Source organism: Homo sapiens, chromosome 3 (assembly GCF_000001405.40).
Source record: "Homo sapiens chromosome 3, GRCh38.p14 Primary Assembly".
NCBI classification, from domain to species: Eukaryota; Metazoa; Chordata; class Mammalia; order Primates; family Hominidae; genus Homo; species Homo sapiens.
The window spans coordinates 106161427-106233515 of NC_000003.12; the positions used below are offsets into that span (position 1 = coordinate 106161427).

Below are 72089 nucleotides of genomic sequence, written 5' to 3' on the forward strand. Positions count from 1 at the left end.
GCTGCAGCTGGAGCATATCCCAGGGCACTTCCTGCCTCTTAGGATTTTTGACACAGAGCCCTGTATCTCTACCATTTGGCTTCCTTCTAGGCATCCGATTTGTTGCAATGAAGATCAATTATGTCTCTATTGTCATCTTCATCATAAGTAAAAGATGTCCAGTCTACTTTCCAGAGACAGGTATACCAGTTTATGTGTGTGGCAGGGGGAGGGGAGAGAAGCAAGGAGTGGATGCCGTTCTGTTTGTTTTTGACACGAAACTGTTTAAATTTGCACATAGGGAGAACATAACCCAGACAAATATTCTTATCAAATGAAAATGTCACACTATATTTAGGGAGCCCTCACCAAAATCTAACCAGATCCATACTTCACCTAAACATCAGAAGAAAGGCTTTAACATTTGGCAAGGATTAATGATTGATTTCTTTTGTCTAGCCATATCAATCAGACTCTAAAACATGCACTTATTTTGACCCCATAATACAACTTAGGATGAGTTCATCCTGCATACACACTGACAAATGTGCATCAAGAAATATGAATAAATATGGCCATATTATTATTGTTCAAAAAGTAAAAAACCAGAAACAGCCTAAATGTGGATCAGTGATGGAATGGTTCAATAAACTAATAATTTGCATTTTAAATATTATGTTGCCATCAAAATTTGGAGCAGATTTATATGTACTTATATGAAAAGGGCTCTATTCTTATGTAAAAAAAAATTCATGGAATAAGACGTGTATTCTGATACCATTAATGTAAACAGTGGATGCATGCATGTATGTGTACCTACACACAAACTTAGAAACATATATGGAAGGATGTATATAAAACTATTAGTAATAATTTCAATTAGATAATACAGGAATGGAAAATTTGGAGCAAAAATAAAAGGTGATTTCTTATTTCACCCTACTTTGAATTTATTTTCTTTTTATATTTCTCTACACATTCATATCTACTTTATTAAGTCAAGCAGGTCAGCAACACAAAAGAAAATAGCCTTTGAAGACTCTCTTACCGTCTTTAAAAAGCTGTAGTTTTCTTTATCTCAATAAGCTCCTATAGTTATAAAGACTTTTGCTCTTTGAAAAACACACATAGGTGTCACACACAGATGTACCTGCAGGGAACAAGAGGGTATTAGCAGTGAATAAATTGTGGTGAGCAGACACTGAGGTAAACAAAGAATGCATGCTTTATCTGAAGTGGGCCTTAGCCTCAGACTATCGTGCCATTGTGACCCAGCATTGTAATTCTTGCTATCTTTCTGGAAAAACTGGAAATTCATATTATTAGGAGAAATGATCCTACTTTAAAAATATTGGTGCCTAAAGAGTTCAACTTTTTTAGATTCCACATGTAAGTGATACACGCAGGATTTGTCTTCCTGTTTCTGGTTCATTTCACTTAGCATAATGCCCTCTAGATTTATCCATGTTGTCACATGTGGAAGGCATGGAAGCATTCCTTTTTTTTGAAGACTGAATAATATTTCATTATATATGAGAGAGAGACATACACAGACACACATATACATACATACATGTATATACACACACATACATATATATCACTTTTTAAAATCTTTTCATCTGTTGATGGACACTTAGCTTGATTCCACATCTTGACTAATGTCAATAATGCTGCAATGAATAGAGAAGTGCAGATATCTCTTCCAATTATCAGCCAAGAATTTTTTACCCAGCAAAACTAAGCTTCATAAATGAAAGAAAGATACAGTCTTTTTCCAAACAAACGAATGCTGAGAGAATTTGCCACTACCAGGCCAGCACTACAAAAACTGCTAAAAGGAGCTCTAAATCTTGAAACAAAATCTCAAAATTCACCAAAATAGAAGCTCCTTAAAGCATAACTCTCACAGAATCTATATAACAATAACAATGAAAAAACAAACAAACAAGTTATTTAGGCAACAAATAGCACAATGAATAGAATAGCACCTCACATCTCAATACTAACATTGAATGTAAATGGCCTAAATGGTCCACTTAAAAGATACAGAATGGCAGAATGGATAAGAAATTACCAACCAAGTTTCTCCTGTATCCAGGAGACTCACCTAACACAGAAGGACTCACATAAACTTAAGGTAAAGGGGTGGAAAAAGATATTCCATGCAAATGGACACCAAAAGAGAGCAAGAGGAGCTATTCTTATATCAGACAAAAGAAACTTTAAAGCAACAGAAGTTAAAAAAGACAAAGAGGAACATTTTATAATGGTAAAAGGACTAGTCCCATAGGAAAAGTTCACAATTCTAAATATATATGCACCTAGCACTGGAGCTCCCAAATTTATAAAACAATTATGAATAGACCAAGAAATGAGGTAGACAGCAACACAATAATAGTGGAGGACTTTAAAACCCCACTGACAGCACTAGACAGGTCATCAAGACAGAAAGTCAACAAAGAAACAATGGACTTAAACTACACCCTACAACAAATAGACTTAACAGATATTTACCGAACATTCTACCCAACAACTGCAGAATATACATTCAATTCATCAGCACTTAGAACATTCTCCAAGATAGACTGTGTGATAGGGCACAAAACAAGTCTCAGTAAATTTCAGAAAAAATTATATCAAGTACTTTCTCAGACCACAGTGGAATGAAATTGGAAATCAACTCCAGAAGGAACCCTGAAAAACATGTAAATACATGGAAATTAAACAACCTCCTCCTGAATGATCATTGGGTCAACAATGAAATCAAGATGGAAATTAAAAAGTTCTTTGAACTGAAAGATAATAGTGACACAACCTATGGAAACCTCTGGGATACAGCAAAAGCAGTGCTAAAAGGAAAGTTCACAGCATTAAATGCCTACATCAAAAAGTCTGAAAGAGCACAAAAAGACAATCTAAGGTCACACCTCACAAAACTGGAGAAACAAAAACAATCCAAACCTAAACCCAGCAGAAGAAAAGAAATAACTAAGATCAGAGCAGAACTAAATGAAATTGAAACAAACAAATAAAAACAATACAAAAGATAAATGAAACAAAAAGATGGTTCTTTGAAAAGATAAATAAAATTGATAGACCATTAGCAAGAGTAACCAAAATAATAGAGAGAAAATTCAAACAAGCTCAATTAGAAATGAAACGGGAGATATTACAACTGATACCGCAGAAATACAAAAGAGTATTCAAGGCTACTATGAATACCTTTACGTACATAAACTAGAAAACCTAGAGGAGATGCATAAATTCCTGAAAATATACAACCCTCCCAGATTAAACCAGGAAGGTATAGAATATCTAAACAGACTAATAACAAGCAGCGAGACTGAAATGGTAATAAAAAAAATTTCCAACAAAAAAAGTCCAGGACCAAATGGATTGACAGCTGAATTCCGTCAAACATTCAAATAAGAATTGGTACCAATCTTATTGATATTATTCCAAAAGATACAGAAAGAGGAAAACCTCCCTAAATCATTCTATACAGCCAGTATCACCTGAATACCAAAACCAGACAAGGACACAACAAAAAAAGAAAACCACACACCAATATCCCTGATGAATATAGATGTAAAAATCCTCAGCAAAATACTAACTAACCAAATGCAACAGCATATCAAAAAGATAATCCACCATGATCAAGTGGGTTTTATGCCAGGGATGCAGGGATAGTTTAACATACATAAGTGAATAAATGTGATACACCACATAAACAGAATTAAAAACAAAAATCACATGATACAACTCGACAGATGCAAAAAAAGCATTTGACAAAATTTAGCATCCCTTTATGATTAGAACTCTCATCAAAATCAGCATAGAAAAGACATACCTTAAGGTAATGAAAGCCATCTACAACAAACCCACAGCCAATATCATACTAAATAGGGAAAAGTTGAAAGCATTCCCCCTGAGAACTGGAAGAAGACAATGATGCCCACTTTCACCACTTCTGTTCAACATAGTATTGGAATTTCTAGCCAGATAAATCAGACAAGAGAAAGAAATAAAGGGCATTAAAATTGGTAAAGACGAAGTCATGCTGTCACTGTTTGCTGATGATATGATTATATACCTAGAAAACCCTAAAGACTCATCCAGAAAGCTCCTAGAACTGGCAAATGAATTCTGCAAAGTTATGGGATACAAAATTAATGTACACACATCAGGAGCTCTGCTGTACACCAACAGAGACCAAGCTGAGAATCAAATCAAGAACACAAACTCTTTCCCAATAGCTGCAGAAAAACCATAAAATAGTTAGGAATATACCTAACTAAGGATGTGAATGACCTCTACAAAGAAAACTACAAAACACTGCTGAGAGAAATCATAGACAGCACAAACAAATGGAAACACATCCCATGCTTACAGCTGGGTAGAATCAATATTATGAAAATGAACATATTGCCAAAAGCAATCTACAAATTCAATGCAATTCCCAAAAAAATACCACCATCATTCTTCACAGAACTAGAAAAAACAATCCTAAAATTTATATGGAACCAAAAAAGATCCTGCAGAGCCAAAGCAAGACTAAGCAAAAAGAATGAATCTGGAGACGTCACGTTACCCGACTTCAAACTGCACTGTAAGGCCATAGTCACCAAAACAGCATGATACTGGTATAAAAATAGGCACATAGACTAATGGACCAGAATAGAGAACCCAGAAATAAAGCCAAATACTTACAAGCAACTGATTTTCAACAAAGCAAACAAAAACGTAAAGTGGGTAAAGGACACCCTATTCAACAAATGGTGCTGGGACAATTGGCAAGCTTCATGTAGAAGAATGAAACTGGATCCTCTTCTTTCACCCTATACAAAAATCAACTCTAGATGGATGAAGGACTTAGGTCTAAGACCTGAAACCATAAATATTCTGGAAGGTAACATTGGAAAACCCCTTCTAGACATTGGCTTAGGCAAAGACTTCATGACCAAAACCCCAAAGTGAATGCAATAAAAACACAGATAAACAGACGGGGCTTAATTAAACCAAAAAGCTTCTGCACAGCAAAAGAAGTAATCAGCAGAGTTAACCAACAACTCACACAGGGTGGGAGAAAATCTTCACAATCTATACATCTTACATAGGGCTAATATCCAGAATCTACAAAGAATAAAACAAATCAGCAAGAACAAAACAAGCAATCCCATCAAAAAATGGGTTAAGGACATGAATAGATTATTCTCAAAAGAAGATATACAAATGGCCAACAAGCATATGGAAAAATGTTCAACATCATTAATGATCAGGGAAATGTAAATCACAACCCCAATGTGATACTATCTCACTCCTGCAAAAATGACCATAAGCAAAAAATTAAAAAAAAATAGATGTTGGTGGGGGTGCAGTGAAAATGGAACACTTTTACACTGTTGGTGAAAATGTAAACCAGTACAACCACTATGGAAAACAGTGTGGAGATTCCTTAAAGAACTAAAAGTAGAACTACCATTTGATCCACCAAGCCCACTACTAGGTACCTACCCAGAGGAAAAGAAGTCATTACATGAAAAAGACACTTGCACATGCATGTTTATGGAAGCACAATTTGCAATTGCAAAAATATGGAACCAGCTGAAATGCCCATCAGTCAGTGAGTGGAAAAAGAAAATATGATATATATATATATATATATATATATATGGAATATATATGGGATACTACTCAGCCATAAAAGGAATGAAATAATGGCATTCACAGCAACCCGGATGGAGTTGGACACTGTTATTCTAAATGAAGTAACTAGGAATGGAAAACAAAACATCGTATGTTCTCATTAATATGTAGAGATAAGCTATGAGAATGCGAAGGTATAAGAATGATATATTGGACTTTGGGGGCTTAAGGGAAAGGGTGGAGGGTGGCAAGGGTTAACAGACTATATATTGGGTACAGTGTACACTGCTTGGTTCATAGATGGGCCAAAATCTCAGAAATTACCACTAAAGAACTTATTCATGTAAACAAACCCTGCCTGTTTCCCAAAAACTTATTGAAAGAAAAAATAATTTTTTTAAAAAAGAATGCATTTATCCCTTAACGTATAACATATAAAACGTGTAAAACCTCACTCATCTAATGTAAATTCTCTGGCAGAATATGATTTTTAACTGGGCAATGATGCTAGAAAATATACTATGAAGTGGAATATGAGAAATAAGTTCTAGATACCTTTTAAATAATGTTGGGAAAATTGTAAAAATAAATTACATGTTTCATAGCTTAGCTCTCCTCATGTAATGGGCTTATCCTGGAAGTACTGAAATTCCTTTAATTTCCATATACTATACTTTGTTCCAGAATAAAAGTGACCCAGTTCTTTTGCACCACCGCAAAAACAAACAAACAAAAAAAAAATTAAAAAAAAAAAACTCAAAAAATAACGGATGCTGGTGAAGCTGCGAAGAAAAGGGAACTCTTATACTCTGTTGGTGGGAATGTAAATTAGTTCAACCACTGTGGAAAACAGCTTGGAGGGTTCTTTGAAAACGAAAGCCAGAACTACCATCTAACCCAGTAATCTCTTTACTGCGTATATACCCAGAGGAAAATAACTGATCTGCCAAAAAGACAAGCATTCATATGTTTGTCGCAGTACTATTCACGATAGTGAAAACATACAATCAACATAGAATCAACCTAGGTGACCAGCAACAGCGGATTGGCTAAGGAAAATGTGGTACATATACACCATGGAATATTATGAAACTATAAAAAAAGAACAAATTTATGTCCTTTGCAGCAACATGGATGCAGCTGGAGGTCATTATCCTAAGTGAATTAACACAGAAATAGAAAACAAAATACCTTATGTTCTCACGTATAAGTGGGAGCTAAATACTGGATATACATGGACATAAAGATGGGAACAATACACACTGGGGACTACTAAAAGGGGGAGGGGAGGGGAAGCAAAGGTTGGAAAACTGCCTATTGGATACTATGCTCACTACCTGGGTGACAAGTTCATTTATACCCCAAACCTCAGCATCATACAATATACCCTTGTGACAAACCTGTGCATGAACCTTCTAAATCTAAAATAAAAGTTGAAAAATAAAAATAGTAATGAAAGAAAGAAAGAAGAGTCAGCAGGGCATGGTGTCTCATGCCTGTAATCCCAGGACTTTGGGAGGCCGAGGTGGGCAGATCACGAGGTCAGGAGTTCGAGACCAGCCTGACCAACATGGTGAAACCTCGTCTCTACTGAAAATACAAAAATTAGCTGGGCATGGTGGAGTGCGCCTGTAATCTCAGCTACTTGGGAGGCTGAGGCGGGAGCATTGCTTGAACCCGGGAGGCAGAGGTTGTGGTGAGCTGAGATCGTGCCATTGCACTCCAGCCTGGGCAATAAGAGCGAAACTCCATCTCCAAAAAAAAGAAAGAAAGAAAGAAAGAAGAGTCAAACATTTACTGTTTTTCGCTTCTCTTTAGAGGGCCCAATTCTTTTACATATAAGGATAGAACAAATTCTATGACATTTAAATTAGAAGAAAAGAAGCAATCTTTGCATATTAGGCCCTGCCCTTGATTTATTATGTGATTTCTGGTAGAAAAAAATTTCTTCTTCTATATCTCTGACAAGAGTACTATAACATGTTTCCTGCTTACAGCTACACAAAACTCCCCTAATGGGAATACTCCATTTAGGATTATGCAAATGGTGAACCTGTGGGCATGTTTGACAAAGCTCTCAACATTCCATGTCAATGTCCTAACCAGTTAACGTTAAGCACATGACTTAACAGATTTTCAAATGTGAACAGGATCTGCTTCTATTGTTTATTAAAGGCAAGCCTGAACAACCTCTTACTCTGATTGAGGAACATCGGTATTGACAGAAGAAAAGCCTAATGGCCTATTTGAGAACCAGAGTTGAGTGAAATTTCCGTTTCCACTTTTTTAAATGAAGGACTCTCTTTAGTTCAATATATATTTCCAGTGTGGTTAAAGTGAATACTTTAATACCATTTTAAAGGAAAAATCAAGAATCTTTGCTATTCTGCTTCATAAAGAATTCACAAAGGGATCAACTTAGAGAAAATAAAGATTAAATAATCGTGGCTGGGGTTAGTGCCAGGAAAATGGGTCACTTATGAATACATACACAGTCACTCATTCAACAAATATAGACAGACCCTGCTATTTGTAAATTAAATTATATAGCTCCCTCAATTGCCTATATTTTAATGGGATGGGAGAATACAAACAACTGTCATTTTACATAATAATAGAAAACGATTGTAGGAAAAATACTGAAAGGAAATGACAATATAGTGTATGATTAAAAGTACCAACTAGATGTTCATAGGGAAAGTTATGACAGAGGAAATCATGATTTAATTGGACCCTAGAAAACAACAAGGAATTGGATTAGAGGAGCAAAGGTCTTTGAGTTTTCTTTCCTATTTAAGATGAGGACAAAACAAACAAAAGAGCATGTGTATGAATGGCAAGTTTTAGGGGAGAATAACAAGATAATTCCAGTCAGAATAGAGTCTATAAAAAGAGAAGCATGGAAGACAAAGTTGGAAGAAATTTTGGGAAAAAACCCTTTGTGCCAGGTGAAGAAAGTTGTTTGGATTTTAGACAAAATGGCATAATGAAGGCAAGTTGGAGTAAGAGAAAAAGCAGAAGTTTTGAAGTAAGAGAAACTTGGACTTGGATCCCAACTCTCTATTTCTTCTTTATAAAAGAAGATAATATTATCATATAAGTTTATTAAGAATATTAAGTATAATAATATATATAAAGTAGCTGAGCCATATAAACCCTGACATATGTTAAACATCATGCCACTCTTCCATTTTATTCTCTATGTAGTTGAGTGTTATAAAAATTTTTGAGTGGGCTAATGACTTGATAAAGAGTGTTTTAGGAAGATAAATTTGATCAGCAATTTGCAGGAGGTGTTGGAGGAAAAGAAGTTAGCTACACATCATTTTATAGGGTAGAGAGTATGAATCCCCATAAAACAATGTATGCATAATAAAGTTCTTCTGGGGATGGATACATAAGCTTTTGATTATTGAATAAGTCTGTGACTTCCAAAAAGGTGAAAATTCCTGTGTGTATTATAGAAGATGCTACACTATGAAGGACTAAGGAAGAGAAGCGGAACACAATAAAAAGATGTAATTATTGTATACCCCAATTAAAGGAGAAGTTGAAAATGATACTGAAAACTTTAATCATTTTGCAGAGAATATCATGATATTTCCAGAGAGGAGATGGTCAGTCTGGAACATGTTGATTTTCAGGTTGTCAGAATTGCTAAATAAAACCCTACTAGACCGCATTTTGCACAGATTTAGGATGTATGTCTGGGTTGGAGAGAAATATAGTTTAAGGCAGTTTTTCTCAGATTGTACTTCTGCTCCAAGGCAGGAGGCCAGGCAGTACATAAAGCCATAAGATATAATGACATAGCTTTTGAGAGCACATTCCAAGATATGAAAAAACTGTTTTAAAATTTTTGCAATTAAGACAAATTGTTATGCCCTCATACAGTGAAGTGTTATGAAATAGAAAATAAAGTCTACAAACATTTTTAAGATTAAACACAGGATGGGATAAATCTGCACTAATTCACTATTGCTGTCAGAAGTAATTCAGATAAAAGTTGTGAGAAAACTGCCAAAGAAAGATTGTGAAAATAAAGCAAGCAGAGGGGCAAGGACTAGGCCTTCAGTACAACCAGAGTTAGAAGATTGAAGGAAGAAGATTCAATTAAGGAGAACTTGTCAAAAAGGCAAGTAGACGTACTATAAAAACTAAGTGTCAGAAACCTGGAAAAGAAAGAGTTTTGAGAACAGATCATCAACAGTGTCAAATGCAGCAGCAGAGCTGCATAAAATGAAGAGTTAAAATCTCTTTAAGGTTATAATGTTCAGGTTGTATGTAAGGATGCTTGGATCATGTTCTAGAATATAAGATTTAATGCAGAAAATTTCCTACTTGTAGCAAGCCTTCCAGAGATGAATAATCAATCATAAATGTGAATCCCTTAGGCAGATCATTTATTTTAAGTGCTTTTTACTCTCCTCATCACAGCAGCATGCAGCATCCTTTACTCAAATCTTAGAATCCGTCAGTCTCATCCACTTCAGACTCAATTAGAAGTTGAATATTGTGGAGAATGGAATAATTTATAATATCAAAACTTAGCACTTTAGGAATAATGATGGGACGAATCCATTTTTGTTGTTGTTACAGGAGCAGCTCAAATACTCAGAGCTTTATTATCCAGCCTCCTGCATTAGTCAAAATGAGAAAAAAACCACATATATGCACGCGCGCGCGCGCACACACACACACACACACACACACACACACACCACAAACGAGAAGTCTATTATTATTGTTACTATTGCTGTTGTTAGAGAAGAAAAACAATACATATCACTCTTATTTTTTTAAAGCTGCTATAACTTCAGATATGCAGCAAAAGCATTCTTGGAAGCCACTGCGTCGGATGAAAATATTCATAATATATTCAGTCTGCTGAACCCTCAAGCCATTTCTCCAAAGAAGTACAAATAGTACATGAACAAGCATTCAGTCAGTGGGGGGATAGGGGAAAAGAGCAAGCACTAAACTAGAAGTCAGGGCCTGCTTCCACTGTTCTTTGTGATTTGTGCCAGTGGCCTTCGTTTATAAATTTCAGTTGGTCTGCCTATAAAGTGGTGAGGACAATATCTCTCCAACCCAGTTTACCACTCTGGGCCTAAGCATGATCATTCACAATAGACAGACAATTACATCTTTCTTCACAAATGTACCATAAGGATTATACTTGATAACATCTGTAAATGTGCTTAGCATTTGGTAAGCATTCAATGGGATGAGTTTGAGTTCTTTCCATCGTTCTCTTCCTCCTTAGGGATTCTTTGAAACAACCAAATGACATAAGCCACTATACTTTAAGCATTCATATAACATAAATATGAGAGGCAAGGAGGGAGGGAGAGAGAGAGAGAGAGAGCGAGAGCGAGAGCGCATGTGTGAGAGATATTGAGAGAAAGACATTGAGAAAGAAATGCATCTTATAGGAGATTAAAAACTGCAGAGAGGCTTGGGTTGGAAGATAGCCTAGAGGCAGATAGTGAATAGTAACAAAATCTGGTAATTCTGCAGTTCTAGAAATGGGTATGATATTAGTATTAGGAGAATGAATTTCATCTTTAAAAAGATCTCATGGTCTGTGAGATTGAGACAGTCATCATTATAAGACCTTTTAGAGACCCTCCTTTTAAAGACCCTCCTTAAAGACCTTGAGATGCTTTCCATTGCTTATAAGCCACCTAGCCTGTGGTACTTTCTTATAGCAGCCCAAGCTGACTAAGACATAGGGCTATAATTTCCCTTTAAATAACATTGTAAGAGGACATTTATGCAAGAGTACTCTGGGTTTTTTGCCAAGCACTCTAGTACAATTGCTGTCAAATATGGGGACTCTGACCCACAGGTTTAAAGAGCATAAAATAATATTTAACCATTGTATGTGCAATGCATACTCATATTTTCCATTTTAAATGGTTTTCTCGGCCTGTTAATGAGTCAATCTGCACTTGCAAAAAAAAAAAAAAAAAAAAACCACAGCAAAAACCTCAAAGTTTTTGGTAGTTCCTTTTATATATTAATACTGAGAACAATGGTATAAGGTATGAACACTATTTTTATAAAAACTATTTATTAATCAGTGTCTATTTCAGGGGTTACTTTGATACCTGCTCTATTTAATTTATATAATTAAATATATATTTCTTACTAAAGATAGAGTGTGTCAGTTAGTATGACAGTATTTCTTGCAGCGGCTCAGATTTAACATCCTCACCAACGTAGGTCATTTGTTATGAGAGTGCTTTTGCTGCATATTTGAAGTTGTAGTAGCTTAAAAATATGTCAAGTAACAAAGATGGATATGTACAAAAAAATCTCCATTCAGGGAAAAACAAGCAAAAACCTCCGAATGTGTACTTTGGGTTTATTATGCAAAAAGAGGGGTCATTACACGAGGCTCTGGTTTAGAGTTCCCTTAACTTCAGTGGTCTATGTCTATTATCTGAATTAGTTTATGGTAGCTAATTAAAATATTTTTGAAATGAATTGAAATTGAAGGTTTTTTTGTTGTTATGAGGATTCTCAGGTAGTTTGTAAAACTCTCTCTATAGAGAATATTTTAATCTAATTTAGGGGTTCTGGTACTGATGAGTGGAAGACACAAACCACTAAACACAAATGAGAAATTATGTAATCCTAGTGAGCAACATTAACATAAGAAAAATAATACCACATAGCCATGTGAAATAACATACTTTATTGTGTGCTTACAAAGGAATTGGAGCTGTGGGTCAAGTGACACTTCATCCCTGATTTTCCTGATCATTATAATTTAAATATTTTGTCCATTTATCAGATTATTTTCAGAGTGTGCACTCTAAGTTTTGTGTGAAGAAAATCGGCTTGATATTTTTGGGTTTATAAGAGTAGAAGCATTTGCTCTTTATTTACTATTTAAGCAAACTTGCGGATTAAGTAAAGCAAAAAGTAATGTTGAATTAAAAGAAGGAGAAAGCTTGGAGTGCATGACCAGAGCGCTAATTAAAATAGTGAAGTAGGTAGATTTTGTCCTGAGACTCATTCTTCTTCCATTTTAGTGCCCCTTGCACACCTTGCAGAAAAGTCTGAACCTGCAGTCCTACCAGTGCAGACTCTGAAATGAAGGAAACTTGTGTTAGAATTCAAAGGTGATTGCTTAGTAGCCACTTAACTTGAATTTAGCATGGAGTTGCCAGATGCACAATGGTAGAGCTAATTAAATTTGAATTTCAGAATAATGACAAAAGAAACAACAAATAATTTATTTCATGTAAGTTTGTCCCAACTATTGCATGGGACATCCTTACACTAAGCAATTATTCATTGTTTATTTGAAGTTCTAACTTAACTGAGTGCACTGTTATTCATCTGGCAACTCTATTTAAATTTTAGATTACTGATGAAAAACTAAATAAATTCATATAAATATAATTTTAATGATGAAAAATAAATAATTTCCTACATATATGTTCCAAGTATTGCATAGGACATACTTATACTAAACAATGACTCATTGTTTATGAGAAATTCAAATTTAACTAGGCATCCTATATTTTTACTTGGTAAATCTGACAACTGTTCACCTATCATGATCCCTGGCACATGATAGAAGATACCAAATATCTCCAGAAGCAGAAAGTGGTAACGGAAACAGCAAAGACTTTTGCAAATTGATATTGATGCAAATTCTGCTTTTACCAGAATTTTATTTTGGACAAAATTTACCAGAATTTTATTTTGGACAAAATTTTAAAAAGATCTTAGTCTGACCTTCTTGGGGCTGTGTCCCGTAATCTGAAGCTCTACTTTCTCCTCACCATGAAAATTACTTGACTTTCAACTGGTTCTTGCCTTGGAAATTAACACATTTACATGATAATTGAAGACTTTAAGATCCCTCCATGTAAACTCACAGAAATGAAGTACTTTCCCAGTCTCACCTTTTTAGTAGCTTATTATCTACTCCACCTATTATACTTTTGGAATAAGCCTAGGAGAAGAACCCTCTTCACAATACCTGCCTTTTTCTAAATGTGTAGTCAAGGGAAAATCCCTTGGATTACTGTTGAGGATGGGCAAGAGCACAATAAATTACCTTTAGTACTAACATGCCTACCATTTACATAATGCTGGGCATCCAGAGATCTGAAAAGTTAGGCAGTTTACATAGTAACTTTGGTTTTCATTATAATTTGCTCAATGATCTACATGGTATGTTCCACAGGTTGTCCCTCATTAACAATGCATAGATGGATAAGGTGTGCAAAATTGCAGCAAAGGCAGTGCTTTTGTTTTCACGAGTCCCTGCTCATGCATCTGTGATGCATTGCCTGGGATGAATGTGTCTCAGATTTATTCTGAAGCAACTTGTACCTTCAGCATTCCCTAGAAGTGACAGAAGGGGTTTAAATCTGTTAAGTGTGTACTCCATTCCACACTGCCATAAAAGGCAATGCAGTTTGGGAATTTATTGTCCAACTAGTCCCCTAGCACTCTAGCATAATGGGGTGGTTCCCATCCTGTGGGCATCCCCAGGTGACCACTTTCTAGCTTGTCAAGTACAAGCATTAAATTGATTACTTAATATGTTGGCTTTATATGGTAAATACTCATATTTCTAGACTTTATAATGAAACTGTAGGCAACATGTATAACTGATATACAAATGTATGCTTTGTCACATAAATTTATAACAATCTTACAAGATATCTTTATTATCAACATTTTGCAAATGAGAGAAATCAAAGCAGAGAGAGGTTATATAACTTATCCAGGATCTCACAGTTAAGAAGTGATGGAGCCAGTTTCAACTCAGGAAAACTGAATTTTGAATCTATATTCTTTCTTTTTTTTTTTTTTTTAGATAAAGTCTCCCTCTGTCACCCAGGCTGGAGTGCAATGGCGTGATCTCAGCTCACTGCAACCTCTGCCTCCCACGTTTAAGCGATTCTCCTGCCTCAGCCTCCTGAGTAGCTGGGATTACAGGCGCACACCACCATGCCCGGCTAATTTTTGTATTTTTAGTATAGATGAGGTTTCACCATGTTGACCAGGCTGGTCTCAAACTCCTGACCTCACAAGATCCACCCTCCTTGGCCTCCCAAAGTGCTGGGATTACAGGCATGAGCCACCGTGCCCAGCCCAAATCTATATTCTTAACTCCTAAGTAATGGTTTTGGGTGATATAGTATAATACATGGCAATAATAAAACCATCTCCTTGTGCAAGTATCAATTCCTTGGAATGAAGTCATTATATGCAGAAAGTTGTATCTTTATTTGTAATGGGACCTAAGCCAGAGAATTTCATTTTGAGAGACACTATTTATCACCTCAGGCTAAGACTTAGCTGGATGCTTCTGCTAAATGTCAGTGATTCAATTCATATTCCAAAAGAGGTTTTATTCAGTCACTATATTGGATTTGTTTTCAAAGCCATACTTCTACTTGCAAGCTAAGTTTTTGTCTGGTTGGTTGGTTGGTCGATTGCTTACAAAGGGAACAACATAGAGAATACTTCAATGTTAAAATATTTTAGGACTAATCATAGAAATGTGATTTGAAAGGCTGAGATAAAACATCCAAAAGAAATACATCTTATTTATGGGTCTGAGCCCTTAAATTCTCACTGCGATTTGCAAAAGTTATTGAGCAAGGAGGTTTAAATAATTTTTAAGTGTGTTTTTAAAAAAAAGTCTGTGCTACTAGAAAGAAAAAGAAAACAACTGTTCTTGCTATCATACATTACATGGTTAAAGGGGCACCTCCCTTAACTGACTGGAGGAAGTTAGCTGTTGGTTTCAAAATCACTCTTTCCAGAAAAGCAGGGTGTGTGACTCAGATTTCCACCCGAAGGTGGTCCTTGAGAGAAGGTCTTAGATGTTTAGAAGAGGTTATGTTACATTCTTTGGTATCACTTATTATTTCCTTCAGGCAAACCACATGTCAGAGGACTTCAATCTGAAAATGACGTGAGTTACATGGGTTCCTTCCTCTTCGTTTTTTAAAGGTCCTCTTGTCTTTCTGTTTTCATGTGTGCTCTTCACTGGCAGCTTTCTATAAACAAATGCACTTATCAGAATAAAAGAGTCATTTCACTTCTCTAGGGAGAGATTTTTATATCCATCTTTTGAAGAGATGAGATGAAACGTAGTTTGAAATTGAATGTATACAAATTAGTGTATAGATCTCCACATTTTAAAAGACCCTGAGTGGTCAAAATGATGAAACAAATGAGAAAGAAAAATAAGAGGACAAGAACTAACATTAATTGGAAACCCAGTGTGTATCTCACAACCTTATAGGTATTTTGCACACAGCATTTAATTTGATCCTCCTATTAAGGATTAAATAGACATTTTATCTCCATGTTATTGATGAGGCAACTGAAGTGTGGACATATGAAAATAACTTCTACCAAATTATGCATGTTATATAAATAGATAGACCAGTAGAGGAAATAAAAACAAAAACTCAGGATCTGTGATTCCTATACTACTACTCCAGGAACACAGGCATAGCATTGAGTGCTAAAGAGTCTAAAAATGGCTGACAAAATGGAAAACCTCCAAAGTCCTAGAATATGGATGTTTAAAAATCTTTATTTCTAAAAATAGTCTCAAAGTTTATGTTCCAATAAGAGTTTGGCATCTATAAAAGACAAATTTAGTTAGAAAAGTATGCCATTGACCCTCAAGGAGACGTTTTTCTCTAGAAGGATTTTGTATTATGGTTCTCTAGAAGGACAGACCTAATAGAATATATGTATATATGAAATGGAGTTTATTAAGGAGAATTGACTCAGACAATCACAAGGTAAATGCCCACGATAGGCCATCTGCATGTTGAGGAGCAAGGAAGCCCAGTGGTGGATCAGTCCAAGTCCCCAAATCTCAAAAGCCAGGAAGCCGACAGTGCAGCCTTTAAGTCTCTGGTGAAAGGCCTGAGAGCCCCTGGCAAGCAGCTGGTGTAAGTCCAAGAGTCCAAAAGCTGGAGAACTTGGAGTCTGATGTTCGAGGGCAGGAGGTATCCAGCACAGGAGAAAGATGAAGGCCGGACGACTCGGCAAGTCTGTTCTTCCATCTTCTCCTGTCTCCTTTATTCTGGCTGCACTGGCAGCTGATTAGATGGTGCCCACCCATACTGAGGGTGAGTGTGCCTCTCCCAGTCCACTGACACAAATGTTAATCTCCTTTGGCAACACCGTCACAGACACACCCAGGAACAGTTCTTTTCATCCTTCAATCTAATCAAGTTGACACTGAATATTAACCATCACAGATTTTATACATACTTAGGGTCAAGTGTTAAGCATTTTGTTTCAACTATAAGATATATGCTTGGAAATTAGTTTGGCTGACACTGGAATTTAGGTATTATATTAAGCTCAGAGCCTTTTGGATTGTAACCCATTTGGCATTATATCATGTTTTATAATTATGTGTTTTTTTTCTCCTCCCCAGAACCACAGTTTCCTATTAGACAAGAAGTGACAGGTTACCGTAATCCAGGTAGGAGTTGCCTGTCAATATGATATTTTTTCAATAGCATTTACTGAAACATACAAGATTTAGGTATGCCCTAATTGTTGTGGGATTTTCAAAATGTGTCATATTCTATGGGAATCAAGCCGTTTAATTCATTAATTCATTAAATTAATATTTATTTATTAAATGCTTAAGTGACCTAGAGTTGTAGAAGGCACTAAAGATATAATGGCAAACAAATGCAGTTTATTGGGGGAGACAGTAACTAATAAGCAATAATTGTAAAGCTGCAATTGTTTTAAGTGCTAAAGTATATGGTACTCTGAGGTAGCATAATAGGAAAATTAATGCATGCAGGAAGATTGGGAAAGGGAAATGATCTGAAGTCTGTAGGATGAATAGGAGTAAATTGGGACTAAAGGGGAGGAAAGAGGGTTCGGTCCTCTGAATATCCTGGCTGGGTGATGGTGATGCTGAGGGAAGAAGCCAAGGAGCACACTGAGCTGGGGTGTGCTCATGGGTAAACATGGTAAACAAGGTCAGGCCAGGACTAGGGACGGGGAGGAGATTGTGAGATGTTAGGAGGAAAATTAAAGGATTTCAAAGCTGAGGGAGGATAGGGAATCAGAAAAGGACAGGAGTAACACAATCAGATTTGTGTGGAAAAGATTGCAAAGATTTTTCTAGGTGTAGTGGGGCAAATGCATGAGCAGGGATAAGGATGGATGACAGTGGGTCGATCACTTATGAGCCATTTACAGCAGTCCAGTCCTAGGGGTACTTGTAACCTGTTTCAGGTGGTAGTGAGGATGGAGGTGTAGATAGGAGAACAGAGTGGAGAGATGTGTCTGAATTTTTTATGAACAGACATTGGTGATGAATTACATATGGAAAGATGGGAAGGGAAGAAGACTTGTTTAGGATGACTCTGGTTTCTTATTCTCTATGTTCCTCATTTTTTTTTTTCAAAATGAACCAAACAGGGTTGAGAGTGAAGGAAGATGCTGGGTCCAGTTTTGTACATATTGGGATTAAGGTACCTTACAGATATCTAAATAATGATGTCCTATATACTTTGACATCAGTCCATGGTCCTTAAGCCTCATGCTGTAATCTATTTGTCTTCTAATTGTATTTGTATTTTATCAAATACATAAACATTCCTAATTAACTTAGCAAAATAATTACCTTCAGTTTGTGTGACTTAAACCTTATGCTTCCCAAGTGAAGGCATTGCTTCTTAAATGTTTCCCCCAAAACAATTTAACTTAAGGAAGTGAGCAAATTCTATTATTAAGAAATACAGATTGCAGATGACAGCTATAATGTAATCCAAGCAGATCAGAGGTCTCAAAGCCATGAAACTTGGTTATATTAATAGGAAAGCAAACTGCATTTTCCCTTGTATTAGGATGAGTCTTTATTCTAATTAGGGGAAGTTATCTAAAATCCACATATTTGTTTCCTTTATCTATTTCTTCTATACAAACCTTCTGTGAAAAGCAACAAAGTGGCAGCACAATTCTCTAGCATTTTTACTCCTGTAGGTTTTGATTAACTGTAATTAAGTAAAGGCAATTATTCAAAGGGAAATAAATTTTCTCATTGTTAACTCTATTAAACAAGAAGTCATTTGCTGCTGAGTGTGGTGGATGTAAAGAGACTTAATTACCCCTTTTTCTTTTATCCTTTTTCCTAAAGGAATAAAAGAAGCTTCATATTATTTTCTGAGTCTTGACTCTAGTACACATCTGCCTCCCTTGAGCTGAAGGTTCACAATTTTTTGTTGTAATCCTTTGCGTCTGGAGATACGCCTGTGAACTAGGGGTACAATAATAGCCTGGGTTTTCTACCTGTGAGCCATGGTAGGCAGATCCAGAAATAAGAGCTAATAGTTTATCTGGAAAAACACCTTTGGGAAATTTCAGGTAATCACAAACCACTGTGCAAAACAAAATTAATGCATATTTGGTTAGACTAATGCAGATGTATCTAACTGCATTTAGGCAATTCTGCACATATTAAAATTATTTCACTTCCCAGAAGGAAAGTAAATTTAGGGATGGAGAGTATTTGGGTTGCAAATGGAAAAACTAGATAAAATCACTTTTTATAAAAAGGTTGAGAAAAAAGAATAAATAGGCTTCTATGTTCAGGAGGAAAGTTTGAGAAGTGGGGGAGACAAAGTTTGTGTTGCTGTGAGAGACTTCTTGTCAGATACCGTGCTTGAATTTCCTTGAAATCTGCACATGTAGTCAAATCTACTGTTCTTAATAATGTATACAAATACATCCAGCATTTACAAGATACATCATTAAGAATGCAGTAAATAAATGCAACACTTTCAGCCTCAATATGATATAGGGTCAAGAAGATAAGGGAAGACTATAGAATTGAGTTGAAACATGAAAGATGGATAAACCTTCTAAGAAAGCACCTTAAAACTGGCTGCACAGTGGAGTTATTTAACTGATTAAAAAATCCAATGACTGCAAAGGGTCCCATTGCCAGAAATAATGGTTTGATTAATTCGGGATGGAACCTGAGAATCAGTATTTTTTAAAGGTCCCAGATGATTCTAATGTGTAGTCTAGCTTGAGAATCACTTATATCAGAGATGGTTATCACTAACTATAAACTATTGGTAAAACAAATCAAACATACTTTGTATGTGTATTGAGTGTATTGCTAAAGCTTTCTGGATGTAGAAGGGCTACACAGACATTTTATTCTCATGAATGAAAATGGCTAGCATGTTTGAAAATGAATTAGACAAAGAGTTATTATTTTGTTTTTAATTTCTACTATATAGTAGTCTTAAAAATTAAACCTGTGATGTTAGTATTTGTAGTATTTGTATTTTAGAAATAAAAGGTGAAATATAGAGGACAGAGATAAGACAAAGAACCTACCTAATTTCCAGAGTTTCAAACCTATAACTTGGTGCAAAAGTAATTGCGGTCTTTGCCATTGAAAGTAATAGCAATACTGTAATCACTTTTGCACCAGCCTAATAGAAGATGGTTTGGGATTCAAACCCTATCTCCCTGATGCTTACGGACAGTCTTTCAGGGTTTCCTATAGGGTTATGCTCCTGCCCCTGGCAGGTGCTCATTGGCTTACTATCCTTTTCTCAAAATAACAGTATTTTTCTAGAGAGAAAAGAAATAAAAGTCAAGAGAAAAATGGAAAGAGTAACAAGCTTGGGAAGAATGTTAATACTATTATATTTGTACGTTATATGTTTCACATTTCCGCAGCATATTTTCTTCATTGTTGCTAAGGGAAAGAGAGCAACTGCAATCTTCTATGATGCCAGGAATAGGCTTCATAGATGAAAAGCACGTTTATGAGAAACTTTAAGATAAACTGAATTTAAGGCCTCTTCCATGTGAGTTCTCTTACTTAACATCTTAGCTCCTCAACTTAAATAGAAGGCACATAAATTACTGATGTTCCCACACACTGACTAAAAGCTGGATAGGATTTGGGTTTGAGTATCAGAAGAATTGAGTTCCCTTCTGCCTCGCAATCTGAATCCAGTTCATTCAAACCATGCTTTACAAGAATGAGTTTCTTATTCTTATAAAAATATTTGCAATGAAAATTAATTAGTTTACAACCATATTTAAAACCTTGAAAAATACTGTTTTTGCATGATATCATTATTAATTATTGTATTGCAGCACCCAGCGTGATACCATGCTTATGCAGATACTTTACAAATATTACTTGATGGTTTGATGATTTTGTATGATTAAAAAACACACAAAAAGTTGGCTTTCATTACATGGAATTTAAGGACATATAAGAGTTTGCAAGTAAAAGGTATATATTCTTGCCATTTTTAATTGCTTAACTTTTATAAAACATAGTTTATGCTCTTTTCTAAGCTTTTTAATACTATGCAGAATCGACAGACAAGCTTAAATTACAGTCATATTCAATTACTAGCAGAATATACAATAAGAATACTCATAACATCATAATTGCTAAAACTTATTGATAACATAGTATGTTAGTCACTATACTAATTGCATAGATTCTCTTAAATGCTACAACTACGAATGAGTAGGTAGTAGTATCATTTATACTTTCCCAATGCGGAAAAGGAAACTTAAAGGCATATTTAAGGTCACAAATCTAATTAAGTAGCAGAGCTTGAACTCAAACTCAAAGTTAATCTAGGGGGGTTGAATTTAAGGGAGTTATCATTAAATACATCAATACAAAAAAAATTCCAATATTCTCTCTCTAAGGTTGCATAACTCCCTGTGGCTTCCATAGGCTATTTGGAAACAAATGTGAATATACATGGTTTCTTTCTGTCTATTCTTTGGCTAGTTAGAGGTTTCAGCAGTTCTTACCTGCTTATACAAAAGGCAGACAGATACAATTACAAGGGCGGTTTGAAATAAGTCCAGAATCTTCCTACCCACTGACCATGCAGAATCCAAACCCTTAATATGCATAATGAAGGCATTACTTCACTTTACTTTGTAATTTCTCCTAAAACGCACACAAACCATTACCTCATTCAAAATGGCTTGGATTGAAATAGCTGATTTAAACTGATGTTTAAATCTTAGAACGAAGCCAGGCTGCTGTCTGTGTAAGAGGCTGCACTGCCTTATTACTGTTTTATTTTGATTATATCAGCAAGTGAGAATCAATAGGTCAGACAGGACCTGTGAATTGATGTTTATTCATATGCATGCCTTCCAGCTGAATGTGATTAGAAATGATAGTGTCATTATGTAAGTGCTAATAGTACCTAAAATGTTTGAATGCTCACTACGTACTGAGCACTAGTGTACATGCTCTACATGGATTACTTCAAAACAACCCTATGGGCAGGGACGGTTATTGACCCCATTTTACAGGTGAGGTTAATATCACTTTGCCCAAGGGTCGGCACCTAGCAATTGGCAGTGCCATGCAGGCATTTTTACTTCAGAGTTAGCTCTAAACATCTAAATAGTCTTGGCATGAAATTCTATTATTATTGGAGGTCAAAGGGCATGACTACATTGTAAGCAGTACAATGGAATTGTTTTGGAACCTGAAGTCTCAGCTTCAATTTCTAGTGCACCATTTATCAATCGGTGTCCTTGGGCTAATTACCTCATTTGCTAGTGGAAGATAATAGCATTACCTACCTCACAGGTTGGTATGAGGTGGATAAATTAATTCATATGAAACATTTTAGCATAATGACTAAAAAATAATAAGTACTCAGTTATTATTATGTGAGTTACCTAACTGGCTCCATGAGTTGATTCAGGCTCTAAAAATAGGCAACAGATGCATTAGGCAGCTTTGATTGCTTTCTGTAACTTGACATAGCAGCTTTACGTTACTCAATGATTTAGTACAATTTAACATTTGTAGAGCTCCTTTCTCACAAAGATAATTGATCTCACCAATCATCAGCCAACTTGTGAACTGGCTCAGAATGAGAAAACCCATAAATTTCAGATGCAGAAACAGGCAAGCAGTGAAAATTCTTGCCTCAGGACACACTTGAATTCAAGGAGATTTGAGGATTAGCACCAAGGCATGTTATCTAACCAGAGAAAACACATCTCTTCTGAAAGTTCCTGATAGCCTGAGGACTCAAGGAATCAGACACCCAATGACTCCAGAGAGAAGGAAATGACACCTGAGAAAGAAAATGACACCTGAGAAAGAAAATCTGGCTAGTCTTAGATCTTGACACAGACTCTTGTTTGATGCTGGATATGTTCCAACTACATTAAAGTTCTCTACACTAGACTTGCTCAATTGTCTTGGCAGACTCTGCCATAGATGAGACATCAAGTAATCCATGCTGAGTAGAGAGAAGAAAAACAGTAACTGTAACAGACTAGGTTTCATTAACCCAAGGGTTCTAAGAAAAAAAAAAAACGTTGTAGAAAGCTTCCTTTTTGTGGCAATCTAACAAATTTTAGAAGAGAACTTTTTTATTAACTTATTTTTTGCCAACTGCATTATAATATGTAAGCTGACAGCTATATTTTTATAAAAATAAATTCGTATGTGCATTTTTATGGTACATGGGCTTCAATGGCAAGATGCTTCATTAGGCTGCTAATCTTATCCATCTCACTGGGTCTAGCCTCCCTCCCATCTCCCACCTCCCCTAGATCTATACGCACCTCCTTCTTTACTCCCCCAACTAAAAACACTTGTTAATATCACTTCACTGGGAACTGAAACAATGAGTTCAGTTTCATGAGTTAGCTGAGATAAATGTGGTGGGAAAATTTTTCTTTCTAAGTAATTTAAAGATATAGATACATTCACATATATATTCTTTGATTTATTTTGAAAGAAGTTAGAAAATAGGAGATCATCAAATATATAAACTTAATAGTTCAGTTTTCACTTAAAAAGTTAAAAAAAAAAAAGAAAAAGCCATTTTGTAGTAATCAAGACATTTTTGAGGATAGGACTTGGGCAGAGAGAGTACAGTGGTATTCTATAATCTGTGGTTTCTCTTTCTGTAGTTTCAGTTACCCATGGTTAGTTGCGGGTTTAAAAGTAGGTGAGTATATTACAAAAAGATATTTTCAGAAAGAGTGAGAGAAACCACATTCACATCACCCTTACTGCAGTATATTAATTGTTCCATTTTATGATTAGCTATTGTTATTCATCTCTGTGTCTAATTTATAAAAGAAACTTTATCATAGGTATATATGGGTAGGAAAACACATAGTATATGTAGGGTTTAGTACTAACCATGGGTTTAGGCTCTCAGAACCTATCCTCCATATAGGGGGATTACTGCATGCTACATGCTTGGATGGGATTTCCAATCTCATTTTCTAGTTTAACTCTAACCTTTCTGTCGCATTAGGGTGGAATGTTCTTCTCTAAAACACATGAAGTAAATGAATGCTTGGTAAAGATGTTCATGTTTAATTATAACTGGAAGTCAGACCTGTCTTAGGCAACATAATGATCAAGGTGAAGTTCATCCCTGCTGGCTTCCCATCTACTTCTGCCAGAGCCACTTCTTCCTTCTGACCCTCCCTTTGTCTTCCTGCCATCCCTGATTCTTGTCAAGGGGATAAAGTGTCGGGCAAAGCAAGCTTAAGGGTTTTGCCTTTCAAAGGAGATTTCTTCAAATTTAGAAAATGAAAACATTTTTCAGGAGGGGACCACTAAACCATGAAACTATATAGCTTGGGCATCAGCAATTTAAGTTTGAAATAAAACAGTGTTTAAATTTCAGTTTTGACACTTCTGGGTTTTATAACCATGGGTAAATGACTTCAATCTCTTTTGAATTCTTTGTCTGAAAAGAAATAGGAATAGCAATAGTAGCTATCTCTGTTGAGAGTTGAGAATACGGGGAAACTAGGTATGATGCCTATTTAACCCATAACAAAACGTCAATAGTCAGTAAGGCTGATAATTTGCAGAAAGAGTATCTGACTTGTACCCCTTTAAATAATAACATTTGGGACCACAAAAGTCACTTGCTGGTGAGACTGCCCACCATACCAGTTATAGATTGTCATAACTTCAAGGAATCTTAGAGGTCAGCCACTTCAAGGTACTTAGAAAAAGGTACCTGGCTTATCAGCCAGATAAACCAATTTTTCCACGGCCACATAGGAGTTGAGAGATTGAGTCATGTCTCTAACAGGAACTTCTTACTGCAGTTCTAATTTTTTTCACTTGTAGTTCTAATTCTGTTCACTTCACTGAGAATTCTTGAGTGTATAGGGAGCTGATGATGACAACTTTCATTTTGAAGTAAAGTATTCGTAATCCTTAAAATGTGTATTTTGCTTAAGATTTAATGTTAAGACTCAAATTCTCCATTTCATTTAAACATTTATTGGTTTGGTGTTCACTGAGCATCATTTTTGTTAATTTCAAAATAGTATCATTCATGAGAAACAAAATAAGTTTATGAAATTACTCCCTTTTCTAAACCTAAATTTTGTTGAAGAGCAGAGATGAGGTCCAATTCTACAGACACAGACCCATACACACACCCTCCAACCCCCTACACACAATGTAACACATGAATATTCCAACTCTAGAAAGCATGCTGTTGCAAGTTGCTATTTGAGTTCAGGAAAGAAAGAAATTAATATATGTTTTTGTAGTTATTGTTTTCGTGCATTCTGAAGCACATTTTGAAGTCCAAATAAAAGATATCTGTTGAGTGGATCCAACCTTTAGAAAATAGGTTCGCAAACTTTTTCTATAAAGGGGCAGTTATAAATATTTTAGGCTTTGTATAAGTCAAGAGACAAAATTTTAAAAATCATCTAGGTACTTACATAATTAGAGAAAATCAATTTTTATTATTTTTATTGGCAAAATTTAAAATATAATAAGGACACCATATTTTTGAAATACATTTTTATTACTGAGAAAAAAATGAATTATTTTATGAAGGATAACATTTTTTGTAACTGAGATTCAAAATAATATTTCTTATCCCCAAATTGATTGTGAGCATTTATCTATTAAAAACCATTCTCAGCTCACAGACCCTTCAAAAACAGCCTGGAGAAGAATGATAAAGCGATGAACCAAAGTTAGTTCACCAAGGGAAATGAATGTTATCAAGAAGATCAATGATTGACTCTGGAAAAAAATTCAGAAAAAGAAAATTTTTACAAAAAGAGAGGGCAAAGAAGACACAGAATTAACATATAATAAGATAGCTTCAATAAATTGCACACAAGAAATTCAAGGACTAAATTGCACTAAGTCACAGATTACAACATAATTTCTGAATCTTGCCTTTTATTATAGTTCCTTTCTTTTTAAAATATATATCCTTTATCACATTCAAATATTTTCCTTCAATCCAGGATTAAGAGTGATAAAGTTTCTGGAAGTGAATGTTGCAGAATCAAGCTGGAAAAAGAATGTCATCTTAGTTAATATTTGGGGCAGAGTGAATTATAAGAAAATACTACTGTCTTTGAACTTTATACGGAAGCTTGTGTGTGGAGAGGATGAAAATATGTAATTCCAAATTATGCCTGTTTGGCATAAGGATTATTCTGAGCTGAAGACAATTGAGAGAAAGAAGTTCTCTGCTCTGCTCCTATTTGTCTACCAGCAAAGCACAAATTCCCATTGTGATGGTGTCCCTTCTCCTTCCCCTGACCAGAAAAAGGAGAAAAACCGTTCTTACCACTGAGATTAGTCTGTGTAAACAAACCTTACTAAATAACTCCTATATACCATTAGTTTCCCTCATGTATTTTCCTTCCCATGGTTTATCACCCTTGGAAGCCTAAAACCATCTTAAAAAAAATCTAGTCACTTCTCTACACTCACCACCCTTTGTTAAAGATATAACTCCTCAAGTCTAATTGCTTCTTCAGGCTTTCACTTCTTTTCTCTGGAACTACATTGCATATGAAATTTAAAATAAAATGTCTATGACTCTTCTCCTGTTAATCTGTATTTTGCCAGTTTAATTCACAAGTTCCAGTTACTAAACCTAAGAAATTAGAGGGAAAACTTTTGCTCTCCTATATGTCCTTGCAAGTAATAAACAAAATATAGCAGATTCAAATATAATACCTATAGAAACCTCTTTCACTATTGTAATTTGAGGACTGAGGGTAAGGGGCAATTGTTGCATGATTCAGGCCAAATCTTCAAGAGGTAACCACAGAACACCACAATTTTGCCATTTATTGAAAATTCTAGTCTCTTGGTTGTCTGCACTTTCCTTTCTTAGCTTTATTTTCTATATACCATTTTTTTGTTAATCTGAGCAACAAACATTTTTTATTTCCCCAACCCTGTAATTTTAAGAAAACTCTTTCTAACAAAAGCCTCATTAAGATAGGATGCCTCCAAACATCTACACATCATATTTTTCTTTCGGTAAAAATGTGTTGTGATGTGAACAGGACTTGAATTTTATTGCCAAGTAAAGCTGGCTGTGAATCCAGGATCCATCATGAATCTGTTGAGTGACTTTGGACAAATTTTCCAATGCTTTTCCAATCTGAAAAAGAAAAGAAAATCTGATGTAAAGTCTTAATTCCCTAGGTTATTATAATTAAATAAGATAATGTGCATAATAAATGACATGTACATTTGTATATATACACACACGTATATAATAAATTTGTAAGGCAATTTTGAAAATGAGACTATGCCTTTTTATCTTTTAAAATGCATATAATGTGATATAAATTATAATATTTAAAAATATATATATTCAGAAATCAAATACTAAAAATGAAGTTGTCCTGATAGAGGACTATATCAGGCATTTGCCTAAGGATATTCTAAGAATTTATTTGTCCATTTACTCTATTACATTGGAAATGCTACAAGTCTAAGAACCTCTGCTTCAACCAGATTTTTTCCTCCTAAAAGGAAAACTGGTGATCTCAGGTGGCATGTATAAAGTTTTATATTAAAAGGAAATGTCATATATTCTCACTAGCTCTATTATTCCATTACACAATATCATTATAGAATTGCTATCTTAGTCCAATTTGGCTGCTATAAAAATACCATAATTGGGAAACTTATAAATCACAGAAATGTATTTCTCTCAGTTCTGGAGACTTGGAAGTTTAAGATCAAGGCATAGGCAGATTCAGTGTCTGATGAGGGCCCTCTTTATGGTTCACAGATGATACCCTCTCACTATATCCTCACCTGGTAGAAGGGACAAAAGGTCTCTCCAGGGCATCTTTTATAACGGCACTGACCCCATTCCTGAGTGTTCTGCCTTCATGATATAATGGCCTCTCAAAGGCCCCACCTCCTAAAACCATCACATTGATTATTTGTTTTCAACATATAAATTTTGGGACAGCATAGACATTCAGACCATAGCATTTAGTGAAAAAGGGAGAACAGTCACCCAGATGGTCATTCTTAACAGACCACCATTCTAATTTTTTATGTGGGTGCTGGTTTAAAAGGGAGTGGGTATATAGGAAACTCCATAGTAAATTTGAATACGCAATTCTGGTTTCCATTTTTTTTTTATTTCACAGCTGGTGCTGGCCTTACATAATCTTTATTGCTAAATAATTACTTTGCAAATTGAAAATAACATTGACCACCTCCTAACGCCTTCAGAAATTTTTTGGATTATAGATATGGTGATAAAGATCAGAGATATTATATAAATTCTAAGTATCAACATTATAAAAGATGAAATTTTATTCTCTCCTTTCAACCAGCTATTTTCTGCACTTTAAAAAATAGGTATATTTACATTGCTAACTACCAAGCAAACTCCTTTCCAATTCAGCATTTCTCGTTTCTTACTATTTCTTTGTTGGGTGTCTGTTCTTATTTCAATAAAACAATTAAACAAAGTTCCATTCCCTCTAGGCACTGATAAGATTTTGCCCAATTACTGAGATATTTCTCTTTAAAACCTTAAATTCACTTACGTGGAGTGATTATTTTATGAGCTCTATTAAATCTAAAAGGACATCCTCATCCTAAGTGTCTAGTAGTATTAGCAAGGGTTGGCAAACTATTCAGGAGATAATTGACTCTACAGTTTATTCTGTCCCAACAAATGTAGGTACACAACAAATGTGTGACAGTTTATTCTGTCGTAACAATGTAGGTATGCATTGAAGGTGTAGGCTTGGTTGTGGCGGGAGTGAGGGATCTCTGTGCATTTCCTGGTTCCTTGAAAATAACTTGAAGTCATTAAGACAATATAAGAGGTACAACAGAGAGAAAAGTGTATTTCCTTTTTGATGCAGGGCTATGCATCTTAGAGCTCTTTGTACCCTGTGCTTTTGTTCCACTTTCCCCTTCTGTCCAAAATGCTCTCAGCTCATTTCCCCTCTTAGCCAAGATTGCTTGGCTAGAGCAAATAAAAGGGAAATCAGGAAAAACTGTAGAAAGCTTTCTCAGTCTTCTTCTACCTCCACCCCTGATTTTTGCTTCTGTCCTTCATGATTCTCTATCATGACAAGTATCTGTGCAATTGCATAATGACTGCTTCATGTGAGTCCATAAAATCAGACATTCCTTTATTCAGCACATCGTTATTAAGTGCCTGCTATGTGAAGTAATCAGCAAAATCTGGACTTTCCAACGATATTAACCATGTGTTTTCATAGGCACAAAAGACTACTGACCACTGTAAATGAGACCAGCACCTAGGGTTGATGTCCAGTGGTTAGGATTGACTGACAGTGTGGGGCCATCAACAATTTTTTGCCCCATCACCTCATGCATTCAGAATGGTTTGTTGACCACAGAGAAGTATCTGTTAAACTTTTCTCCCCATTGTGCAAAACTTAGTGACCCATGCAAATATCAAATCATCAATGCTTGATATAGGATCTAATCAATTGATACAACTAGCCCAGATACCTTTATATATTATATGTTAATCTCTCTAATAATCTGAAGCACTCATCTTCCATTTAGACTGACTTATCTCCCATTCTCTTTTTCCTCTGCCTCTTCTCCTTATTAAATATATTTACATGAAAATAGAGTTTGGATCCCTTGTGATCTTAGCTTTGCTTTTGACAGAATTACTCTCTTGTGAAACAATAATACTCTCCTAATGAGTTGATATGATGTCAAAGACATTATCTAAAACAATTGAAATTCAACAAATGGAAAAATATTGATTTGAGGAAGTGCTCTGGAGAATTCCAGATGTTGGGTTCATAAATTGAGAAGTCATTTTATCTTTTCCAAAAATTCAATGCACTTGCTTTTCCATGTTATGCTATTTAGACTAAGGTAGTAGCAGCAAAACTTAAAAATCAAATGCTAAAATAAATATAGAATTGCTTAAGCACTGATTTCAAGCATGTCACAACACTTTTTTGCACTTCAGAGGCTGAGCTTAGCAAAATAATTGTGGTATGCATTACATTCTGTTATCATAATTTTACTCAGTTATTTTCATGGGGAAAATGGGAATTACTAAAAATCTACTTCGATGACTAATGTGCAGGCTTTCCCTGAATTATCACTCTTAAGCACATTTTCTTAGAAGCACATATTCCCCAACTATTGTAACATGAAAGGTAGACATTTAGTAGAAAAACAAGACAGGAAAAGAAATAATGCCTTATTTTATTTATTCCACTGGAACAGGGAGCCATTTAAATATACGAATGTAAAGCATCTCTTCAGAGCCTGCTATTGGTAATTGTTTCTGTCTTTAAGTGATGGGCTATTTAAAGTGCAACAGTCATGCACTCACCAGTCTAACTTATATTGCAAGATATTATAAATATATTAGTCTCATAGAATACAAAATTTACAATCAAAACCCCTTGAGGTTTTAGTGAAGAAAGAGAGAGAGGGGATGGTGACAACAGCCCAAGGTAAGGGTGCAAAATTACCTCCTGCAGTTGCTCTAATGGATTCAAGGCAGTAATTATGTAAAAGAGGGTGGGAAATACATTTGCTAATAGTGTAGTGGAAACAGAGCCCCTACATCTACAATCTCAATTACAAGGACAGGCACAGAAGTAGACAAGGACCTAAGAAATCAGTCTGAAAGATACTAAAATTTCCCTTTGATATAGGTACCCCAGAAATCCCTTGGCAGTGTTGGTGGGGGTGAGTAACAACAACAACAAAACCGAAATTTGTAGATATTCTCAATACGGAAAAAGCAACTAGGAGGTTTTAGGTTGATGTTAGAAGCTTCTGAAACTGTAAATACTCCGAAACTATCTTTTGTTTTATGTTTTTATAGGTTGAAATAAAGACAAAGTAATAAAGAAGTAAAGACATCAAGCTAATTAAGAAAAGCAGAAATAGTTGCTTTGTTGCTATTTTTTTTTTTTTTTTTTTGTTTATAAGGCATAGACACTCATTCCTCATTTATAACAGGAAACATGATTTTATGGCAAAACCCACCAAGAACTGAGGAAACATAGATCCATTAGAAGTTGGGGAGATAAGGAAACTGTTCATTCTTCCCTAGCCTGTCTGCCATCAGCAACTTGGGAGTTCAGCATTTTCTGGTTTCAGGTCTCTGATGCCTCTGCTTCTCTTCTGTTTATCTTTAACTTTGTGTCTTTCTACTGTTTGGCTTCTGCTTTATCATTACTGCTGTTGGGGCATGGCCTCTGCTGAGTCCCTCGCAGGTATCCGGCTCTCTTCAATTATCTTTGTGCTATGACGGGACTCCACTGGAGAACATCAATCAGATCAGGGTGGGCCGGTCTCATCTCACAATAGGACATCTCTATTCTATAGAGTTTCCCTGCCAAGAAAACTCATTGGACGCTTTGGTTCTGGCAATAATTCCTGATCTAATCAGTTCTGACTGGGATGGCAGTGTGACATGGTACAGAGCACTGTTTCCTCAGAGTAAGGAAACTCTGGACTGTGGTTCACTTTGCTTCGAGAGCTCTTTCCCAGAGACACACGGCTCTCCCCCTCACTTCCTTCATGTCTTTGCTCAAATATTCTTTTTTCAGGAAGCTCTTCCCTGACCACCCTGTTTAAAATTTAGCTCCCCACCTTTCTAACACTAGCCTGTGCCCAGGAAGTCACTCTCTTTCCTTCCTTCTTCTACTTCATTTTTCTTCTGAATTTCTATGAACATTGGGTAAAGTATATAGTCTTCTCATTTACTTTGTATAATGTCTGTTTCCCTCCATTAGAATATAAACTCCGCAAGTACAGGGATATTTTCTTTTCCTATACTGGCTCTTTTTCTACTATTGGGTACCCAGAGCCTAGGATAGTGCCTGACATATGGTAGCCATCCAAGAAAAACTTAACGACTAAAAGTGATTTCACTGACAAGGTGCTGTAGCAAAATTAAAGATGATGCTAACATTGTAAAATATTGACTACCACTCCAGTATGGTGTAGCAAACCTACAGATCAACTAGTCCAAATAAGAGGGGGAGGAAGAAGTCCACAAAAGAAAATTTCCAGAAAACAAAACTCAGAGCAATATCTGATTAAATATAAAATTTTTGGGGTGGAAAGAAATTGAATGTATGATAAAGATAGTGCAAAAAATAAAAGCAAAGAATTAGAAACTTTGGGGAAGATTATAAAGGAAAAGAGGCATAATCAAAATATATTAGTAGGTATTGCAAAGCAAAATAATTCTATAGATGGTGGTGGAAAGACAGCAAGATGGCTCACAATTATTCTTGTCTCCTAGTACTCATGGTTTTGTGTCATCTCCTTCCCTTGAGGCAAGAACTGTGATTTGCTTCTAACCAATAAAAAATGGCAAAAGTAACAGGATGCTATTTCCATGGTTATATCACATAAGATTGTAATGTCTGTCTTGTCAGCTGACTCTATCCCATCCTGGCTTTGATGAAGTAAGCTGCTGTGATGCAAACTGCTCTCTGGAGAGGTGACAAACCTAAGGCAGGCTTTGGACAATACCTAGGAAGAAACTGAGACCCTCAGTCCTACAACCTGCAAAGAACCAAATTCTGCCAACAACCAAACAACCATATGAGCTTGAAAGCAGATTCTTCCTGAGCTGAGCCTTGACAGAAGAATACATCTCATACCTAAGTCTTGATTGCAGCCAGATGAGAGACTCTGAAGCAGAGGATTCAGCTACTCTGTGCCCAGACTCCTGACTCACAGAAACTGTGAGCTAACAATGTATGGTATTTTAAGCCACCAAGTTTGCGGTAATTTGTTATGAGCAGTAGATAACTAACATGCTGCTACAATAATTTCGATACTTTTCATTAATTTATGTCTTTGAGAATCAGTCTACAGACAGAATACAAAGAAGAATGGATATGAAAATGCAACAGTATTTTAAGTCTTTTCAAACTCAGCGTCGTGAAAGTAAGAAATTGGGGTGTGGAGTGGATGTGGGAAGTAGAGAAGAAATGGTAGGTAATAGTGCTTATAGGTTCATTTTATAATGTGAGGAGTCAGCTTTATGTAACAAGGAATAAAGGCGTAGATCTATTATGTAAATTTACAAAAGGAAAAAAGTGGGTGAAGTAAAAATATTATGAATAAAGAAGATGGGATACTTTGAGTGAACCAAAGTAGCATTTCTCAGGGAAGGAAGTTAATAGAATGCTACATGATAAAGCAATATGGTAGAAACCTGTTAGTGAGATAGCTGGAAGTAACTAGCAGTAGAAACAACGACTAGAGTTGAAAGTAGTTGCCTCTTGTCATAAGAGAATGAAGCAATAGGGTGTTAATTTTCATTTTCCCTATAAACTAGGTCATTTGAAACCTTATATATATTTTACTTTAAAAATTATAATGAAAATAAATACACAAAATGTGAATTATATTATTTAAATCATAAATTAGAAACAAAGAGTATTTGTTATTTATTCCAAAATATCAATTCTGGCTTTCTGGCTCACTGACATTTTCAGGATTCTCCCCTGCTTTCTAAATATTTTTTTGCCTTATTTTTCAATTTTGCTGATGATACAAATAATACATGTTCACCTTAAATAATTTTAAAAAGTGTAAAGACATTGTAACTAATATATAATATCTGACATTCTACCATTGTGGAATAATTACCATTGACATTTTGGTGAATATTTTTTCTTGCTTCTATTTCTGCACCCTTAAAACATACTGCTAAGTCTAGTCTCGAACTCCTGGTTTTGACATCTACCAGCCTTATTTTTAATCTCATTTTCATTAATGGGATTATATCATAATATCACTTTTAATATTGGATAGAATACTCTTCCTCACTTCATATTTTCCATCTCTGCTTGTATATTTATTTTGCATTTCTAAGAAATTATGCATATTAATAGACAGTTGTGTGTTGATTTCTCTATTGTTTCATGATTGTATAATTGAGGTAATGCATGCAGATAGTCGATCTAAATTTCTATTACTGAATATAAAAATTTATTAGTGAAGCAAATTAAATACTATATTAATATATATCTACATATAATTCCATGTAAAGACAATTTGTGGCTAAGAAGAAATTATTCTATGCATATATGTAAATTAATACACAGGTACACTCACATACACACCATCTCCTTGACCTGAAAGACAGCAGTCTCAACCATCTGAAAGATTGCAATCAATCAGGAGGGAGGCCATTACGATTATCATCTATTCCAATAAATATCATAAAATTTGTATACTTTATTTAGATCCCATTAAGTTTCATTTTATCTACATTTATTTTAGGCACAATTCTAATAAACTTGGTTATATGATTTCAAGCATATTAAAAGCAAAATCTTGAAGATGGTTATAATAGAATACTATACCCACCATATACAACCTATCAATTAGCATAGGAATTTGACTCTAATTAATGTTAGGGCTTATACTCCTGAATGATCTTTGAAAATCTGAGAGCCCATTAAAAAGAACTGATGTTCAAATGATGATCCCATGTCATCAAGGAAAGGTTACATTATCTTCAGCTTCTTTTGCTTAAAAAGAAAATCAATGAAAAGTTTAAAATGATTTCAGAAAAATTTGAATTCAAAGGACTGGCATTTAACCAAAGTTCTTGTTGCTTTAATTTATAACTATCTTGTCATCACCATCACCAGTAAAAGCAGCAGCCACAGCAGCATCATAATTTTTATGACCCTTTTAAAGCATCTATTTGCAAGGTATGCTGGAAGCTACTTAACATTTTAGCTGAATTAATCCAACAACAACCTTAGAAAGATATTGTTATGCTTATGTTCAGATAAAAAACAGGTTAAAAAAATGATAAGAAATGATGGAGTTCACTTTGGGATACACTGAGTTTGAGGTGCCATAAAGAGACATTCAGGAGATTTCAATAGGCAAGAAAGAAAGAAGGAAAGAAAGAAAGAGAAAGAAAGAAAGAAAGAAAGAAAGAAAGAAAAGAAAGAAAAGAGGTGACTTGCCTAAGTTCTAGGCTTCTGCAGTAAATTTTTTTTTTATTTTTTAATTTCTAATTTTTGTGGGTACATAGTAGGTGTACATATTTATGGGGTGTATGAGATGTTTTGATACAGGCATGCAATGTAAAATAATAAACTTATGGAAAATGGAGTAACCATCCCCTCAAGCACATATCCTTTGTGTAACAAACAATCCAATTATACTCTGTTATTTTAAAATGTACAATTACGTTTTATTGATTATAGTCACCTTGTTGTGCTATCAGACACTAGGCCTTATTCATTCATTCTAACTATTTTTTGTACCCATTATCCCTCCCCAACTCCCCTTCACTACCTTTCCCAGTCATTGGTAACCATCTTTCTACTCCCTATCTCCATAGGTTCAATTGTTTTGATTTTTAGATCCCACAAATAAATGAAACCATGTGATGTTTGTCTTTGTGCCTGGATTATTTCACTTAACATAATAAACTCCAGTTTCATCTGTGTTGTTGCAAATACATGGATCTCATTCTTGTTTATGGCTGAATAGTACTCCATTGTGTGTAAGCACCACATTTCCTTTATCCTGCAGTTAATTTGAATGTATGTTTACTTTCTGAGCCTATGCTTGCTCCTCTGTTCACTCTTTAGTTTCCTTCATATCTATGGATTCAATGAACATATTTATTCAGAGAACATACACATTTATATTTCTATTAAAGACTGCTCCTCTAAACTCTAGATTCATATGTCTGATGCCTATTGAAATCTCCTGAATGTCTCTTTATGGCACCTCAAACTCAGTGTATCCCAAAGTGAACTCCGTTAACGCCTGGTTCGCTCCCAGTGTCACTTATCTCAGTGACTAGCATCACCATCCATCCTGTTACACAAAGCAGGAGATCAGGAGTCAGTCTGGACAGTCCTGACAATCCCCCATTCCTCAGATTTCTTATCCAACCCACCACCAAGTTACATCAAATAGTACCTTCTTAACATATCTTCTTCGTCTTCACCACCACCACCTCCCACAGTCTAAGCTGCCATAATCAATTCCTTGCTCAACTATAATTGCCTATTCACGGGTATACCTTTTCCTATTCTAGTCTCCTTGAGGCTTAAGATTTTACTAGAGTGATCTTTTCTTAAAACGTTTTTAATCATGTCACATCTTAAAGCATATTTAATCATGGCGTATGTCTGATTAAACAAACCTTCCCACTGCTCTTAGGATAAAGGCAAAACGTGTACTCACAGCCTACAAGGCCCAAATGATGTTGGCTCTGCCGACTCCTCTAGTCTTATTTCTCACCACACTTTCTCTATCTTTGTTCTCAAGCTGCCTGGCTCTTCCTTTCAGTCCCTTTTCTTTATCTTGCTCTCTCTCACCACAGGATATGTTTTCCTTTAGTGTGGCCAGCATCTATCTTCTTTCTTTATCTGGTTAACATTTGTCTTTCTTTAATTTCAACACAGTGCTCTTTTTCTCATGGGAGCCTTCCTTGATCTTCCTGACTAGGTCAAATTCCCTGTACAGACTTTCATAGCACACATACTTCTTTTTTGTTTCACTTGCCGCATTTGAAATTTTACATTTATTTGTATGATTATTTTATGTATGTCACTCCTGTTAGGTTGTAAAATTTATGAAAGAGGGACATTCTGTTGTTACTCACCATTGCAACCTGTGTCTCTGATACTACCTAACTCATCATGGAAAGTGCCCAATACTGAATGTTGTTGAAAGAACCAAACTCTAAGAATGCTACACTACTTATTTTAAAAACTTTGTTCTCTGAGCACTCCAAAGTGGCAGATTCAATGAGTGTGCACACCTGACTATAGAGCAGGCAATATTGATGAATTGTTAAGAGGATTGTTCATCTCAATCAGATACTAGGAAAAAAAGCTATAGAGAAGGCAAGAAAATGAGAAACTCATCTGCTAGGATCATAGCCACACGTCGGTGTCCATGGGGGATTGGTTCCAGGACTGTCCGAGGATACTAAAATCTGCTCATGTTGATGTTCTGCACTTGTCCTTGTGGAACTTGTGAACAGGAAAAGTCAGCCCTCTCTATCCACAGGCTTCACATTCCCAGAATACTGTATTTTCAATCTGCATTTTGTTGCCAACGCAGGACTCATCAATTTGGAGAGTCAACTATATTTATTTTAAGAAATCTGGCCGGGCACGGTGGCTCACGCCTGTAATCCCAGCATTTTGGGAGGCTGAGGCGGGCCGATTGCTTGAGCTCAGGAGTTCGCGACCAGCCTGGGCAACAAGGTGAAACCCCGTCTCTACTAAAATACAAAAAAATTATCCGGGCTTGGCGGCGGGCACCTGTAGTCCCAGCTAATTGGGAGGCTGAGGCAGGTGAACTGCTTGAGCCTGGGAGGCGGCGGTTGCAGTGAGCTGAGATTGCGCCACTGCACTCCAGCCTGGGCAACAGAGTGAGACTCTGTCTCAAAAAAAAAAAAAAAAAAAAGAAAAGAAATCTGTGTGTAAGCGGACTGTTGCAATTCAAACGCTATGTTGTTCAAGGATCAACTGTATATATGTCTTCCTTTCTTTAATTCCCAGTCAATTCGTAAGCTCAGTTTCCAAATCAGCTACTTAAGAGAACATGTGCCTTTTTTTGGCTGCTGTCTCAAAACATCATGTTTCAATTGGGAAACAGAGGGGAATTAAAGGCATCCAAATGCTCAACTTCTGGCTTTGATTAGATTATTCCTCGTTGTTCTATAAATAGTTATTTAAAAGCATAACAAGCAAGCACATGAAAAATAAATAAAACTGAAAACTAACTCTTTAAAGGCACAAGAGTTTGTCCAAACAAAATTGGTTAAATGAAAAAAAATTAAAAATTGACTCAACTCTCTGATATTCATGTCAAAATGTGAAACTTGTTTTTGTCTGAGGACATAAACATAAGTACTTACTTTAATTCAGAATAAAGTCTATGACAAGCGTGTTTCTCTTATATTTACAAATGCTATCAATTTATGAGCTGTGACTTGAGTGGATGGCAATGGAGAACATGCCAAGTGGATTGGCATAAATTTAATAATTTAATGCAAAGATGATTATATCGGTTTAGAATATTGAGTCAATTATTTAAGAAAATTTACAAATTGTAATCAAAGTGGTAAAAAAAAGTCTAGCGGTCTGATTAATTACTCCAATCTACTAATTAGGTAACTTTTAAATGTTCTCCAATGGCTTATGCAAACATGAAAAACATTCCAATTTCTGTTTCTTCTGTGTTCCAAACAATGCAATTATTGAAGCCTCAGTTCTAAATTTTCTTTATGTGATTGTAAGTTTACAGAGTAGACCTGAAAAACTCCTCTTTTAAAGTTATCCATACATTCTATTTTCTCTGTTTATAGGAAGATATTGTATGGTTGTGGATATTCCTGTGGACACAAGCTAGACAAGTGGGACCCACTAAACCTCTGGCTTGCGAACTTGGAGAATGAGGAAAAGAGGACATTTGTCACATCAAGAGAGCAAATTAAATGAGATAGCAGTTGAAAAAAAATCTGGCATGTATTAAGGATTCAATAAATATTAGCTTCTTTCCTTTCTTTTAAATATTAGTCTTGACAGATGATTGTATTAAAATGTAGAGACCCAGGAAAGGTGGCTCACACCTGTAATCTCAGCACTTTGGGAGGCCAAGGTGGACTGATCACTTGAGGTCAGAAGCTTGAGACTAGCCTGGCCAACATGGTGAAACCCCATTTCTACTAAAAAAAAAAATTAGCCAGGTGTGGTAGTGGGCACCTGTAATCCCAGCTACTCGGGAGACTGAGGCAGGAGAATCGTTTGAACCCAGGAGGCAGAGGTTGCAGTCAGCTGAGATTGTGCCACTGAACTCCAGCCTTGGTGACAGAGTGAGACTCCATCTCAAAAAAAAAAAAAGAATAAATACTAACTTCTTTTATATATGATTATGAGTCAACATTAAAAGCAACACTTCACAGGGATCAACCAAAAATATTTTACAAATTAACACCTACAAAGCATTTTTATCACTGTAATCAATTCATTTCTGTTACATGAAGAAAAAAGCTATTATTCATTAAAACATAATAAAGTGCTGCAGTTAGAGCAGTCATCCTCAGTCTGCATTCATTTTTCTTGCAGAAAAAACACTGATTCTCCTGAAGAACAGGAAAAAATTATATAAGTAGGCATAAAGGAAGGAAGAAATAAAAAGTATGAGGTGTTAGGTAATTTTATTCCTAGTACGTTCATTGTTTTTTTTTTCTCCCAGATCTTACTTCTTAATTTGACGCCAGAGATATTCTGTTTTTCACATTTGTGAAGAGAGAAAGGAAAAATAAAATTATTTCTACAGTATCAATAGTGTCCTGATACTAAAAAAGGCCATCATTACATCCTTTTTGGTGTGTATCATATTTCAAAAGCAAAGTGATCATTATTATGTCGAATCTTCTGTTATCCCCTGCTTTAAGACCTTAAATTCACTTCATATATGTGCATTTGTACCGTGAAAATGCACTCTAAACTTTTCAATATAAGTCAATATCAATACTATTATTTTCTTGCTTCATGCACCTCAAAATTAATACTGAAACATTACATTCTGCTTAGTGCCTCTCTGATGTTCAGTGTTTCACTTGTAAAAAAAAAAAAGCTACCAAAGACATAAAAGTAAAGAAAAAGGAAGCAGAGAAATAAAAGAAAAAGTGTTAAGCTATGTGTGTGTGTGTGTGTGTGTGTGTGTGTGTGTAGTTAGAATCTGATTCAGCTATAAGGAGAATAAGAAAATCATAGAAATAAACAAAAACTCAAGAATTTAATCAAGTGCCAAATCCACCTTGTAGGGTGATATTGTTTGGATCTATGCCCCACCCAAATCTCATGATCAATTGTAATCTCGTGTTGGAGGTGGGGCCTGGTGGAATTCATGATTGGATCTTGGAAGCAGTTTCTCATGAATAGCTTATCATCCCCTCAGTGCTGTTCTCACGATTATGAGTGAGTGAGTTATCGTGAGATCTGGTTGTTTAAAAGTGTGTAGTATCTCCCCACTGTCTTCCTCCTGTTCCAGCCATGTTACATGTGCCTGCTTCCCCTTCACCTTCCACCATGATTTTAACTTTCTCGAGGCTTCCCCAGAAGCAGAAGCTGCTACGCTTCCTGTACGGCTTGCAGAACTATAAGCCAATTAAACCTCTTTTCTTTATAAATTACCCTATCTCAGGTATTTCTTTACAGCAATGCTAGAATGGACTAACACACAGGGCCACAAATTTTTAACTCCAATTCTATAAATAAGTATAATCTTATATCTAAACATCAGTATTAAAATAGACTTTTGTTGAATTTTAGTGTAAATACGTTTATTTCAAATAAAATGAAATCACATATATTCTTATGTTTCTTTACCCATATATTGAAAATTTTGTGGCTTTTTTTCTAACCATTTATTATCCATAATAATAGTATAACTCAAGGATTAAATTAGTGTAGGGCCCTGATTGCAGGCAACAGCTGTTATATCAGGTTGTCTCTGGTCATTAGATTTGGCTTATTGATTACTCAGGGATACTTCTCATACACCTGTACTTCTTACACATTTATAGTAGCCCAGCAGTCACTACATAATGGGACCATTCTTGACACTTAGCTTTTTTTCTGCCTCTGCTTCACTCTGTGTTTGGATCTACTATCCTTCCATCTTGCTACTTCTGCTTAATCGTGGCTTTACTGCCTCGTAGCATCTACCTACCCTCTTCCTGGGTATTTTTCAGTTTTATGATATTCATATGCCTGTACTTGTGCATGTACATGTACATGTGTGTATCTAATTCTAAGGATATGAGAGTAGAAATGTTTTAATCTGTTAATCATCATTTTGGTAGTAATTATGCCAGCACATACAAATAGCTATTTATAACTTAGGCCCTCGCCTCAACGCCATTCAGTGGATATCATAATGATAGTATCTGTATGTAAAGAATGATCTGCTATTGCTTTTACCAGAATAAATCTGAGGCTGTGGTGAGCACTCATGGCCATGACCTGTCTAATATAGTAGCATTTATATATTTCATGAATTCTAAACATTTTACAAGTTGATAGGGCCATGCTATGTAACCTACATAATTTATGGAAAATTCTACTTTGTCTCCTAGATGTCCTTGAAGTTAGAAGCACTTAGGAAAACTTTTGCTTTGAGTGCATTGTATAGGACCACATTAACAGGTAAGTAATTAGATATCTACTGATCCTGTTCATTTGAGTTAATGCAGCTCTTGCTAGAAACTGAATTCCTGACTGTCAAGTCCATTGCATTTGACATACTAGTATATATACCACCCTCTCTAATTTTATTAAGTACAGTTTTAATAAATTAAGATAGTTTATGTTTATGGAAATGATAATAATACATTACATTGGTAGTAGTTCATTCTACCTTGGAGAGAAAAAGTAAACAAATGAATATATAAATGAAACAATTATTTTATAAAGCTTTAGAGAGCCTAAGCCTGTAATTCTATATTAATTTGTGATTACAAATCTGTAAAAATGAATTAAAAGTTATGGAGAAGTCCAATAACAAATAAAACAATCTTCTGTAGGAGAAATGCTGAACAATTACAATTTGTTGCCTGAAAAGGTAAAAGTCAACTTCATAAAAATGGAGCAGGGCAAACATAATGAATATAGATTATTTGCCAAATCCCACAAGTACAACTTGTTCAAATGATGTTATCCAAACAGTGGATACAGATTAGAAACATGTGTAAGTTGAAAAAGGTTTTGGTAATTTTCTGGAAGGTAAAATAATTGAAGATGATGCAAGGATGTTTGAAATTATACATATATAGTAAATTTCTGATTTTGATTTTAAAAACTGTTCTGAGTATAAAAATAACACATTGTCATTGTAAGAAATAGAATTGTAGAAAATAAACACAGAAGTAAAATTAAAATAACCTACTCTCAAGTGTAATTACTTCCAGGCATACACACACACACACACACACACACACACACAGATTCACACATAATATATATATGAAATTAAATATATAATTTTGAATCTTTTAAAAATTCAACATGACACCATAATTTTTCTGTTATCGAAAAATACTCCTTATAAATATATTTTTAATCTCACCATATTTCAATAGAGTGTAACTTTTTGATAAATTTCATAGTTTTTGATTATGAAACTAATCTTTTTATGTTTGTCATTGATTTATATTCATTTTGTGAGAATTGTTTATTCATAAAATTATTCTTGTTTTCCACTGGTCATCATCAATAATTTTTTAGAATATTATAGTTTCAGATCATAGAAAAAAATTCGACATCTCATAAAATTTTGGACCACTGAAACAACTCTGCACTGAAAAGATGTGGTAGGATAAAATCTGACTGAGGGAAGTTAATACATACACACACACACACACACACACACACACACACACACACATACATGCTGTATTAGGGTTCTCTAGAGACCAAACAAAACCAATAGAATATATGAACACATACAGAAAGAGATTTATTATGAAAGATTAGCTCACTTGATCGTGGAAGCTAGGAAGGCCAATGATCTGCTGTCTGAAAGCTGGGGGCTCAGGAAAGATGGTGATATAGTTCTAGTCTAAGCAGGGAGTCAGTGGTATAAGTCCAGTTCAAACCTGAAGGCCCAAGAACAAGGAGCAGGAAGTCCTAGGGCAGGAGAAGATAGATGTCCTAGATCAATCAGAGACAGCAAATTATCCCTTGCTCCATTTTTTGTTCTACTGCGGCCCTCAATAAATTAAGTGATGCCCATCTTCATGGGTGAGAGCAATCTTCTTTACTTAGTCTACTGATTCAAACGTTAATCTATTCTAGAAACACTCTCACAGACACATCAAGAAATAACGTTTTACTAGCTATCTGGGCAACCTTTAGCCCAGTCAAGTTGACACATGAAATTAACCATCTCTCTTTCACACACACACACACACACACACACACACACACACTCATATCGAATATTTAAGGAAACAGAAAAGTCAACTTCTCTGACTCACTGTTGTAATATATTTCACATTCATCAAAGCACCCTTTCGTGTCAACTTCCTTCCAGGTAATTTTAGCAAATGCTGGTGGTACCCTGTTCATATTCCCTTATTTCTTTGAAGCTTCCCCCATCCACTATGGCTTTCTATTTCTCTCTCTGCATAAAAGTTTTGTATATCCTTTGAGCCTTCTTTGTCCGTACAGAGGAGTCAAACCAGAAATGCCAGGGAGTTAATGCTCCATGAGTAACCTTCAGGCAATGAGAAACAAGAGCTCATGTATAACATTCCAGCTTCCTCTCTCCTTAGTGAGAAAATTATGTTTTGTTTTATGCACTGTTTCACAGGGTCCCTTCATGCAGAACTTCTCACAGACAATGGGTAACTCCATTTATTGATGCACTTTTTATTGGTCCTCTTCTCTTCTGTGCTTTACTTCTGTACCCTCTCATTGTATTTTCCTCAAATAAACTACTTACACCCAAAATCTTGTCTAAGGGTCTCCTTTTGCAAGAACCAAATTAAGATAGTCGTAAATAATAAAAGATGGTGGGGTTTTTCTTTCTTTCTTTCTTTCTTTTTTTTTTGAGACAGAGTCTAGCTGTGACACCCAGGCTGGAGTGCAATGGTGGGATCTTGGCTCACTGCAACCTCCACCTCCCTGGTTCAAGTTTTTCTCCTGCCTCAGCCTCGCAAGTAGCTGGGATTACAGGGACGTGCCATCATGCCCAGCTAATTTTTGTATTTTTAGTAGAGACGGGGTTTCACCATGTTGGTCAGGCTGGTCTCGAACGCCTGACCTCGGGTGATCCACCTGCGACAGCCTCCCAAAGTGCTGGGATTACAGGCCTGAGGGACCGTGCCCGGCCAAGATGGTGGGTTTTTCGGGCCGGAAGCAGTGGCTCACGCCTGTAATCCCAGCACTTTGGGAGGTCAGGAGATCAAGACCATCTGGCTAACACAGTGAAACCCCGTCTCTACTAAAAATACAAAAAATTAACCAGGAGTGGTGGCGGGTGGCTGTATTCCCAGCTACTCAGAGGCTGAGGCAGGAGAATGGCGTGAACCCGGAAGGCGGAGCTTGCAGTCAGCCGAGATAGCGCCACTGCACTCCAGCACGACCTACAGAGTGAGACTCTGTCTCAAAAAAAAAAAAAAAAAAAAAAAAAAAAAAAAAAAGAATAGGTCTTTGGAGAGAACTGGAAGTTTTAGACCGTCAAATTTAATGCACAAAGAACTACCTACCTGTGGCTTTATTATTGTTATTTTTTTCATCATTATTTTTATCAGGACTTTTTTTTTCACTGCTCATCCCTCCCCTGATGCTGATGTAATGAGGCAGCCTAGTGCTTACGAAGGAGACCTGAAATAGGAATATACAGATGCACATTTACCCTGTCTCTATCGCCTAAATTTTCAGCCTCAGTTTCATCATCTATAAAATAGATGTAAAATACTTGCTTTTCTAGCCTTCTAAGCTTTCTGCAAGACTTAAATTGGATTAGAAAGAGTGTTTTCTATGCAATAGTTTAGGAGCTGACAAGAACTGATATCAAGTTTATGCTTGAGCTTTAATCTCCAACTCACATGTCCTTTGCTGTTAATGTGTTTATGCATTTGGTAACTTTACCTAACATCCTTTAGAGTACCATGTGTTGAACTTCAGGACTTGAACTCTATGAACGTTATTTATATTCTGCTATAGATGCACAAGAGACCAAACAGTTAACAATCACTGGTTGTTAACTGGTGCTGAGAGAAAAGTTCACTTTGTGTTTTCCTCATGGGCATCTTTGCAGCAGTAAGAGCTTCAACTACAGTTCTCCCCCAAAGGAACCTGTCTAAAACCTGAACTCTTCTTATAATACTTGATCAATCAGGAAGTTCGAAACACACAGTTCTTCGACTTAAGAGCGGCTAGGGGAAGAGCTCTGTTAACCACACCATTGTGGAGCCGGAAATTCTTGCTTCCTCTAGAAGCAGCCATCTGGAATCACTATTACTAAAGCAGAGAGATCCAATTACAAGTATATATTTGTCAGGGAAACGCCTGACAGCTTTTAAAGGAAACTCTATTCTATGGTGCCAAGGCCTGGCCAGGTTTACCTGCGGAAAATAAGTCAGATACAAAGGCATGATCTGTACCGCAGAAACGAAAAGGAAGGAGAAATGGAAATAAAATAGACCTCTATTTTTATTATTCAGATTGTTTTTATATAGAATGATACGTTTACCATGTTTTTAAAAAGATTATAGAATATGTTTTCTTCCGTAGCAGAGAGGGAGCAATCAAGCTCAAATTACAAAGCGAGGAAAAAGATGAAAGTTTAGAAACCCTTAGAACTTTGCTAATGTACAGACAGAAGCTGAGGAAGGCTGAAATACAGGAAATAATGATTACTATTTGTGTTCTCTTTCATAGTTTCCACTTTGGTTAAACTAACTGGAAGGAAACAAATGATTAGGTTACTTGTGTCATCACTTACATCAGTCGTTGTATTTTTGAAAAAAAAAAAAAAAAACAATAAAAACCCAACACATCATTACCGTTTCCCATTCAAGGAGAATGGGAATCATTGCTGTATCTTATTCCATGTCACAAGCTGAATAGTTTTGTTGCAAAGACAGGGGAATATTGAAATAAGCATAATAGTTTAATCATAGAAGTGGTTGTGAATTTTTTTTTGGAGACCAGAGGTTATAGATCACAGTAAACAAAATATCATCTACGGAACTCTCTCTTCATTCCCACCTTTGTTCCTCTCTGTTCCCCTGAATGAATGCTCAGAGTATCATAAGGATCATCATTACAAATGCACAATCTTTTGTATGGAATTTTCATTTTTTTCTTTATGAAGTATTCTCATCCTTTCAAAGAGAGCCCTGATCAAGCCCTTTTTAAAAACAAACAAAATAGAAATAGTGTTGAGTATCTGCCATGTGCTAACCATCAGGCTGGACATCATATCCATTAACTTACATTCATGTAAATTAGTGGTTATTACTTGGTTTCCTTTTCCCTCTATTCCCTTCCTACTTAGAGTGTGCAGCACAAACTTTAGCACTTAACTGTGGCATCTCTATTGTTTAATTTTTTCTAGGCTGAGTGTGGTGGCTCACACCTGCAATTCCTGCACTTTGGGAGGTGAGGTGGGCAGATGGTTTGAGCTCAGGAGTTCCAGACCAGCCTAGGCAACCTAGTAAGACCTCATCTTTACAAATAAATTCAAAAATTAGCCAGGTGTGGTGGCACACGCCTCTAGTCCCAGCTATTCAGGAGGCTGAGGTAGGAGGATCTCTTGAGCCCAGGAAGTGGAGGTTGCAGTGAGTAGAGATGGTGCCACTACACTCCAGCCTTGGTGACACAGCGAGACCCTGTCTCAAATAATAATAATAATAATAATTGCTTCCAGTGGATTTATCTTTGTTCCAAACAGGGTTTTGAACTTATTTTGAAGACTGAGACATTGTGTAATATCGAGTAGAGGCTTACTAAATGTTTCTAGAAGGTTACATCTCAGGTATAATACACTATAATTCAATGTGACTTCAGGCCATTCTTAACATTAAGGAAGCTTGATTTTCAGTAACCAGGAAATGAAAATGACATAGGCTAATACATATAAAAATCTCACTGTCAGCTGTATGACTTCAGTATGACATATAACCTCACTGCTTTTTGGCCCAATGTTATTGGATCAATGGAAAGGAAAAATTGTGGCATCCAAAAGAATGAGCTCCTGCTTCATAGGCATGACTGTGCAAAGAAGAAAAATCTGTAATCATTCTAAAGATATCAGTATAAGGGATAAACCAGTGATTTTAAAGTCATCCATATAAAGGGCTACTTTCCCCTGCCTCTTTCCAATCCATTCTGGATTAATGTTTTTGTAAAATACTTTAAAAATAAATTACCAGAAAAATGGAATAAAACGGAGAAATACAAAATATATATCCTAGTTTTTTTACTCTCAGATTCAACAAAGTTACGCTGCCAAATTGCTATGACTGCTTGTTCTAAATTTATAACTGACTTTGTTTCTGACTTGTAGCACATAATTTGTGGAGCAACACCATTCCGCAGACCCACATTTTAAGAAGTACTGGTGTAAATCATAATCTTATCTTGGGAACAGTTGCTTACTAAATACCAAAACAAACAGAAATCATAATCATTTTGCAGGGGAACTCTTCTGCTGGCCAGAGAAATAAACTTAAGGTAGAAAAGACTTGACTAACCGATTCTCTTTGTTTTTCTTTTATCTTTTTTTATCACCTTTGTTTTATGTAAGTAATTTTTTTTTTTTACATTTCACTTTCTTAATAGTATTCAAGTCTTGGGAACATAGTTCTTGCAGATAATTTTTCATATTTCCTTGTTTCTGGTATTCTTAATAAGCAATCTCTAATTAGCTCCTGTGTTTTTATTTTATTATGTGTTACAGGACTGTATATAAATCTTATTTTATATTAAGTGCTTCCTAAGGCTTTCAAGAGTCAGTTACTTCAAAAGAGGCTTTTCTAACCACTGGTAACAATGATATTACTAAGTGGTTTTCTTTGAATAATAACCATTACTTTCTTTGAAGTTAATGCCAAACTTAATTTTAAAAAATGATATAAACATGTATAAATTCAACAAAGAAAAAAGGGAGAATGAAATAAATTTTATTAACAAATACCTCGTTTGTTTAGCATTCATTTCTCCAATATAGATGCATACCTATAATAAATCAAACAATAACATTAAGTCTTAACATTGCCATCTGCTGGGAATGTCAGTGCAGTGATACATACTAGAGGTAACATGATGAATTTGTAGTAGCTAAAATCATTTAAGTGAAAAACGTAATTGTTTTTCACTATATAATTCCTAGTTTGATTAACTTTTCTTTCAAAAAATCTGAACTAAAGGAGAAGAAAAGTAAGAAAAATTTGCTCAGTTACTTTGAGGTATTAGAGAGAGTTTTATATATTTTCTCTCAAACATTATTTTATCCCTTGGAGACTGAGAGAGAATTTTTCTTCATGCTTTACCTACAGGGGCACAAATTCCATATAGCTTACTTTACTTTCTTAGGTGCTAAGGAAGATGTGAACAGGGCAGAAAGACAGCCAAGAGTTACCTTTGTATATGTTTTCACTGGTTGTTTTATTTCTCCTTATATATATTCAAAGTTAAAAATTCACTATAACAATGACTTTAATAGTTTCTACAAATGTTGACTGCCTAAGTGGAATGTAAGGCATGCAATTTGTAACTTTAAACAATTAAAATTGTAGTGGTAACTTCTTGTTTCACTATTATTAGACCATGAGAAAAAAATGCCCATTTGACTTTTATTGTCCACGTCAACATGCAGTATTTCAATAGCCATAAAAAAACCAAATGTATTGGAATATACATATAATTAATGTACTGTATTTGAAGAGATTTTAGTGGTCATTAAAGATGTCAAAAGCATGTACAAGGTACAAAGGAATCAGGGATATGGCAAAGATGAAAACATCAATAATATCCCTGAGTTCATGTCCTTGGAAGTCCATCAAAAGCATTCAAATTTTTTTATCCTACTGAATATACAATTATATGAGCCTTAAAGATTAAAAGAAAGCTCATGGCGTTTAGGTAGAAAGTTAGCCAGCAAGAACCAGTTTTCTAGAAAAACCCATTACCTTCTATTAGGTAGAAAAACAAGAAGAATGGTGAATTGCTGTTTGTTTTCTCCTCATGCTTCGAGCATGAGCAGGAGCAAGGCCTTTCAATGACTGAGAAATGTCAATCGATCAATAGGCGATGAATAGAAAACAAGAACATAAAAACAAATCATAATAACATGAATTCCAGGTAAGTCTCTAGTGAGGCATTTAAACATATTGCAATATGCTGAGAATTTCCAATTTGCTAATATTTTCCCTAGTTTATATATTTTCTTTTATAATAACACATCAATAGTGTTTCAGGTTTGATTTATGAAGGAAGCCAAAAATAATATAATTCGGGGTGAGTACAACTGACGTTTATCATCCCTTGAGAGATATGATGGGAACACTCTTGTGGCAACACTAAGTCATCTTTGTGCTCTTCACATAAAGATGAAGATTACATCAGAGAGTAGAAATTAGGTATTTTCCTTTCTACTAATGCTCTTTGCAGTGTTACGCTGAAAGATTTTGGGAGGAAACAGGCTATTGTCACTGGTACAGATCTTCATTTTAAAGACCATCTTGTCACTGTTTTAGAACACTGAACAGGTCTAGATGAACTTTAAAGGATATTTCTAACTTTGATTCTAAAAGTAAACATTACAAATTATTTTTTCGATTGAAGTAAACAACTACAAATCACATCCAAACATTATTTAATCCCCCAGAATGACTCAGTACAGGATCTATTTGTTGAAGGTAAATATGAAAATTTTGCTTGAAACTTTTGCATAATCACATATTTTGAAAAGTAAGAAGTTATTTTCACAAAAGAAAAGAAACAGACATAAGCATGATATGCGTGAATGGATAATAACTGTTTTGTTTTGAGTATAGTCTATTATTTGTAATGGCAAGTTTACAATTTCCTACATGATATATGACATTCTGAGTAGTATCATTTAAATATGTAATTTAAGGTTGCATGGAGGAATATGTTCACCTACCGAAATTGAGACTGGAGGGAAAAGTTGACTAGTTTATTTTTAGCTGCTGTTTAACATGCCAGAAACAGAGCTAGTTGCCTAACATATATGGTTTCATTTAATCGGCCACTGCTTTTGGAGACAGGCAACTTTGTGAAGTAGAAAGAATGCTAGGGAAAGGTAATAAGAAAATCTGGGTTCCAGTTTGTGTGCAGGCATGGGTGAAGTTGAATGGAGTTAGTAGACTTCAAGAAATAGTGAAGCCGTTTTATCAAGTAGGTCATCTAGGTAGAAATGGAAAGTACTCAGGATGACAGAATCCTTAGAAACTAGTTTATGATCTCTACTTCCAAGTTGCATGATACCATGTAAGTGAGATAAATTATGAGACATGATTCATGTATTTCAATAAATATAAATGAGACTCCAGGAAATCGATAAATGGTAGTAAAAAGGAAAATAGAACTGTATGCATTTTCAGTCAGTGCAATGGAAATACTTGGAAGGAAGTAATTGAGTCAAGAACATGAAAAATAAGAATACCATGATAGGAGGGGCACTGAGATAATAACCAGACAAAATCCCGAAATAATGGAAATGTGAAAATGATTTTCAACCAGAACTGCTGAAAACTACCTTCGCTGCAGGTGTCCAGAGAACTGTTCAATGCTCGAGGATAGCATTGGTGTAAGGTTGCTGAGGCTAGTAGAAATTTAGCTCAGGCATCTTTGCAGGGGGTGTGTGGCCCTGTGCAAGTTGAGATCTGAATGGATTCTAAGGTCCAGTGAAAAAGGAAGCCTGTGACTGGGTTGCAAACTGCTGAAAATTGCACAGGATGGATCTTGGAAGAATCTGAGAGCTCTAGCAGTTGATATTTTGCTCTGTTCAGATAAAAGCAATGATGGTCTCTGACAGCTTGCTTTGATTATAATAGTATTTATTGAAACTCCTACACATAAAGCACTATGTTAGTTCATTTTTTTTACTTTTGTTAGTTTATCAACTTTTTACAATTGATGTTCATCTTTTTACATTTTACATTTGTTGCTTCACCAATTGTTTACAATTTACATTTGTTCATCAATTTCAACAAAATCTAATGTTTGTATTATCTCTATTTTTCAGATGAAAAAACTTAGGCTAATAATGGTAAAATTAAAATTCTAATCTCAGTCTTTCTATTTCAAAGCCTGAACTTTATATCTCTATCTTATACTATTTGCCTAAAAATCTCTAAAAGTAAGCTATAAATTTATTTTTCTATTAAACAAACAACTAAAATCACATCCAAACACATTATTTAATCTCCAAGAATGAGAGCTTTTATCAATATTTTTGATACATATACATTTTAATTATATTATACCTAAACCACTCAGGATTAATGCTTGATTCCAGTCTTATATTTTCCCATTTATCCTGGAGAGCAGAACATTTAACCTGAGTGGAAGAAACATGTCATATACACTTCAGCAAAAAAAAACTTCAGTTGTATATAGAAAAGATCAATTAAACAGTGGTCACAATGAAAAGAGGACCTTGCTTTATAGGTCTTTTTAAAAATTAGAGCTAGTAATGATAAATCCAATTGTCTTTTTCTAGTTGAAGAAGGAAACTCACAGAGCTAAAACTACTAGTAGAAAAGAGAATGAAGAAACAGAACTGAAGCGCAATTTCCTCACCACTCTCTCCAAGAGAGAGCCATGTAAAACTCACAGAAATATCTTCTTTTGTTGAAATACCACAAGGGATTTTTTGTTGCCAATTTATAGGCCAATCAACTTTAAGTATACCTAATAGCACCTTGTAAAATCTAAGCAGTTTGAACAGCAGGTCCTGTCCTGATGTGATTGGTCTTCTGAGTCATTGCTTCTTTAAAAGACTGAATTGATCTTTTTCTATCTTGACTCTGGTAAAAATATGAGGTTTTTTGGGTCAAATGACAAGTACTCTGCCTACTAAACTACTTTCCTTGATTTTTGAGGACAGAGTGAGTTTTCCTCTCTGCCTTTTAGGCAGAAGCTTGAAAAGTAAATTGAAACATTTTTTCCCAGAATGACTCATACCAAAACCTTTAAAGATAGCCATTAAATTTTATTGTACTGGTAGTCCTGCCATGAAATAGATTTGTATTTGATTGCTCTCTACCTTCATGTTAATACATAATATTAAGGCTGAGCACTCATATAGAAAAAGAATTTCCAAAGTGAGGGGCCGTCAAACTTCTTGGCCAGTTTTTAACATTAATTTTTACTCATTTTTAGTGGATTTTATCTTCTTAGTCAATGAATTATAACTATTGAATAAATTGGATAGTGTCCCTTAATACAAAATATGTAATATTGGGGACTCAAAGAGAAATTATAGCAGTGGTATGTTTTTATTTTTCTCCCACTACTGAAGTAATAATCCCAGTAGAGTTCTTAGTAGTATGTGGTATAGCTCTCACACTATTTCTATGTACAAAATCTTTAGTTTCTGATTTTTTTTCTTGACCAGTGAAGACAGAAATTTCATAAAAGAAACAAGGTAATAATTACTAAACTATAAATTAAATTAGAAATCTAGTTGGGGAAGGTACCAGAGGAAGAATGAGAGGCTAATAAATGCTTTTGGATTGAAACTTATATGTAGATAAGCAATGCTATTCGTTAATGTTATACTTAAAAGAAATATGCATGCAGAAGACTAATCTATATATCTCCCAATTAGTGTACTGTATTTTTAAAAAAGAAAAAGTTATTGCTATGGCTTTTATCCCTTTTCTCTCATCTTATACCTACGGTGTATTTAGTAGCTGTCACAGAGTGGGTGAAAATGGTGACAGAACTTTTTTTAAAATTGTACTTAGAGGTTTTGGTGACATAGTAAGTTTAAGGTGAATTCTATGTGTGCCATTGTCCTCTTTTTTCTTTTTTTAATCTGACTGTGTCATTCTAGTTAAAGTATTTGCCTCATGATCACTGTGCGTGGAAAAAATTCAAAGTAGCAAATTCAAAGGGTAACCAAAGTAGGGTGGGGTGTTACATGCTATTATTGCAGAAAGAGGCAGCCTTCATATTTGTCCATCCTCATGGCTAGTGAAGAGGACTTTTGTGTAACAACATAACAAGGTTTCGCTATGAGAGGCAATCTCTTTTAGTCAAAAATAGACACTTACTTATATGTGCTCCACACTGAAGAATGGAACCTTCCTAGAACGGAGTGAAAATCAGATCGTTGCAGGGCTCAAGCTAAGAGGTTTAGGAATTCCACAGCACAGGATGACAGGAGCTGAAGCAGGATGAAGTCTGGGAGCTGAAAGAGAAGAAGGTAGAAAAGAGAGTGGAAAGAGAGTCAGACCAAGTAAGAAATAATTTTCAGTTTTCCATCTAAGATGATACTGAATGGACAGGAAGTCAACCCAATGAGAAAGTAAAGTAACACGTTCTCCTATGAGTTGCTGAATTCTAAATGTGTTATGATCAGCTATCACTGCTCTTCAATACATTTTAGCATCTGCATTGTATAACTATTATTTTATATTGGTATTATATGAAGCATTCTGTATTGTTAAAATAATTAATTGGAAGGTCATTAGGCTGAGATGGCTCCACTGGCTTGGGTTCCTACTTAAGTAAACAAAAACCGAATTCAATGTAAACAGTAAAATGAAACTTAAGCTTAACCAATCAGAAATTGCCAGCTTTTAACTACGGACTTTCTTCTTTGGCCGGTCAAATATTTTCTTTGTCTTTGTTCTGTAAAGACCTTATAATGTTTCCCCTCTCTCCTTCTTAGTGGAGTGATGAATTACTTGCCATCTGATGCTGCCCAATTCATGAATTGCTGAATGCTCAAATTTTTTAAACTTGTAATGTGCCTAAGTTTATCTTTTAACAGGATTAAGGACCAAAATGTGATCTGTTGGGAGCCAAATGTACAATAAATTCAATTAATAGCATTTTGCGTTTTTAACATAAGTTTGAATGGGACTTTGTTGATCTCTGCATTTTATTCTTTCTCTGATAGAGCTGTGTTGAAGTTCTGTTCTGATTCTCTCATTTCTATCTGCTTCAGCAGATCTTCAATGTTGGCACCCAGGTAAACTTTTCCTCTGGCTTCTACAACCTACAGCTTAATTCTGTGGGTTAGGGCTTGTTTCATCCCTGTGGGTGAACATTTGCTATGCTGAGCTCTTTGGTTTCTCTTCAGGGAACATATCTGTGGGCTACACTCATAGTGAGGATGACTCAGGGCCTGCTGTGGCCTTGGAGAATGAGACCCTAAGAGAGAGAGTGTTCTTCGAAGCCCTATCACTAAAAAGTTGCAAATGAGGATGACATTTGAATGGTACTGAATGAGATACAAGAAAAAGGAGTTTAGATAAAAGCTCTATCATTCAACTTCTTTTGTCCAGGAAGGCATAAACTTCTTCTATGCACTGCTCTGTAAAATTCTCTTACCATTTTAAGACTATTTTAATTGTAAAGAGGGTATCATAGGTTGAGTTAAAATTTGCTCCCCAGTAAATTCAACCCATTGGTTTCTGATCCTTCAGAACCAACATGATGGAGCTGGTTCCCCAACAGAACATAATTTCTAAACCTCTCATCTAATCACTTGAGTTTGAGATCCAAAGCTTTCATGGGAAAGTTATTTTAAACCCTCAAAGACCAGATATTGCCAATGTTAGTAAAACATGGAGAACAAAATAAAAGTGCCACTTTTTTAAATAAGAAATCAGCCTGCATTCTGAATTTGATTAAGAAATCATAGAAAAAAGAAACTACAGATTAAAGATGCTTACATGGTAAACAAAACACTTTTTTTTTTTTTTTTTGAGATGGAGTCTTGGTCTGTCACCCAGGCTGGAGTGCCATGGCACGATCTCAGCTCACTGCAACCTCAGGTTCAAGGGATTCTCCTGCCTCAGCCTCCCGAGTAGCTGGGATTACAGACATGTGCCCCCACACCCAGCTAATTTTTTACAGAATATTAATACACTAATACCAAATGAAATTTATTCAGGAATATAAAGATGGATCACTAAAAATATCAATTACAATAATACAAAATAGTAATTTACCCAAAGAGGAAAATAATAAGATTTTATAATAAATGCATTTGATAATGTCCAATACATATTTCTGATTTTATAATCTGATGAAAATAGAAGAAAAAGATTATTCTTCAACCTGACCGATGTACATTTTAAACTTACCAACATCATATTTCAGATTTGAGTACTGGAAGAATTCTCATTCAAGTAAGAAGGTTGAGAAGAGTGTAAGATATTACTACTACCAGTTTTCATAGTCCTAAAACTTTGAAATTGATAAGAAAAGGGAAACAAGAACCATAAACATTTGTTAAAAAAGCCAAGGAAATTATCATTATTTACCAATAGTTTGGTAGCATATATGGAAAACCTAAAAATGTCTAGTTGGAAAGATTAGAAATAGACAATTTCCAACAATTTCCAATATTCAGAAAAATAGTTAATTTCAAAATTATTATTTTTTTAGTAGTTTTGCACATGTCAAATATAAAGTAGAAAAATATAATGAAGGAGTTTCTATTAAAATATCAGGAAAACCATACAATGGCTAGAAATACACTCAAGAAGAAATGTGTAACATCTACAAAAAGGAAACTCTAAAGCACTACCAAGGGAAAAACAATAAATAACATTTTAAAAACATGAACTACTTTAATGAAATAGAGCATATATCAAAAATATATACCAACATTTGGATTAATAATCAAGATACATTCTGATGAATTTTCACACAATAAACATATCTACATAACCTCCAAATAAATAAATTTAACAGTTTTCTTTAGAGTTACATCTACATTATGAGACTGGTATTGTTTATTACACCTTGTGTGACATTGGAACCAAGATAGTATATGAAGCCTTACAACCACCACACCAGTTATGACATAAAGTATTTCCAGCACTCCACAAAGTTCCCTCAATCCTCTTTACAAATAAATATCCTTCCTCTATTCCTAACTCCTGGTAACTAATGATCTACTGCTGTCATTAGAATTCATATAAATCAAACCAGAGAATATTCATCTTCTGTCTAGCTTATTTTATTTGGCACAATGCCTTTGAAATCTGTTAATTTGTCCCGTATATCAATAATCAACTGACTTTTCCTACCTCGTAATATTGCATTGAATAGATATACCACTATTTTACAATTCTTCCATTATGTATGGATATTTGGGTTATTTACAGTTTTGGGTCATTTTATATACAGCTGCTATGAACATCCAGGTAATGTCTTATGTGAATATGTTTTTATTTTTCTTAGGCCTAATGCAATTTTAACACTAACTACCCAGAATCAGGTCAAACTTCACAGATTAAGGGCACAGTCCTTGACAAGACTGCACTCACTTTAGGAACAAATTAGAGGATTCCCAAAAAGTGTGGTTTACCTACACTTTTGACCAACTGACTATAAATTTAGGGTTTCTACTACCACCCCTCATGTTGAGTAATTACGTAGAATGACTCACAGAGCTCAAGAAATCACTATACTTATACTTTTATTATAGCAAAAGGATATGAATAAGAACAAGCCAAGGAAAAATCATATAAGGCAAGGTCTGGAAGAGTCCCAAACGTGAACTTTCCATGTCCCCAGATGCATTACCTTCCCGGGGCCTCAGTGTGTTTCACCAACCATTGATGGTAATTTCAGGTGTCCAGGTGACATGTGAGCTTCGGGTGTTCAGAATTTTTAGTGGGGTTTCAGTAAGTAGGCATGATTGACTGAATCCTTGGTTATATAATTGAATTCAATCTTCAGGCTCCCTTCATCCCTAGAGGTTGGGAGTTTGAGCTTATATCACATAGCTCCAAACCCTGAAAGCTCTAATCACATGGTTGGTCTTTCCAGCATAACTAGCCCCTATTGTGCAACCATCTAGGACCCACGATAAGTCACTTCATTAGCATAATCTCAAGAAGTGTGGTCTGAGAGTCCTACCCTGAAAAACAAAGATACTCCTGCCACTAGGACATTCTCAGGATTTAGAGGCTCCTTCCTTGAAACTAGGGACAAAAGCTAGACAAAACTAGTAAATATGTAGGAATGGAATTGTATGTTCTATTTTATATGAAACTGACTAATTCTTTTCCAAAGTGCCTGTAAAATTTTGATAAGTAATACATGAGAGTTCTAATTGTTTGTTATCTTTGCTATTATTTTGTACTGTCAGTCTTTAAAATTTAGTCATTTTATTTGGTTTACATTGGTATCACATAATGAATTTCCCTAATGATTTGAATTTCCCTAATGATTAATAATTTTGAAACTGTTTGATATTTTTACAGTTCTTGGGTCTCCTTTAGTGAGGCGTCTCTTAAGGTTTTGCCTTTTTTAAAAATTATACTATAAGTCCTGGGATACATGTGCAGAATGTGCAGGTTTGTTACATAGGTATACATGTGCCATGGTGGTTTGCTCCACCCATCAACCTATCATCCACATTAGGTATTTCTCCAATTCCTTTCCCTCCCCTGGCCTCCCAACCCCTGACAGGCCCCAGTGTGTGATGTTCCCCTTCCTGTGCCCATGTGTTCTCATTGTTCAACTCCCACTTATGAGTAAGAACATGTGGTGTTTGGTTTTCTGTTCCTGTGTTAGTTTGCTGAGAATGATGGCTGCCAGCTTCATTCATGTCCCTGCAAAGGACATGAACTCGTTCTTTTTTATGGCTGCATAGTATTCCATGGTGTATATGTGCCACATTTTCTTTAGCCAGTCTAACATTGGTGGGCATTTGGGTTGGTTCCAAGTCTTTGCTATTGTGAATAGTGCTGCAATAAACATACGTGTGCATGTGTCTTTATAGTAGAATGATTTATAATCCTTTGGGTATATACCCAGTAATGGGATTGCTGCGTCAAATGATATTTCTGGTTTTAGATCCTTGAGGAATCACCACACTGTCTTCCACAATGGTTGAACTAATTTACACTGCCACCAAGAGTGTAAAAGCATTCCTATTTCTCCACATCCTCTCCAGCATCAGTTGTTTCCTGACTTTTTAATGATTGCTATTCTAACTGGCATGAGATGGTATCTCATTGTGGTTTTGATTTGCATTTCTCTAATGACCAGTGATGATGAGCTTTTTTTCATATGTTTTTTGGCCACATAAATGTCTTCTTTTGCGAAGTGCCTGTTCATATCCTTCACTCACTTTCTGATGGGGTTGTTTTTTTCTTGTAAACTTGCTTAAGTACCTTGTCGATTCTCGACATTAGACCTTTGTCAGATGGATAGATTGCAAAAATTTTCTACCATTCTGTAGGTTGCCTGTTCACTCTCAGGATAGTTTCTTTTGTTGGGCCAAAGCTCTTTAGTTTAATTAGATCCCATTTGTCAATTTTGGCTTTTGTTGCAATTGCTTTTGGTGTTTTGGTCATGAAATCTTTGCCCATCCCTGTGTCCTGAATGGTATTGCCTATGTTTTATTCTAGGATTTTTACGGTTTTAGGTCTTAGGTTTAAATCTTTAATTCATCTTGAGTTTTTTTTTTTTGTATAAGGTATAAGGAAGTGGTCCAATTTCCGTTTACTGCATATGGATAGCCAGTTTTTCCAACACCATTTATTAAATAGGGAATCCTTCCCCCATTGCTTGTTTTTGTCAGGTTTGTCAAAGATCAGATGGTTGTAGATGTGTGGTGTTATTTCTGAGGCCTCTGTTTTGTTCCATTGGTCTGTACATCTGTTTTGGTACCAGTACCATGCTGTTTTGGTTACTGTAGCCTTGTAGTATAGTTTGAAGTCAGGTAGCATGGTAGCATGAAGCCTCTAGCTTTGTTCTTTTTGCTTAGGATTGTCTTGGCTATACAGGCCTTTTTTGGTTCCATATAAAATTATAGTTTTTTCTAATTCTGTGAAGAAAGTCAATGGTAACTTAATGCGAACAGCATTGAATCTATAAATTACTTTGGGCAGTATGACCGTTTTCATGATATTGGTTCTTCCTATCCAGGAGCATGGAATGCTTTTCCATTTGTTTCTGTTTTCTTTTATTTCCCTCAGCAGTGGTTTATAGTTCTCCTTGAAGAGGTCCTTCACATCCCTTGTAAGTTGTATTTCTAGGTATTTTATTCTCTTTGTAGCAATTGTGAATGGGAGTTTGCTCATGATTTGGCTCTCTATTATTGGTGTATAGGAATGCGTGTGATTTTTGCACATTGATTTTGTATCCTGAGACTTTGCTGAAGTTGCTTATCAGCTTAAGTAGTTTTTGGTATGAGAAGATGGGATTTTCTAAATATACAATCATGTCATCTGCAAACGGGGACAATTTGACTTCCTCCCTTCCTATTTGAATACCTTTATTTCTTTCTCTTGCCTGATTGCCCTGGCCAGCCCTTCCAATACTATGTTGAATAGGAGTGGTGAGAGAGGGCATCCTTGTCTTGTGCCAGTTTTCAAAGGGAATGCTTCCAGCTTTTGGCCATTCAGTATGATATTGGCTGTGGGTTTGTCATAAATAGCTCTTGTTATTTTGAGATATGTTCCTTCAATACCTAGTTGATTGAGTGTTTTTAGCATGAAAGGGTGTTGAATTTTATTGAAGGCCTTTGGCCTTTGCTACCTCTATTGAGATAATCATGTTGTTTTTGTCATTGGTTCTGTTTATGTGATGGATTATGTTTACTGATTTGCGTATGTTGAACCAGCCTTGCATCCCAGGGATGAAGCCCACTTGATCGTGGTGAATAAGCTTTTTGATGTGCTGCTGGATTCACTTTGCCAGTATTATATTGAGGATTTTCACATCAATGTTCATCAGGGATATTGGCCTGAAATTTTTTTGTGTGTGTGTCTCTGCCAGGTTTTTGTATCAAGATGATGCTGGCCTCATAAAATGAGTTAGGGAGGAGTCCCTCTTTTTCTATTGTTTGGAATAGTTTCAGAAGGAATGGTACCAGCTCCTCTTTGTACCTGTGGTAGAATTCGGCTGTGAGTCTGTCACATCCTGGGCTTTTTTTTTTTGGTTGATAGGCTATTACTTACTGCCTCAATTTCAGAACTTGTTATTGGTCTATTCAGGGATTTGACTTCTTCCTGGTTTAGTCTCGGGAGGGTGTATGTGTCCAGAAATTTATCCATTTCTTGTAGATTTTCTAGTTTATTTGTGTAGAGGTGTTTATACTATTCACTGATGATAGTTTGTATTGCTGTGGGATCAGTGGTGATATCCCCTTTATCATTTTTTATTGCATCTATTTGATTCTTCTCTCTTTTCTTTATTAGTCTGGATAGGGGTCTATCTATTTTGTTAATCTTTTCAAAAAACCACCTCGTGTATTCATTGATTTTTTTGAAGGGTTTTTCATGACTCTATTTCCATCAGTTCTGCTCTGATCTTAGTCATTTCCTGTCTTCTGTTAGCTTTTGAATTTGTTTGTTCTTGCTTCTCTAGTTCTTTTAATTGTTAGGGTGTTGATTTTAGATCTTTCTCGCTTTCTCCTGTGGGCATTTGGTGCTATTAATTTCCCTCTAAACACTGCTTTAGCTGTGTCCCAGGGATTCTGGTACATTGTGTCTTTGTTCTCATTGGTTTCAAAGAACTTATTTATTTCTGCCTTAATTTCGTTATTTACCCAGTAGTCATTCAGGAGCAGGTTGTTCAGCTTCCATGTAGTTGTGCAGTTTTGAGTGAGTTTCTTAATCCTGAGTTCTAATTTGATTGCTCTGTAGTCTGAGAAACTGTTATGATTTCCATTCTTTTGCATTTGCTGAGGAGTGTTTTATATCCAATTATGTGTTCAATTTTAGAACAAGTGCAGTGCAGTACTGAGAAGAATGTATATTCTGTTGATTTGGGGTGGAGAGTTCTGTAGATGTCTACTAGGTCCACTTGGTCCAGAGCTGAGTTCAAATCCTGAATATCCTTGTTAATTTTCTGTCTCATTGATCTGTCTAATATTGACAGTGATGTGTTAAAATCTCCTCCTGTTATTGTGTGGGGGTCTAAGTCTCTTTGTAAGTCTCTAAGAACTTGCTTTCTGAATCTGGGTGCTCCTCTATTGGGTGCATATATATTTAGGATAGTTAGCTCTTCTTGTTGCATCAATCCCTTTACCATTACGTATTGCACATCTTTGTCTCTTGTGATCTTTGTTGGTTTAAAATCTGTTTTATCAGTGACTGGGATTGCAACCCCTGATTTTTTTTGCCTTCCATTTGCTTGGTAAATCTTCCTCCATCTTTTATTTTGAGCCTATGTGTGTCTTTGCAGGTGAGATGGGTCTCCCGAATACAGCACACTGACGGGTCTTGACTCTATCCAATTTTCCAGTCTGTGCCTTTTAACTCATTTAGCTCATTTACATTTAAGGTTAATATTGTTACGTGTCAATTTGTTCCTGTTATTATGATGCTATCTGGTTATTTTGCCCATTAGTTGATGCAGTTTCTTCATAGTGTTGATGGTATTTACATTTTGGTTTGTTTTTGCAGTGGCTGGTAATGGTTTTTCCTTTCCATATTTAGTGCTTCCTTCAGGAGCTCTTGTAAGGCAGGTCTGGTGGTACCAAAATCCCTCAGCATTTCCTTGTTTGTATTTCTTCTTCACTTATGAAGCTTAGTTTGGCTGAATATGAAATTCTGGGTTGAAAATTCTTTTCTTCAAGGATTTTGAATATTGGCCCCCACTCTCTTCTGGCTTGTAGGGTTTCTGGAGAGAGATCCGCTGTTAGTCTGATGGGCTTCCCTTTGTGGTTAACCTGATCTTTCTCTCTGGCTGCCCATAACAATTTTCCTTCATTTCCACCTTGGTGAATCTGATGATTATGTCTCTTGGGGTTGCTCTTCTAAAGGAATATCTTTGTGGTGTTCTTTGTATTTCCTGACTTTGAACGTTGGCCTGTCTTTCTAGGTTGGGGAAGATCTCATGGATAATATCCTGAAGTGTGTTTTCCAACTTGGTTCCTTTCTCCCCATCACTTTCAGGTACAGCAATCAAACATATGTTTGTTCTTTTCATGTAGTCTCATATTTCTTGGAGGCTTTGTTCGTTCCTTTTTATGTTTTTTTGCTCTAATCTTGTCTTCATGCTTTATTTGATTAAGTTGAGCTTCAAACTCTGATATCCTTTCTTCCGCTTGATTGATTCGGCTATGGATACTTGTGTATGCTTCACGAAGTTCTTGTGCTGTGTTTTTCAGCTCCATCAGGTCATTTATGTTCTTCTCTAAACTGGTAATTCTAGGTAGCAATTCCTCTAACCTTTTATCAAGGTTCTTAGCTTCCTTGCATTGGGTTAGAACATGCTCCTTTAGCTCAGTGGAGTTTGTTATCACCCACCTTCTGAAGCCTACTTCTGTCAATTCATCAAACTCATTCTCTGTCCTGTTTTGTTCCCTTGTTGGTGAGGAGTTGTGATCTTCTGGAGGAGAAGAGGCATTCTGGTTTTTGGAATTTTCAGCCTTATTGCGCTGGTTTTTCCTCACCTCCGTGGATTTAGCTACCTTTGGTCTTTGATGTTGGTGACCTTTGGGTGAGGTTTTGTGTGGACATCCTTTTTGTTGATGTTGATACTATTCCTTCCTGTTTGTTAGTTTTCCTTCTGACTGTCAGGCTTCTCTTCTGCAGGTCTGCTGGAGTTTGCTGGGGATCCACCCCAGACTCTGTTTGTCTGCATATCGCCAGTGGAGGCTACAGAATAGCAAAGATTGCTGCCTGCTCCTTCCTCTGGAAGCTTCGTCCCAGAGGGGGACCTGCCAGATGCCAGCTGGAGCTGTTTTGTATAAGGTGTCTGTCGACCTCTGCTGGGAGGTGTCTCCTTGTCAGGAGGCACGGGGGTCAGGGACCCACTTGAGGAGGCAGTCTGTCCCTTAGCAGAGGTTGAGCACTGTGCTGGGAGATCTGCTAGATCTGCTGCTCTCTTCAGAGCTGGCAGGCAGGAACGTTTAATTCTGCTGAAGCTGTGCCCACACCCCAAACTTTTGCCTTTTTAAGAATTAGTTATCTGATAGATTTTTTTAACAATTGTTTTATATTTTTATTATTTACATAACAACTGTATTGAGATATGAGTTACGTACCATATAATTCACCAATTTAAAATATATGGTTTTAATGAGAACACATGGACACATGGAGGGAACAACACACACTGGGGCCTGTAGGGTGGTAGGGTGGGGGGATGGAGAGCATCAGGATAAATAGCTAATGCATGCTGGGATTAATACCTAGGTGATAGGTTGATAGGTGCAGGAAACCATGGCACTTGTTTACCTATGTAGCAAGCCTGCACATCCTGCACATGTAACCTGGAACTTAAAATAAAATTAAAATTAAAAAAAATAAAGTGTATGTTTCAATGGTTTTTAAAATAATCAAAGCTGTGCAACCATCACTACTATTAGGGATCGAATTGTTTCTTCCAAAATTCAAATGGTGAACTCTTAACCTCCAGTATCTCAAATGTGCCCTTATTTGGAAATAGTCTTTACAAAGATAATCAAGTTAAAGTGAGGTAATTAGAGTGGGCCCTAATCCAATATAACTGGTGTTCTTACAAAAAGGGAAAATTTGAACACAGATAAATTCATAGATGGAAGAAGATATGAAGGGACCAAGGGAAAAAATGGACCTCAACAAGCCAAGGATGGAGGCCTAGAACAGATTTTTCCATCAGAGAACTTCAGAAGGATCTAGCCCTACTGACACATTGATCTAAGAGTTCTGGCCTTCAGAATTATCAGACAATAATTTTCTGTTGTTTAAGCCATCCAGTATGTGGTACATTTTTACAGCAGCCCTAACAAACTCATATATCTACAATTATTTTGTAACATTTGTATGCTCCCTCCCCAAAATACCATATACCCATTAGCTGTCACTCCAGATTTTCCCCCAAACCCTCTTACCCTGAGACACAGACAACTTTCCATCTACTTTCTGTCTCTGTAGATTTGCTTATTCTGAAAATGTTCATGTTGAAATTATTGAGAACTGCCCAAATGTTCTCCACATTGGCTGCACCACTTGATATTTCTAACAGCTATGTATGATAGTTCCAATTTTTTCACTTCCTCACCAATGCTTGTTATATCCATCTCTTTGATTATAGTCATCCTAGTGTGTGTGAAGTAGGATCTCCTTGTTAACTTGCATTTCCCTGAAGGTTAATAATGATGAGTATCTTCTCATGTGCTTTTTGATCGTATTTATATTGTTTTTGAAGACATGTCTACTCTACATTAAATTGCCTTTTCACCTCTGCTGAGAATCAATTTACCAAATGTGTGTGGGATTATTACTGAACTCATTCTTCTGTTCCATTAATCTATTTGTGTATTTCAATGCAATGACTGCATGGCCTTTACCTAGTTGTTGATTTGATGCCAATACAACACCTACTTGATGAGGGCCAAGATTAAAGTGAGGCAATAGGCTGCCCAGGGCACAACATTTAAGGAGGTATTCACTCTCAGGTTTGAGCAGGTGCCAGCATATGGATGAACCCTCCTTCAAATGTTGTGCCATAGGCAGCTTGCCTGCCTCATCTAACCTTGGCCCTGGCTTGACTGCTGTAGATTCTAAAAGCTTGAAGTCCTCCAACTTTGTGCTTCTTTTTCAAATTTGTTTTGGTTTCTCTGAGTCCTTTAAATTTCCATATAAATTTTAGAAAAAGCTTGTCAATTTTTAAAACAAAATACCTGCTGGGATTTTGAATGGGATTATATTGACTCTACAGATTAATTTGGGGAAAATGGACATTTTAACAATATCCCATCATCTGATTTGTGAATTTAGGTCTTCTTACTTTAGATATACAAGTGTACAGATGTTGATTTTTAGTATATTGATCTGAATTCTACAACCTGAATAAATTCATTTATTACTTATAGTAGGTTTTTTGAGGATTTTTATGGTGAATTCAATAGGACTTTCTACACTGACAATAGGGTCATGAAAAAAACTTTTTAAAAATAGTTTTACCTCCTCTTTCCAAACGTGAATGCCATTTATTTATTTATTTATTTATTTATTTATTTATTTTCTGTATTGCACTAACTGGAGCTACCTTAATCCTGTTGAATAGAAATGGTGAAAGCAGAAATATTTATCTTGTTTCTAATCTTCAGGGAAGAATATTTAATTTTTCACTATTAATTATGATTTTAGCTGTAGTTTTTCATAGGTGTACTTTATTTGGTTCAAAAACAAGTATCTCTAAGTCTTAGTCTGCTGAGTGCTTTTATCAAGAATGAATGTTGGATAATGTTCATAGATTTTTTTTCTATATCTCTTGAGATACCATATGGTTTCCTTTTTAAAAAAATATTAATAGGATAAATTACTTTGATTTATTTTTAATGTTAAACACCATTTGTATTCCTTGGCTAATTGCCTTGGTCAAGATGTATTATCTTTCAAAATGCTTTTTGATAAAACTAAAAAAGAGTCCAAGAGCTAAAGGAATCCTAAATAAGAAGAACAAAGCTGGAGACATCACATTACCTGGCTTCAAACTATACTATAAGGCTATAATAACCGAAACAGTATGGTACTGGTACAAAAACAGACACATAGACCAGTGGAACAGAATAGAGAACCCAGAAGTAAGCTGAAACCAATCTGGTCTTCAACAAAGTCAACAAAAATAAGCAAAGGAGAAAACACTTTCTGTTTAATAAACAGTACTGGAATAACTGGCAAGCCATATGTAGAAGAATGAAACCAGGCCCCTACTTTTCACTGTGTACAAATATCAACTCAAGATGGATTAAATAATTAAAGAAAAGACCTCAAATTGTAAAAGTTCTAGAAAAAAAACTAGGAAATACCCTTCTGAACATTGACCTTGGCAAAAAAATTATGACTAAGTCCTCAAAAAAATAGCAACAAAACCAAAAATTAGTAAGTGGGACCTAATTAAACTAAAGAGATTCTGCACAGCAAAAGAAACTATCAACAGAGTAAACAGACAACCCAAAGAATGAGAGAAAATCTTTGCAAACTTTGTATCTGACAAAGGTCTCATATCCAGAATCTACAAGGAACTTAATTCAATACTTAAAAAAAAATGACCCCATTAAAAAGTGAGCACAGGACATTAATAAACACTTCTTCAAAGATGACATACAAGTAATCAACAAACATGAAAAAATGCTCAACATCACTAATCATCAGAAATGCGGTTCAAAACCACAGTGAAATACCGTCTCACACCAGTCAGAATGACTATTATTAAAAAAAAAAAAACCAAAAAATGACAGGTGCTGACAAGAATATGACAAAAAGAGAATGCTTATATACTGTTGGTGGGAATGTAAATAAGAGTTGCTGGCAATGCTGCGGAGAAAAGGAAATGCTTGTATACTGTTGGTGGGAGTATACTGTTGGCTGGAATGTAAAGTTCAGCCACTGTGCAGAGCAGTTTAGAGATTTATTAAAGAACTAAAACCAGAAATATTATTCAACCCAGCAGTCCTATTACTGGGTATACCCAAAAGAAAATAAATCTTTCTACAAAATACACATGCATTCACATATTCATCACAGCACTATTCACAATAGCAAAGACAGAAAATCAGCCCAGATGCCCATCAATGGGGGATTGAATAAAGAAAACGTGATAATTATACACCATGAAATACTACACAGCCTTAAAAAAGCACAAAATCATGTCCTTTGCAGCCACAATGTGAATGCAGCTGGAGGCCATCATCCTATGCGAATTAACATAGGAACAGAAAACCAAACACCACGTTATCACTTATAAATGGCAACTAGACATTAGGTACCTATAGACATAAAGACGAGAAAAATAGACACTGAGAACTACTGGGGGGTGGGCAAAGAGGGTAAGGGCTAAAAAACAACCTATTGGGTACTATGTTCATTACCTGAATGATGGGATAATTTGTATAACAAACCTACCCGTGTACTCCCTGAATCTAAAATAAAAGTTGAAATTATTAGAAATTAAAAAAAATAAATGAATACAATATTTTCTGAACATGATTTAAGTTTGCAAAGTTAAATTTGTATCTGTGTTTATGACATAATTTGTTTGTAGTTTTATTTTCTTATTATGATAATGCTGGCCCTTAATATAAATTGGCATGTATCTATTTTTTTATGCAATAGAAAAATTTTAGTGAGTTTATATTATTCTTTTTTCCTTAAATGTTTGACAGCATTATAAACAAAGCCATCTTGTCCTAGAACTTTCTGTGGCTCACAGTTTTGAGTTCAGCTGAATATTGTAGGGGCACTCCCTCTGAAAATCACAAGAGTTCTCTTTATATGTAGTTCTCTTTTCTCAAGAACTCTTCTCTAAAATGCTGCCCCCAAAATCCCAGCTGCCTGGGCTTCTCTGATTCTTGGAACCCTCAGTTCCATTCAAAGAATCACCAGGTTCTGCCTGAGTTCGTCTTCCTTGTTCTGTGGCTTTGAACTTCTCTCCACCCAGTAAGACAGTAAATCACAGGGCTCGCATGTTTGTTTCCTATCTCTCATGGATCACTGTCTCTTCTTGACTGATACCAATATCCCAACTGTTGTCTCATATATGTTGGCTGGTTTTTAGTTGTTTTAAAAATGAGGGTTTCTTTGGTCCATGTTTTTTAATCTTGGCTAGAAATAGAAGTATAAAATATGCTATTAAGTTAAAAAAGCAGCATCCAAACTATGTATATAGTATATATATACAATATACATATATCTATATGGAGAAAAAAGCTTAAAAGTTCAGCACCAAAATGTTTGTGATATTTGTTTTCAAGTATCAACTTTGCATATTTTCCCTTTTTTACTATTTTCTAAAGTTTTTTATGGAGACTATGTATTGATTCCATAAGAAAAATAAACCATCAATGTTACAGTAATAGAAAAATAGAATTAAATTAGGCACCTAGAAATGAACACAATTTCGAATATGGAATTTTCAGTGAAGGATAATGTAGGACAATTATTTTTCCCATTTATTCATATTTCTATGAATGGAAGCCTGAGATTGTGTCTAATTTTTTAATAGCAAAAATATTTCATCATTGACTTATTTGGAGCTCACAGTCAACAAAAACTCCCATATCTTTTCTAAGGAATTGCTTTCCAGCCCATTGTTTTTTTTTGGTTTTTTTTTTTTTTTTTGCTCTCATTCCTTTTTATTATTCGAGAAAATTTTAAGCATCTTCTATACAATTACCACATTACAATCATTTGATAAAAATAAAATCCAATTAAAATGAAACAACATATGCCTGCACATAAAGAGCCAAATAATTACAAAATTAATTAACCTTGCTCTACATACTTCTCTATAGTGACAATTACTTTCATACATTTTAGCCGATTCTTTAGATATTGCCTCCATATTAAAACACCCACACAATTATATTGCTTTTTGATTTTATAGTTTTAGCGATTACTTACTGTGGGAAGCAGAATTCCTATATGGCACTCATGATTCCTGACCCCTAGCATCCACACCCTTGTGTGTCCCCTTTCCTTTTGAGTTGGGAGGGATGTGGAACTTGCTTCTAACCAACAGAATATGGCAAGGTTTATGGAACATCACTCCTTGAGTTTGTTACATTATATGGCAAAAGTGAGGGGATTTTGCAGATGTAATTAACGCTCCTATTGAGTGATCCTTGTTATCCAAAAGGAAGATTGTCCTAGGTGGGCCTGGCCTAATCAGAAAGGCCTTTTAAAGGAAAGTCTAGAAGCAAGTGACTGGAGCACTTCTCTCTCTCTCTCTCTTCGTGTGTGTGTGTGTGTGTGTGTGTGTGTATTATGTGCATGCATGCTGGATTTGAAAAATCAAGTTGTCTTGAATTCTGTAGCTGCAAGAACATGAATTCTGTCAACAACTTGAGGGATCTTAGAAGTGGATCCTTCCATTCTCATTCTTTAGATAAGAATGCATCACAGTGAATATCTTGATTGCAGCTTTGCGAGACTCTGAGCAGAGGTCCCAGCTTAGTTTCTAACTTCTGACAGAAACTACACAATAATAAATAGGTGTCATGGTATTTTTGTTGAGAAATTTGGTAAGTTATGCAAAAATGGCAGGTGTGTGGTAATTTCATATGCAACAACAGAAAACTACTTCCTTTACGAAATAGCTATCTTTCACCCTTCATTACCACTTCCATCACTGCTCCCACCACCACATAGAAACACTCCTAATCCTCCTATCCTTTGAAGATAGATGTGTGTTAATTTGGGAGTAGATCAGTATTAGTGTTTATATAATATTGATTATGAAATATTATTTATAACTAAACCATGGAACACAGTATGTTCTTTAATACTTGTCATAGTTTTGCTTCCTTAGTTTTTAATGTAGTAGTTGCTAATTCAGCCTGAAACTCTCCTCCAATTTGTTTAAATATTCTCTCAAAATAGTTACATACATTAGATATTTTAATAGTTTCTTCTGTTTGAAGAAATATCTTCTAGATCCCTGTGACTGCTTTAACCTGGACTAAGTGACTTCTGTTTGCCTGATGCTATCTTCTGTGGATCACTTCACTTCATTTCCTGAATTAAATGTCTTTCTTTTTTGTTTCTTTATGCCCTAGTTTTGATATAGCAAGTCTGCCACTAACTTCCTGAGAAAAAATATCTGGAAAGTTTTTTTGTTTGTCTTTTTAAAAAAGCTTATGTGTCAGAAAATATTTTATCTACACTTAACTGACGATTTGGCTGAGATTAGAATTCCAAGCTGAAAATCATTTTCTCCTCAAAATTTTGAAGTAATCATAGCAATATCTTCTCACTTCTGGTATTACCGTTGTGAAGTTAACTTTGTTCAAATTGTCACATTTTTATATAAATTCCATTTTGGTTGCCAGTGTAAAAGCTTTTTAAATCTTCTCTTTGTCATTGGTGTTCACTCATTGTGTAGGAACTTGCTGTATGCTTTCAATCAGAGCACATGCTAAACAATTCTGGGAAATTTTCCTGATGTCTTCTTTTGATAATTTTCTCTTTTTTGATTCTCTCTTCTCTGGAACTCCTATTTGGACATTAAGATGTGATAAATTTTTTTTTTAACCTTTCCCATCTTCTTTTATTTCTTGTACTCTTACCTTTCTTTCTGGCAACTTTTCTTCACCGTTATTTTCCAAGCTTGGGCTTTGTGATTCATTTACCAAATACTTAATTCTTAGAAACTCCTTCTGTGTTCTCTGAATTCTTTTTTTAGAGCATCCTGTTCTTGTGTTGTGGTCTTCATTACTTTCAATATATATATTTTTAATTTATGTTCATAGGTTGATTTTGCTGAAGTTCCAGAATTCTAACCACTCATCTCAAAAAGACTGGTATTATCATACACCATCCATTCTCTCCCTTTGGGATTAGAACTGTACTATGTATCACATTAGGGGCATTCTCCTAAAATGATGATGACCAGTAAGCCAACCTGCTTTTAGAGGAGACTACAGCTTAATTTTTTATTTCATGACTTATTCACAAGATAGATGACCTGGTACAAACTGTTTTCAAGGTAGCAAAAACTGTTCTGCCCAGGGTAACCTACATTAATTTTTCCTCATAATCTAACCCCTTCCAGGCTAGTGAGTCTGTTTCCAGATTTAACCCTCTTCATTGGACCATATTGCTGGCAGTACCAGCAAGGCATGTACCTGAATCTGGCCTTGTTAAGACTAATGAAGAAGTTGAATCTCTGTAGAACAGCTAGAAACTTTCCTTTAAAAACAGACTAATTATTTTTTCAACACTTTTTGGAAATGAACATGCTTGTTTGTTGACTTAAAATCTTAATAATTATAAAGAATTCTAAAATTAAAATAAAATAACAGTGAACTCAGGTTCAGGTAAATTTTCTTTTTTAAAAATTTATTTTAGGTTCAGTGGTACATGTGCAGGTTTGTTACATAGGTAAACTCACATCATGGGGGTTTGTTGAACAGATTATTTCTTCACCCAGGTACTAAGCCTACTACCCAACAGTTATTTTTTTCTGATTCTCCCTCCTCTCATCTTTACCCTTAAGTAGGCCCCAATTTCTCTTGTTCCCATCTTTGTGTCCATGAGTTCTCCTCATTTAGTTTCCATTTATAAGTGAGAACACGTGCTATTTGGTTTCCTGTTCCTGCATTAGTTTGCTAAGGATAATGGCCTCCAGGTCCATCCATATTCCTGAGAAAGACATGATTGTATTTTTTTATGGCTGCATGGTATTCTATGGTGTAAATGTACCATATTTTCTTTATGCAGTCTAACATTGATGGGCATTTAGGTTGATTCCATGTCTTTGCTATTGTAAATAGTGCTGCAATGAACGTATGTGTGCATGTGTCTTTATGATAGAATGATTTATATTCCTTTGTGGATATACCCAGCAATGGGATTGCTCTTTGAGGAATCACCACCCTGCTTTTCACAGTGGTTGAACTAATTTTTTAGTTTTTTGTTTTTTGTGTGCTATTTATTATTCTGGGTGTTTTACAAATTATCTCATTTAATCTTCTCAGTAAGTCCCTCAGTTATCCATTAGCTACACCATTTTGCAGAAAAAAACTAATAGATGTAGCTTAACTTCATCGAGTAAATGGTGGAGCTGAGATTTTTGACTCAGTTTTGATTGTGCTGTTTCTACTTCCATACCGGGAGATATGAGATCGTTCTAGCTTTCATTCCAGACTCATGCTATCTCGCAAGCTGAAAGGGTTCCATGGAAAGTAAAATTTTTGACAGGCCTGAGATTGAGAGCTCAAGTATAGAAGGGTTTCATGACTGAGTCCTGGGGGGAAGTTTCCCAATGACAGAGGAAACAAGATTAGAGATCACTTCTAAGTGAGATAGGAAGGGGGCATCTGTTTGCCCATGTGCATACATTGTCATAAATAAACATGGTAGCAAGGCTAATGTATGCAGCAGGAGGAAGGCATTAGAAAATTAATGAAATGAAGTTTGGTGTTTATTCTGTTGTGAAGAACAATCATTTATTATCTACTTTCATGGATCAAGGTCACCCACTTCTGTGCCCTCCATTTTCTTACCAGCCCAGATTTCATTTCCTCTCATAGGAACTATACCTCATTGTCTGCATTAAAATTCCAGTGAATGTCTCTGTCCTAAAATTTCTCATCCAAGCCATTCTTCACACTGTCACCAGAATTATTTTTCTATGACTCAGATTTGAAACCAATCTCCTGCTTGGAAACTATCAAAGTTAGTTAATAGACTAAACCTAATATTTCAGAAGGTTATTCAGCTTCCTTTAGAGACCTCCTGACTCTCTTTTTATCTTTTTTTCTAATTACAAATCCTTGACTTCCTCCAACACCATACCTATATTTTCAGGGCTCAGAGGGGCAACTGGGGTGATTATAAACTCTTCAATTCCAGTGGCTTTTCTACAGACCTAGGAACCCCCTTCATATAGAGATTTACTGAGCTAGCTCTGGATCTGTTCATTTCATGGGCTCTGACCATGAATTTAGATTTCAGCAACAATGA

General features: G+C 35.5%; 2 long non-coding RNA genes across 2 annotated transcripts, besides 3 other annotated features; one reads left to right on the plus strand and one right to left on the minus strand.

Annotated features, from left to right (window-relative positions):
- Positions 7504–8028: an enhancer, noted in NCBI's record as "NANOG hESC enhancer chr3:105887777-105888301 (GRCh37/hg19 assembly coordinates)". NCBI's record gives its function as "activates a minimal SCP1, AML or CMV promoter by ChIP-STARR-seq in naive and primed H9 embryonic stem cells {active_cell/tissue: H9 hESC(naive and primed)}" and the evidence as "EXISTENCE:reporter gene assay evidence [ECO:0000049][PMID:30033119]".
- On the plus strand, positions 15421–35435 carry LOC105374027 (uncharacterized). Its single transcript, XR_924311.3, has 3 exons — positions 15421–15583; positions 17075–17122; positions 32374–35435. It is a non-coding gene; the product is annotated as an uncharacterized LOC105374027 (long non-coding RNA).
- Positions 15606–15705: an enhancer, noted in NCBI's record as "active region_20199". NCBI's record gives its function as "activates an Ori minimal core promoter by ATAC-STARR-seq in GM12878 lymphoblastoid cells {active_cell/tissue: GM12878}" and the evidence as "EXISTENCE:reporter gene assay evidence [ECO:0000049][PMID:35858748]".
- Positions 22980–23029: an enhancer, noted in NCBI's record as "active region_20200". NCBI's record gives its function as "activates an Ori minimal core promoter by ATAC-STARR-seq in GM12878 lymphoblastoid cells {active_cell/tissue: GM12878}" and the evidence as "EXISTENCE:reporter gene assay evidence [ECO:0000049][PMID:35858748]".
- LOC107986110 (uncharacterized) lies at positions 25469–29842 on the minus strand. Its single transcript, XR_001740838.3, has 2 exons — positions 27764–29842; positions 25469–27098 (listed from the first exon to the last, which is right to left on the minus strand). It is a non-coding gene; the product is annotated as an uncharacterized LOC107986110 (long non-coding RNA).
- Positions 35436–72089: the final 36654 nt, after the last annotated feature.